Source organism: Gossypium raimondii, chromosome 4 (assembly GCF_025698545.1).
Source record: "Gossypium raimondii isolate GPD5lz chromosome 4, ASM2569854v1, whole genome shotgun sequence".
In the NCBI taxonomy this organism is placed as follows: Eukaryota; Viridiplantae; Streptophyta; class Magnoliopsida; order Malvales; family Malvaceae; genus Gossypium; species Gossypium raimondii.
In genome coordinates, this window is record NC_068568.1 from 22,541,536 (window position 1) to 22,613,624 (window position 72,089).

The following is a 72,089-nucleotide window of genomic DNA, read 5'->3' on the forward strand; positions in this document are numbered from 1 at the left end:
AACATGCTTCTATTTACAATTCCATGAATGACATAAAATTCCAAACATGTGTATACATCGATCTACACATTTATTTATTACATGACATAAAATCTAGTATTTCAACATATAATAACCACTTCTACTCTATCGCACAATGTAACTAAGTGAACTAACTAATCTAGACTAAAAAAGAATAGAATTCAACTATCTTTATGCAAAATTTATGAGTCAAAAAATTCAATTACAATATATCATATCAAATCAACTAATTATTCAGATCCACCATGCTTAAGCACCATTCACAAACAAAAATAAAACAAAGAATTTTTTTTGAAAATTTCCTAAAACTTAAAATTAACACGTATAAAACACAAAATAAAGTAAAGCAAATTCTATGTAGCCCCCCACTTAAATCACACATTGTCCTCAATGTGTTCCCAATAATAATTAAGAGGTATAAGGACTTCACTAGTTATCATTGGGCAATGTGAGGTAAAATCGAGGTTGCCCACCTCCTCCTTGAAGCTCAAAAATGTTGTGTTATCCTCAAGCAGGTAACCTACACAAAAAACAAACAAACAAATCAAAAGCAGAAGTATGCAAATAATAAAATAAAATAAAATAAAAAACCAAAAAATTCAAGTTCAAAGGATAGTGGTATCACCTACTTCAAACTTCAACCATATCCCAACATTAAACCTACTTCAAACTTCAACCATATCCCAACATTAACTCTTCAACATCATCATCCTCTTTAACAACATGATCCTAGTCTCAACTTTGTAAACAACACAATCCTAATATCAAATTTCTTGGAAACTATCAACAGTTCCCCCAAGATAAGGCTTTACTCTTTGCCTGTTTACTAAAAATAGTTGTCCATCTTTTGTTGCAAGCTCAATAGCCCTATTGGCTAGCACACAATTAATTGTGTATAGATTGGACCATCGCAATTGAAGTTTTCCTGGTAACAATTTTAGTCGAGAATTAAATAGTAACACTTGTCATCCCGGTACAAAGCTCTTCTTAATTATGGAATCATGGCACAATTTGCTTTTCTCTTTGTACAACTTGGCATTCTCATATGCCAAAAATCTAAACTACTCTAATTCATGTAGTTGAAACAACCTAGCGTTTTTAGCTAAATTAGGACCAAGATTCAATTTCTTAACAACCATGTATGCTCGCTTTTCTAACTCTATTGGCGAATGATAGTTTTTACTGTAAACAATATGATATGGAGACATCCCTAATGGAGTTTTATAAGTTGTCTTATAAGCTCACAAGGCATCATCTAATTGAACCAACCAATTTTTCTGAGATGAGTTCACTCTCTTCTCTAGGATTTGCTTAATCTCATGATTTGATACCTCTTCTTAACCATTGGCTTGCGGATGGTAAGCAGTTGCAATTCGGTGCTTTTCTCTTTGTACAACTTGACATTCTAATATACCAAAAATCTAAATTCTTCCAATTCATTTGGTTGAAACAACCTAGCATGTTTAGCTAACTTAGGATCAAGATTCAATTCTTTAACTGCCCAGTATGCTCGCTTTTCTAACTCTATTGGCAAATGATAGTTCTTTCTGTAAACACTATGAATGGAGACATCCCCAACTGAGTTTTATAAGTTGTCTTATAAGCTCACAAGGCATTATCTAATTGAACCAATCAATTTTTCCGAGATGAGTTCACTATATTCTCAATGATTTGTTTAATCTCATGGTTTGATACCTCTGCTTAACCATTGGCTTGCAGATGGTAAGCAATTGCAATTCGGTGCTTAACACTGTACTTTGATAAAATATTTTCTATTTACTTACTGCAAAAATGTGAACCTTCATCACTTATGAGTGCTTGAAGAGTCTCAGATCTCAAGAAACTATTCTTACGCAAAAATTTTACGACTGCATTAGTATCATTTGTCGACAAGGTCACTGCTTCTACCTACTTAGGAACATAATCCACTACCAATAAAATGTACTAATTTCTTAATGAATTCGAGAATGACCCCATGAAGTCGATCCCCATACATCAAAAACTTCAACTTCCAAAATCCCTTTTTGAGGCGCTTTATCATGCTTAGAAATATTTCCTGTTCGCTGACATTGGTCACATCATCTTACAAAATGATAAGTATCCCTAATCATAGTTGGCCAATAAAACTCTAATCCCAAAATCTTTTAAGTACTCATTTTTCCTCCAAAATGTCCCCTACAAAGTGAGGCATGACACCCGACCAAAATATCATCAATATATCACGTCCCATCTAAAGTGATTGACATTGTGCCCAATCACCACCCTAGTTGTATAGTCTAGGCCTACCATGGAAGAATAATCCATCAACTTACCCTGTGACAACCAATAGGATAGTGACACGTGGCACTTTGGGATCCCATATTAGAATAAATAAACCCTTAACTCCCATACATCGGGGGATCCTCTTTCTCTCTCTCTCTCTCTCTCCCTCTCTCTCTCTCTCCTCTTTCAATAGTCTTTCTCTCCCTCTCATCAGCCATATTCCAACCAAGCTCTGACCACCTTGCACAATAGCTCTCCACCTAACCTTAAGTCAGGTGAATTGCTATACACCATCATCATCTTTCATTATTTGATTCGTCATAAATATATATAATACCTAATAATGTGGCACAATTTATTTCTCACCACAACAACTAAAATTTCAATATTTATTAAGATTGAAATTTTTTTACTAAGCATTTCCTTTATATGCTCTCCTTATTCCCTTTTTGTATAAGAAGCAAAACTTTGTTTGAGTTTTTCTTGTTCATTTTTCTTCCTTTTCTTGATTTCTCTTAGTTCTTTTAATATCATATTAGGGGTTTGATTTTTCCTATGTTCCTTTTTCTTGATTTTTTCTCAAATAATTTTTAACGTTTAATTTTATAATGCATAAAGCAAATAGACAGTCCTTAAGATGATTGTAAGGCCAATGGGCATGTGTTCTAGACTGAGATCACTTTTGCCTCAAACTTAATTATTTTTTGTTTAAGATGATGGATGTTCCTTGGTTGTCTTTACAATTTTATTTTCTTATAAATGTTTTATCCCAGTTGCGACTTATCCTTCTAAAATATCATACCCAAACACTATGAATGCACTAAAAGGCTACTAGAGGCTGGGACCAAGTCAATACAAGACCTTAAGTTTAAATCCTTATGGTCCAGTCATAAATCTTCATTTTACATTGTTGTTGGTTGTGGTTCTCATATCGGTTTCGTACAGTTTCTTTGTTGTTTTTGTAAATGAAATTGTTGTGTACTATTGTTTTTTGCCATCGTATATGTCTCATTGCAAGAGAGAAGCTAGAATTTTTGTTAGTGGGGTGGAATTAAATTGTATTTTTTTTAAATAGTAAAAATGCAATTTCACTATTTTAATAACCTATAGCTTTATAATTTTAAATGACTAAATCATTTTTTATTATTTTGGGAGGGGGCAAAGTATAATTTTATTAGAAAGAGCTTAAATGAAAATTTTTCCATTTAAGAGGGGACAGGACCTGCCAATCCCTAACTTCCCCACTACCTCGTTGGCCTTGGGCTTTTGAATCAATCATGTTTTTACAGTTGTTATATATATATATATATATATATATATACTTATCATGCATATAAAATTTTAAATTGATCTAATATTTTTATGATATTAATTTAAAATACTGTCTACATTAATATATATTTAACGATCGAAATTTTTCTTTTACATAAAATAAATAATTATATAATTTTAATTTGTTCCATATTTAATAGGCACAATTTACATAAATAATATGAAATATAATGGCTAGATTTATAAAAATCAATCCATACTGGCCAAGTTTATTCTCTGTGCATGCGTGTAATATAGCTGAAAAGCCCAGTAAAAGAACAATAGAAAAAGAAAGCTAAAAAGATTATAAACCCAAATATAATGACCTTTATTGTTCAAAAAAGTCCACCAAGACTTTATTGTTCTATAGTGGCCTTTTCTTGGGCCCGTTTTAATATTCAAACAACAATACTAACAATTCGACTCGTTTCGCTGTTTCCTTAAAAGGACAATCGATCTTCATCAAGTAACAAGTGACTGCGTTATTCCAGAGGTGGCTCATGAGACCCATAAGGCTTCCTGAACCGCCCATAGGACGGAGGAGCGCGGCGGAGGTGTTCGAAGCCGGGATTTATGGGATAATCAAACGGGTTGTTGTGATAGGAAATGGCTTCTCGGGAGCTGAGAATCAATGCATCGGTTTGGTTCGGGCTTTAGGCCTCTCGGGTTGTCTTACTTTATATGTAAGCTTCTCTTTATATCTTCCTTTTTGACTGTTCATTTCAAAACTCAGTTCTTTTAATCTAATTATTGTGTGTCTTTTACATGTCCCAAGATTCAAATCGAAATACAGCTATTTGTAAGGAATGGGAAATTTTGATTTGTTATTATTTATATAGTATTTGTTTAATATATTATGCAGCGTGTTACAAGGCCAAGAGGAGGAATCAATAAGTGGCTACATTGGCTTCCGGTTTCTCTTCATAAAAAATTGGATTATGTTATAAGGCAAATTTGCATCTATTCAGGAGTTCAAGTGGAAGCTAGATGGGGTAAAGTGGTTCTTTTTGCAGTTGAAAAAACTGGTATCTGTTTTCAGCTCTCAAATTATATGGTTTCATATTGCAGTACCAAAGATGGCACCCTTTTATGTTGAAGAAGTCTTTGATTTGTCCTTTTTTGTACCCCCCCCCCCCAAAAAAAAAATCAAAATTCATATGAGAACTACAGGGCTGTCCAGTGTAATAGAAGCTGATGCAAAACAAATTGCAATGATGGCACGGGATACATTTGAGAAGTATATTCTTCCAACTTGAATTTCTTTGTTTGCTACTACTTTTTGTTGTACAATGTGACACTTGACGTTGAAGCTATGTGATTTAGCTTTCTAGTGGCAGTTCTTTCTCTTGTGATTATTTTCTTATTTTATTTTACTCTATTAGGGAGGGCCCTCTGTTGGTCATAGCGTCTGGTCGGGATACAATTTCTGTTGCGAGCTCCATTAAACGGTTAGCCACAGAAAATGTTTTTCTTGTTCAGGTTAAACCTTTTTTTTTTAATTCTCTTTTCCTTTTTGTTTATATTTGAATGAGATTTTGTATTAGAGTTCCCACTAGGTGCTTGATATACAAGGCAATTTGTATGTTTCCTTTGAAGTTATTCAACTGTTTCGACTTCGTAGACCTGGGTGATTTCACAGTAGGTTAAAAGTTTAAAAGGTGGTCAGAATGTTCAACCTTTTATATATTTCTTTTCAGATACATATTGGCTTTTATATTTCTCATAAGAAAAAAATCCAAGAAAATGGCCTGAAATTGTTTATTCATTATGCCGGTAATCATATGTTTTTTTTTTTTTTTTTTTTTTTTACATTTCTCTGTTTGTCTTACATTTATTACATTATTATCACTTATTTACATTTTGTGTCTTTTCTCCATTTGTCCACATTTAATATATACTGTTAAACTTTTTTCTTTTTAGATGCACATACTGCAATTTGTGGTTTTATATATATTTTTCTTTGATTCAATTTTCAGATACAACATCCACGGTCACGGCTGAATAGGTTTGATTTAGTGATTACTCCTCAGCATGATTATTATCCATTGACTCCTCATGGACAGAGACAAATTCCTTGGTTTCTCCGGAGGTGGATAACTCCTCGCAGACCTCCTGCTAGACATGTGGTATGTATTTCAGTTGTAAATACTGAGAATGCATCTTGACATAGGAGTATCTTTGATGGCTGTAAAGTTATAGTTTCTCTTGTCATTGGTTGGTTGGTATGTAGCTCATTGGTAGTTGTTTCTGAATTTCAGGTTCTCACTGTGGGAGCTCTTCATCCGGCTGATTCTGCTGCATTAAGAAGTGCTGCTTCAGTCTGGCATGATGAACTGGCCCCGCTTGCAAGGCCCTTGCTTGTTGTCAACATTGGAGGGCCAACAAGTAATATTTAGTGCATCATTGAGTTTGTTATCATTTTGATCAATCATCTTTTCAAGTCTCTAACTTCTTTTTGGATAATACAGTTGTTTTATGTTAACTGATACTTGCTAATTTGCATCCTTTATTGTAGTTAAACTTGTTGTTTGAAATGTATTAAAGTATCCTTTGTATATGTAGGAATGTTGTTAGTTTATAACATACTATTAAAGAATCCGATGGCAATTATAAAATAAAAAATGATTTAATCTCGTTCACAGATATCCACCAGCATCATGTTCCATTGTCATTGTTCAACTCATTTAAATGCTCTTTTTTTCAGTCATATTTTTCACTTTTCATAATGATATGGGCAAAAGAATCTGATCAATGAACTGGTCTAATATCCAGTCGTCAAACCCCAAATTTCTTGTAATAATTTGATTTTGTCATGAGGGCTTTTTCACTACATAAGAGCATTTTAATTGAATTATTGTTTAAAAGATTGAATGAATTATATCTTCTGCAGAATATCTACCAACCTTCCTTTTAGACTTTTATCTAGTAGTTTTTTATATGCTAAATCAAAAGATTTACGCAGGCAGCTGTCAATATGGTGCGGATCTTGCAAAGCAGTTAATAGCTATGCTGCAGAATGTTTTATGGAGTTGCGGCAGCATCAGGATATCTTTCTCGAGAAGGACTCCTGAGAAGGTAAAAACACTTTGAAAGTTTCTGTTTGTCAAATTTGTCAACGAGAACTGACATTATTGGTTTTCTAACGAATTCTTGGATTCTTCTTGGGAATTACACTGATAGGTATCAAAAATCTTATTGAAGGAGTTTAGTTCTAATCCAAAGGTTTACATTTGGGATGGTGAAGGTAAACTGTTTCTGGTCTTCTTAAGAGATTTCCCTCCCCTCCTTTTCATGGTAGCTAAGTTTATTCACCCCATCAATTGATGATATGTTGTTTAGGTCCTAATCCACACATGGGACATCTGGCTTGGGCTGATGCTTTTGTTATCACAGCAGACTCGGTAAGCATGTTGAGTGAGGCTTGCACTACAGGGTAGGTCTTGAAAACTGTAAGCCACATCCAATTATTTAACAGGTTATATTGGTTTTTTGAATTTGAACATCCTCGTTACAATCATTGTGCTTCAGAAAACCAGTCTATGTTATAGGAGCTGAGAGATGTACATGGAAACTTGCTGACTTCCAAAAGTCTCTGCGGGAACGAGGAGCAGTTCGTCCTTTCACTGGCAAAGAGGATGTAAGTTTTTCGATGCATGTAATATTTCAGTTTTCCTTCTGATTTATTAAAGAAAGCCACCACAACTTTTCTCTAGCAACTGGAACTGCCTGGCCTTATTTCTGGAATATCTCAAGCATGTAATTTTGCACGCCTGCTGAATGTGTTGGTTTTACAGATATCTGAGAGCTGGAGCTATACACCGTTAAATGACACAGCAGGGGCCGCTAGCCAGGTGATGAAGGCACTTGCTGCTCGAGGATGGCCAATAGACGCATAATCTGCTTGCAGTGCTCGATTTTTATCCAAGCTTTTGCAATTGCTTCCACCTTTGAACAGAGTTTAATCCAGTCTGTACCAACTGATTGATCTTCTTTTGCACACATGTCCAAGTGAGGACATATCAGAAAAGTTTTTTCTGTAGTTCTTTTTCTTTCACAATTAATTTTGTCACTCCTTGCTTCTTGTTCACACCACAAATTTTGAGTGTAAGGTAAAAGAGACATGAATTCTACTTTGTTCATCATATTTTGATCCAAAGGCAAATGGATAAAAGAATCACACTTCTGTTTCTCTCTATCTGGTTTGTAAAATCTAAAACCCCCACAGTTTCTACATCTTGCCTGAATCAACCTCATAGAAACATAACATAAATGGAAAACAAACTTACAGACAAGCTTGAAAAATTCAAGCTTAATCAGATCCGTGAATATCATTTATTAAGTGTGGTTATATGAATCAATTAAGTCCGGGTTCATTCCCTATATAAAAGTCCATTTTGATATGTTGTTGGTTTAGGCAATGACCAATTTTGGGAGTGTTGGATTAGGGAGGTCTGGTGGAGTTTAGTTGAGAGATTAAGAGTAAACTTTTATTTCGTGAGTCGGTAGTTTTGTCGTGGTTCTGTTTGCCTTTGATTACAAGCACCTACTCCATTTCTATTAAGTGAAAGCAACACTTGTAAATGACCAAAAACTTGGCTCTTGGAACCTCTCAGCTCATCTAAATTTATCATAATTTTATACCCATGTTTAAATACATAGAATATCAAAGAAAATGAAAAATTGGGTATCATAAATTCTGACAATAACTTACAAAATGCTGATTAAAATATACTAATTTAAGCCAATTACGTCTATATCCACTGAGATTACCTCTACCAGCTTCAATGCTATATGTGGAGAGAGCCCTACTCCATTATAATAAAAAAACATATATATTTAATTATGAATTTCATTCTTTATTTAACAAATTTAAAAATTTACTCCGCCAAAGTTTTGTAAGGTAAATTACACAATTGATCACCAAATTTCCACAAGTTTTCAATTTAAGCACCAAAAAATAAAAAATAAAAATTCATTTTAGGCATCGTGATCAAAAACTATTTTCATTTTAGGCACTACCATTAAAAACTATTCTCATTTTGGTCACCCGCTATTAATTCAATGTTGTACACTCATTTTAGTCACTCAACTTTAATAAATTTTCATTTTAGTCACTTATTTCTTTTTTAAATTATTTTTTTAAAACCGGGTTTTATAAGAAATTGAGTTATTCAACTACGGAGGTAAAACTTAAGTTTTCCTTGTAACTCAATTCCTTGTAAAATTCAAGTTTTCCTGTAAAAAATAATTCACTAGAAAAATTTAGGTTTTCCTTGTTACTAAGAAAAACTAAAATTAATTTTAAAAGGGGAAAAAGGAAATGAAAAGGATAAAATGTTTTTTCAGTAAAACCCATGTTTCCTTTAAAGACCTTGGTAATTCTCTGTAAAACCCCATGTTTTTTCTTTTTACGGAAAATGAAAAGTTTAAAATTAATTTTAGAAAATGAAAATTAAATGAAATTAAAAAATAAAATAAGCGACCAAAACGAGAATTTACTAAAGTTGGGTAACTAAAATGAACTTATGATAACATTGAATTAATGATAAATGACCAAAATAAAAATATTTTCTAACGGCAGAGTGTAAAATATAAATAGTTTTAATAATAATGCCTAAAATGAAAAATATTATTTTTTAATGCTCAAAGTGAAAATTTTAAAAATTGAATGATCACTTGTGTAATTTACATACTTTAGTACTTATACTTGACATGAAAATCAACAATATAGTAGTTTACATGTAATGAATTAGGAAAATAAGTATTTTAATAAGATGTACATAACATATTAGCAAAAATCAATAGTTTAAGTCTATATGCTTATCAATAATTGGATTAATTTCATTTTACAAAATATAAGTATTAATTTTTGTCAATTAAAATAAATAGATTGTCTTTCAATTTTTAAAAAGTAAATATATCAAATTCGACCAATAGAATTATAAGCTAATCATCTATAAGAACTTCATCCATTCAACCAATTTCCATCACAAAAACAAAGCTTCAACTTCTCTTTTCTTGTATAGTTCTCAGATTTCCTCTATTTTCCCTCCCAAAACAAAAGAAAACAAAACAAAATGATGAAGAGCAGTGATCACTCAAGCATTAATGTAGCAGAGTCGAGCGGCGTTGAAAAAGGCAAAGGATCACTCATTGCTACATCCAGGGAGCAAAAGAAGGGATTCAAGAAAGGGTTGGGTATTTTGGACTTCCTTCTGAGACTAGGAGCCATTATTTCAACTATAGCCGCCGCTGCCACCATGGGAACCAGTGATGAAACTCTTCCTTTCTTCAGTCAATTCTTCCAGTTCGAAGCCAGTTATGATGATCTTCCCACACTTATGTACGTTGCTTAGTCATAACATATGTATAATGACAGCTAGATATTGTTGAAGAAAGATTGGAATATAATGAGATATATATACATATATATTCAATTTATTTTCAGGTTTTTTGTGATCGCAATGGCACTAGTTGGCGCATATCTCGTCCTTTCCCTTCCTTTCTCCTTAGTTACCATCGTCCGCCCTCACGCAGTTGCGCCGAGACGCCTCCTTTTCATTTTGGACACTGTAAGCATTCGCATGCATGTTCGCAAAATTCCCTTATGAACCTACCAAAATCAATATATTAACGTTTCGGTTGATGTGTATATATATGGATGTATATGCACATGGCATGCAGGTGGTATTGACTTTAGCAACGGCTGCCGGCGCAGCGGCAGCAGCCATAGTCTACTTGGCTCAGAATGGGAACCCGAACACAAACTGGCTAAGCATCTGCGACCAATTCGGTGATTTTTGCCAGGGTGTGAGCGGCGCTGTGGTGGCATCGTTCTTTACTGTTCTGGTTCTCATGTCGTTGATTCTTCTGTCTGCTTTTGCCCTTAAAAAGCACTGAAACTATAAAAGAGATTGCTGAAGAGAACAAGCATGAGCGATCGATATACATTTATCACAACTTGATATAAAGCTATATATTTCATTTGGCATCAATCTACCGTCATGTAAAGCTATATGTTAAAAAATTTTAGTTTATAAGATTAAAGAATTAATGAATTTGTCTTGATTCTTATTTAGAAGAATGAAATTCTACTAAGGTTTGAACATATTTCATAACCAATTATTTACCTCTTTGAATATTTGGGATAACACACGAGGTGTAAATACCTTGATATCGGCAAAAATAGAATTTATTTATCGGTTTTTCGAAAGGTTTGTAATGTAATCAAATAAGTGATTTACTCTTTAGGCCATTTGATTCACAAAACGTGTGTAATTTACTTTTTAACACATTTGGTTTACGAAATGTAATATTATTTCTGTTAATAAAATTATCAAATGATAAAAAGAAGAAGGTAAAATTGATATAAAAGTAATATTTCGAGCAATTATAATAGTGAAAATGTAATAATAAACAAATATTAGTCTATAAAATAACTAGACATTTTGATTTATTAATTATTATACTATTATTTTGTTTTTATTTAAGTAAAATGAATCCATAGTAATTTTTTTATATAAGGGACAAAACTAAATTACTACCAAACTTCCTTTCAACAATTTAAATAGTAAACAATGTAGGCAGCATCCTTTGCATCTCCTTATCCTGCAGTCCTTGCAATATAGTCTCCGGCAGATCGGGAAAGGCATAAAGGCCAATCGGTTTGTTGAGCATTGTGGCTGCCATGGCGTCAGCAAGACAATTTCCCTCTCTATATGTATGGAGTTGTTGCAATTCCCAACATCTTCTCAACAATTCCATAATGGCTCGGATAACCCCGCTCAACACCAAACTATCACATTCAGTCTTAAGTAGCTTTAACAATTCAAGATTACCCATTTCCAACATTATCCGGCGAAGACCAACGTTCCACGCTTGAGTTAGACTGTCAAAGACACCCCAACGCTTCCGCTTCTAGCACTGTGCATCTGCCAACCGCTCGAGCAAAACCCAACACCTAAACTCCTGCATGATCACGAAAGATTTAACACCTTCTCTAAGCACATGGCTTCGAGACAAGCGAAGTCAGGGGGACTGGCGAGGGTCTCAGCCCCTAAAATAATTTTTTTTCATTTAAGTCCTTTATAATTTATAAAATTTTAAATTAATAATGGTAAAATTATACTTTGACCCCCCAAAATGATAAAATTTTGATTTAATCCTTTAAAAATTATAAAGATATAGACTATTAAAATGGTGAAATTGTAATTTTTTTATCATAAAAATATACAGTTTAATTCTAACCCCAAAAAAATTTTTTGACTGTCATTGGAGACAAGAACCCCTTGTATCGAGACATTTCAAAATCGAAGTAAAAATAGAAAAACAGGAGAGGTCTGTCTGGAGACATGCTATCATCAAAAATAAATTATTAAAAATAAAATTGTGGCTTGTCTCGAGACATTGAGGTCTCTATCTCGAGACATAATGTTAAAACTTACTATGACCAAATAACTCAATGAATTGGATTATTACACCATATGAATGTAAGATTGTGATTGAAATGGATGATCATTTTGATACGAATGGTAATTGAATTCTAAATGATATGATAAAAGAAATAAGTTAATTTGAATTGCTTCGGCAACGTAATGTGATATCTCACATTCGAATTTGGTGACCGAATCAAATGTGAGGTGTTACATTAACAACTCAATATCCCAATTTATTATTAGGAAAAATAAGAGAAGAACAAAAATATTGAAAAAAAATTTAATTGACAATAGTATATTTGGCCATTTCTAGGACCTCCATAATACATAATATTAAAAAATTATTTTTATTGAATATTTCATTTTCCATATCAAAATAAAAGTATAAAACATAAAACGTTTTCTCACTTAATATTTCACTTCCAAAGCAAAAGAAATAAATAAATAAATAAACCAATGTGAAATGAAAATAGACTTCACAATTTTAACTAATGAGTAAAATTTGATTCGATTTGAAAAATTAAAAGAATTTAAATTTTAAGTTAATTGAATCGAGTTATTTCATTTTCTCGAGTTAACTCAAATTCAAGTTTCGAGTTCGAGTTGAGTTGAATTTTACAATTTGAATAATATATTGGTACAAATATCTCTTTAGTCCCAATCAATTTTAAAATAAACAAATTGGCCTCACTCTCAAGAAAAATTACAAAAAAATTCAAAATAATTTTAAAAATAAAAATATATAAAATATTTTAAAAAATTCTAAAGAATATATAAAGAAAGTTAAAGTTTTAAAATTTTCTAAAATAATAATTTTGGAGACCTCAATAAGTTAATTAATGATTCAAGTTATCCTGCTAAAGTATTTTTCTTATTTTGCTTTGAAATTTTTTCATATTTTGCTTTGAAATTTTTTCAAATACATATAGTTCCAAATGTCTATTGTAACAATATTTTAATTTCACATATTTAATTTTTCATTTAATTTGAAAAATTTCACTCGATTTGACTCGAATTGAATTTTATTTCAATTGAGTTGATTCGAAAAATTTCTAATTGAGTTAGGGTGATAAATTAGGACTTATCAACTCAATTGACTCAAATTTTCACTAGAATGCCCACCCTACTGAATATTGTAAGAAGTTAATAAATTTATTTTAGAAAATATATAAAGAAAAAATTGATTGTAATTTTGAAGAAGACAAACGAAATTAAAGGAGGTTTATATAAATGATAGTAATGGTGACACCAGTAATGATAAGAAAATAGCAATTAGTATAAAGTAAATAATCCCTTTAAATTTTTTAATTACTTCTAAAATCAATAATATGATTTTTAAATTTAAATTTTAAAATTGCTAACGTATTAAATAATTTAATTTCCTAAAGCATGAATTAAGTAAAGTATATTTAATATTAATTTCTTTTACAAAAATCATATTATATTATGATTTTAAATTAATTTCCTAAATTAGCATGTATCAATTTAGAAAAATTAGAGTGAGCACTTGATTTTAAAATGTTTTTATTAATTTCATTTTGTCAAAAATCATATTTTATTAAAAAATTTAAAAATAAATCATAATATGAAATTAACTTTCTTAAATTAATTACGTGAATTAAGTAAAATCCAAGGTTGACTTTTTTTAAAAATTTAATTCTTTAAATTTTCGTGAATTAAGTAATTTCAAAATGATTTTTTTAAAAGTTCAAAATGAAATCTTTATATGTTAACTTGTATTGTTTATGATATTTAAAATGAAATTTTAATTATATTATTAATAAATTTATTTTTAAACAAAATTTAAATACAATAAATGAGACTCACATCACTCCTAAAGTCAATTTAATATCAACGAATTAGAGGAAGATTCATCTACAACTAAAATTACCTTAATTGTTTCAATATGTTACTTTTATATATATATAGATATCATTAAAATATATATTCCAGTGAGTCACTATTCCAATAATGATTAAGTCGTAATGATTAAGGGTATTCATTAAAATATATCCTTTTATATGAAAAGAAGAACATCTATTTTGAATTGTCTGGAATTGTCATTTAGAAGATAAAGTAAAAATAATAATTATTTAGAGACTTTGAGGAATCATTTGACCAACCAAACTAATGGAGTACTATAACACTCAAAATAGACTTGGAACTGAGTGGTTATTACAACCAACCAAACATATTGTTAATGTACTAACACCATTAAGGTAACCTCATCCGGAGGCTTTGAAAACATGTAAACACCTACACCACATTTGGTTTAGTATAATAGGATAGAGCTGCATTAGAAAAGAATTGTAATGGAATAGAGTTATAATTGAATAGAACTGTAATAGCAATTCAACTGTTTGGTTGAATGGAATGGCATAGAACTGTAATAGTATTCTTGTGTTTGGTTGAATGGAATAGAGTTGTAATAGCATAAGAAAAGAAGTTGAAATGACCAGAGTGCCCTTAGCAGAAATTTTGTTAGAAGAATGATTATTGTTATTAAATTTTAATAGGATTGTTATTAAATATAATTTAATAAAAACAATAATAAATAATTTAATCATATTTTAATAAATTTATTATTAAATATAATTTAACAATAATAATACATAACTTAATAATATTCTTAATATAACAATTATTTAATATGAATTAATAAAAAGAATATATAATATTACAAAAATAATATATAACCTACTTTATTATTTTTAAAATATGATGCATATTTAATGTGTTAGAATATTATTAGTAAAACAAATAATTTAGCATATATATCATAAACTATAGGTTACTTAAAGAATAATTTAAAAGAGTAATTTAAAGAATATATTGTCTCAAATATTTTTACTCATAGACAGATGTTGAAATACAGCAAAAGAACTAATGAAATTGTTATGTTGTATATATATATATATATATATATATATATATATATATATAAACATATTTTCATTAATTTATTTATGCTGCTAGACGTGTATAATATAAGAACCTCATATAAAAGTAAAATGAATAATATAGATTTAATGTATGTAATCACAAACTCTCATGCAACTTTATTTTTACATGTGCCAAACTTCACAAAGAATACTGATTGAAAGTATCTATTCACAAATAATAGCATTAAGGTTCCTTTAAAATACTGACGGAGAGTATTCTATAGAATCAAATATGATAATACAGGGCTATTTTAATATAATATATATTAATGAAAAATTATTGAACATATAAAGCTTCCTTGCATCAATGAATGTGTTTTAGAAGCTGGAAAATACAAAGCAAGAATACCAATAGACTGAATATACTTGAATAACACGCAACCATTGGCTCTCTTCTTGAAAATTTGTAAAGCTTTTGAAGCTGCAATCAATGGAAACTCAATCTCCCAAGCTACCCATTTGTCCAATGCTCCATAAACTGTCTCTTTTTCATTGGGAAGTTGAGAAACCTACTTTTACATATATAATCAGTGTATATCTTTATCTTTAAATACTAAATACATACTATAACTAAAAACTATACCCAAAATAGAGAATGCTCTATAAAGCTTCCTGTAATCTGAAATTTTGCATATTAGAGAATACTCTATGGTGAAGACTTGGAAAAAGAACAAAAGATAAAGATATTAACTTCAAATGGCATGGAAATATGCAACATGCAAAGTTAATTTCATCTGATAACCAATAGAGGCAAAATTATTAATACATTAAGTTGTATTATATGTGCAGTCAAAGATTTCCTTCCCATCTCTCTGAAAAAAAGGGGTTTCACATTACATACAACTATTTGATCCCAACCATCTTGAATGTTTGTGTCACAGAGGACATCATAATTGCATACAATTAGTACTAGGAGAAAAAAAATAGAAAACGGGTGAGGATTTCAAGCTAAGAAGCATACAAGTAAAATCAGACTCATTTCTTTTTTCCAAAAAAAATAGAAGGATAGTTCTTTATTGTCACTGATAAGAGCAATCATAAAGATTTTTGGAAGGTTAATTGTATCATAATCACAGCAAGAGTTTATTCCAAGGTTGGACGAACATAATAGACGTCTTATGTGATGGCTTGATTTTAGCAAATTGCAAACGTTTGTGATTAAGATGGTAAAAAATTCAGCCTGAATCATATTTGAGAGTGCATGTATTTTTGTTTGTAATCACACCCTCTAAGCCAGGATCTAAGTTATCAATGAGAGAAGCATTGAATGTTTTAATTTAAGTAAAGAATACAACATTGAACCAAAAATAAAAATAAACAAAGAAAAAACAACAGCACAACAAGTTTGCAGGTTAAATAGTATGCATTTACAGACGGAAGGGAAAAAGAAAAACCTTTGGCACAAGAGGAGTGTTTCTGTCCTTCTGGATTTCAGCAACACCACCTTTAATCTCCCTTCCCGTGATACCCGTGAATGGTTAGCCCTAAAAACTCCCTTAACACTAGCAAAAACGAAACATAGCCTACAATGATATCTATACATATTTTTCATTACAAACACGAAATACTGTTGAACTTCAAACCCAAAACAAACAAACAAAAACCAAAATAAAAAATTAAACTTACCAAAAAAAACCCAAATCAATAGAAGAATACAAAGGGTATTCAACAGATTTATGTAAACAAAGCATACCCAGACAGGCAATTCAACAGATTATCGATTAAAGATCATGACTTTGGATATTCAATTCAACAAAGCCAAAACATAGACTACTGGAAAAAGAAAGATCTTGATCATCAAAGTTCAACTTCTTGTTTGTAGCTTAGGAAAGTATAAATGAATTTTAAGGCAGAGGTAGAAAAGGTAAACTCACTGAAAGCCTGGCAGGATAGAAATTCAGATCCAATATTTCAGAGATTTTGTTTATTAAAAAAAAAAACCAGAGATGATGGCGAAGGGAAGAAGACTAACAACAATCACTGATAATTGATCGGAGCCTCGCCGTTCCCACAATCGTTGGGCTGCACGGTGGGAGACGTGCGCATTTCTTTGGAAAGCTCCGCCTTTGACATCGATTTCTCCATATTTTCCACCACACACAAATCCGCCACACCCAAAATCCAAAAATAGATAGTCTTCTATGCATTTTACGGAAAACCCAAGAAGATTTTCGTCTGAATGATGAGTGGAAGTGGGAGGAGATTTTCGTCTGAAAAAAAAAACTATTACGAGAGGCATTGAATAGGCATTCAGAGTCCGACCCTCTGAATGGATATCGGTGTTTACGTGTAATAGATCCCCCACGAAATAGTGATTCGGCAGTCAAATTTCAACCAAACAAACGTGTCACTGTAGCGTGTGGAATAGGACGGAATGGAATGGCCATTCCGTCGAACCAAACATCCCCCTAGTGTCATGAAAAAGTAAGAGTCGCTAGTGTGTCTACTACCTTATTACCCTTTTTGTAAACATGACGAATTTTGACTATCCAATCCAGTTGCAACAACCTCTTGGTGACCTTTGCTATTGCATTGAAAGTATGATCCAACTCCTGTCCGGTCACTAGTGTTGTTGCAACAATAATATCCATTTTTAGCACAATTTGATTAGCTCCCAATAATGTGCTAGCTTGAGCGCCTCAAATTAAAGAAATATTTTGAAACTCTAAAAATTAATTTAAAATTTAAAGTTTTTTAGAATATGAAATAAAAAAAAAACAAGCGGATATTACGAGGAAATAAAAAAAAAGTGCATAATGCATTAACAACCATGTCATCTTTTATCCTTAATCATTTAATAAAAACGAATTAAAAAAAAGACAAAATTAATAAATTCAACTATCATTTTATAATTAAAAAAATAAAGTTAGTAATAGGTAGCTACGGACGCAATTTACCATTTTACTTTTTCTTTTTGCATGTGTAACATTTTAGAGGGAAAAAGGTTATTTTAGTCTTTTAGAATCTAAAAAAGGAAGGAAACTGCTAACTGCAGAATATCTAGGGAATTGATTGACGAGCGTTCAACTCCAATTATCATTTAACGTTAAGCTATCAAAAAGGAAAATTAAAATTCCCGGGATATCATCAAAACAATTGAACTTGGAGTTTAGGGTTTCAAATTAATCCAATCGGAAAATGTCTCAGACTAGAAAATTGATGCCTAACATCGATCAACAAAGCACGAACATACTCTCCAACGAATCCATCCTTTCATTGAACAGACTTTGATCACTGCCGCTCACGTTACCTTCTACGAATTCAACATCGATAGTAATCAATGGGTTCGCTTTGTCACAAATCTCCTTTTCAATCTTTGGAATCTTAATTTTTTGTTTCTAGTTTAGTTTAGAATTTTCAAGTTTTTTCAGTTTTCAATTTTAGATTCTCTCTCTTTTTGTAGACACTCATTTTTGTCCGAGTCCAGGTTTTTGTTTTTCCTTTTTTTTTTTTTTTGGGTCTATCAAGAGCCCAAAATATTATTATACTATTATTATTAAATGTTATTATTATCTTTTTTTTATAAATAAATAAAATTGAAAAGTAGTATATATACATAAAATGAAATGAAAGAAAAAAAAGAAAGAGGATGTTTTTCATATTTTGTTCTTAAAAAAAAGTAAAAAAAAAAAACCAACAATAAACATTCTATTTCTTTTTTTTCCATATACATACCATGAAGGATCAAGTTTTGGGCTCCGATGAAGGAGACGTCACCGGACAGTCGGTCCTCCGCCCCTAGGAGCCCAAAAATCTCCTTTTTTTCCCTTTTCCTTTTTAAAATAAAGGTTTTTTTAAAAAAAACTTGATTTTGAAAAAAAATTTAAAAAAAGAGAGTTTAGATTTTTAAAAGAAAAATATATTTTTTAGTCATACTAAAGGAAAAGTTTAAATTTAAAAAAAAAAGTTTCGATCTTTTTCAACTATTTCGAAATAAAGCTTTGATTTTTAAGAAAAATAGTAATTTTTTTAAAAAAAATAGAAACTTTAGATTTTTAAAATAAAATTCTATTTTTTAGAAAATTTTAAAAATTTTAAAATAAAGTTTTAATTTTTTTTCAACTATTTCGAAATAAAGCTTGGACTTTTAAGAAAAGTAGTGATTTTTTAAAAAAAATTTTTGATTTTGCAAAAAAAAAAATTAGTAGCTCCACTACCGGAGGCCGAAGAGTCGTTGGGCTCTCCAATAGTGGAGCCATGGCCAACATAGGAGGAAGAGGTTTTTTTTTTTTTAAATGAGGCTAAAAATGATAAAATGAATATTTTTTTTCTCATTTATAGGTGCCAAAAATGAGTAATTTATTCTCACCCCTTTACTTATTAAATTTACAAAAATACCCCTTTTTTGCAGCACCACCCTCACTCTCTGGCCTATTTACACCCGTAACCCTTTTGTTTATTCAAACCTTCGATTTAGTCCAAAATTTAAAAATTAAAAGCAAATTAATTGCTACATCAGTCCTCTTCCTTCCACATTTTTTTATCTTTTAGTTCAAAAATCAAGTTATGTCATTTTTTTCAATCTTTAATAAATTATTTGCACTTATATCTTCCCTTTCATTTGCATTTATACCTTATATATTTAATGTCAATTATACATTTTATTTTAATGTTTTACATTTATTCACACTTGTATAGTTTTTATTTATATTTATTTCATCTTTATTTATTTTCATGTCTATTTATATTTTTTTTTACACGTTCCTCTTAACATACATTTTAATATTATTTGGTTATGTTACTTTGATTCTTTTATTTTATTATGAATAAGGTGTATTATTGTTATTATTATCATTGTAATACCCTATTTTGGCCCGGGTCTAAAAGGCCCAAACTACAACGGGCCTATAGGTCCCAAACCCAATTACAACGAAATAGGCCCAAATACAATGGCCCGAAAAAAAATATATCAGAAACCCTAGGGTTTCTAAATCATCTGCGCCGCAACCACCTAGCCCGTTTGCGCCGCAGCTGAATCTTCACCTGCAAGGAATGAACACAGAGAAGGAAACAAAATCAAAAGATTTGCAGATCAAGAGATATCAAGCATGATTTGTTTCTTTATTTTATTATTATTACTATGGCTATAAGAAAGCCATTAATGTACTGTAAAGGGGGATTGGAAATCAATAAAAAAAAAACTATTTCCACAACCGAAAATAGAAAACTCAATACTAAGAGCAATACAATCGATCCAAAGGTTAACATCTACAATTTTTTTATATATTTTTTATTTACTTTTATTTTTCTTTTACATACGAATAAAACAAATAAAAAGGAAAGAAGTAACCTTTAGAGGTGCCCAGATCGCCGTGGATGGCCTAGGGTGTCGTCTCCGATGACAGACGATCGGAAGCTGAAGGGTTTCTCAGGCTTTTGGGGCATTTTTGTTGATATTTTGAGGGATTTGAACCCAGATTTGGGCTTAGGGGAGTCTAAAAGGCCAAATAGGGGATTTTCCCCTTTTCCGGCCAGCGCAGACGGCGGTGCTGGCGCTAGAGATAGGCGGCCGGCGCGGTGGCCGATGACTGGCCGATGCCCGGACGGTGCCTGAACGATGGGCGAAAGGGGAGAGCTTTTTTGAGGGAATTTGGTTTTTTTTTAAAAGAGAATGAAAAATGAATTTTTTTGAAAGGTTTTTGGCTTAAATAGCCAAATAAAACGACGTCGTTTTAGGCATGGGTCGACCCAACTCCGACCCGACCCGACCTAGGATCCACGCGTTTTTGAGCGGAGGGGTAAATTGCGCTTTTAGCCCCTCCGCCTTTTGAAGTTTTGCAATTAAGTTTTTTTAATTTTTTTTAAATTTACCCTCTAATTTTTCTTCAATTTCAATTTATTCCTACTTGAACGACGCCGTTTTGAGGAAAAGGAGAAATTGCCCTTCCAGCCCCTCTGAATTATTAGCGGGTTCAATAAGGTCCTCCGATCTTCAATTATTTGCGACTTTGCCCCAGTTTTTTATTTTACAATTCAATTTAGTCCTTTTTTATTTTTATTTGTTTTTTTCTCCTTAATTAATAATGTAATTATTATTTTCATATGTAATTATTTTTTTCTTTTCTTTCTATATATATATGAATATTTATTTTTATGTATATATTTATTTCCATATATATATACACACATATTTTTTAATATAATGTAATTATTATTTAATTTATTTTTCTATTTATTTATATACGTAGATGTATGTATATTTATTTTTCTTCTAACGAATATTTTTCTATATTATATATGTATATATATATATATATATGTTTTCTTTAAAAATTATATGTACATGTATGTATATTTATTTTTTCTAACGAATATTTTTCTATATTTATATATGTATGTATATATATCTGTTTTTTTATTGATTAAATACTTACTTATTTTTTAAACACATATTTTTTTTAATTTGTATATATATAATTATATATCTTTCTTTATTTTCATAAGTGCACTATATATTTTGTTATATAAATTTTATAATCCAAGATTTTATATGTAAATCTATGTATATGTCTTTCATTCTTCATACTTTTAATATATATGTTATGTATCTCCTATTCTTTATATTTTTGCTTATTTCCTTCATTTATTTATTAATTTATGTTTTCATTTATATTTTAAAAGAGTTTTTTATTTTTATTTTGCTCATTTATTTGGTATTCTTGCATTGTCATTGTTTCTTTTTATTTTATTAATTTCGTTTATTTACTATTTATATTATGTCGTGCAATTGTTATATTTGTTATGGCGACTTTTACACATACATTTAATATAACATTACATCATCTTTTTAATCGAATTTAAAAATAGAAATTTTCAAAATAGAGATAATACTCGTATTTAGGATTTTCAAGAGAATTGAGCCCTAACGTATTGGGTTCCAATTTTCTTCGTTAAATCTAATAATCGAGAATTGCTCTTTAATTAAAAATAAAATGAAAAAGCTTGTTGTTGGGAATTTAATATGTTGTGTCCTAATGCATTGGATGTGACGTATTGATTTCTCGAGACAAAGATTCTTTCTTACAAATATATATATATATTAATAAAGGAAATATTCAATGTTTGGGATGTTGAGAAATTGTGCCCTAACGTATTGGGTTGTGATTTCGTCAAAAATCTTAAACAATGAAATATTCTTTTAAATTTTATCACACAAACCTTTTGGACAAACTCATCTTGAAGAAATAAATATCATGCCCTAACACATTGGGTGTGATGTTTTCTGTTTCGAAATGAAGGAGTCTTAATAACTTAACGGATAATTTAATTAGGGATCATATTTTTCAACTCTCGACATTAAGACATTAATTAATCAACTTGGTACCAATTTTTGGGCGTTATGAGGGTGCTAATCCTTCCTCATACGCAACCGACTCCCGAACCCGTTTTTCTAAAACTCGTAGACCAAAGTCGTTTTTAGGTGATCCAATCACACCTAAATAAAAGATTGGTGGTGACTCCAAATTTTCATCGACAACTAATTTTTGTTTTTTTTCCAAAATAAAAATGGTTTCGATAGCTTGATGACTCCGGTGGGGACTTTTTTTTAAAAAAATAAGAGAGTTGAGCCACAAAGTTGATAAATTCTAGTCTTATGGTCGAGAAGATTTTGTTTTTTTTTTTTAAATTCATGGTATCCTGTTGCATTCATGGATTTAAGTATTGTTTGCATTACACATTACATGAGTTGAATAATTTTACCCTTTTAAGTGGGAGCGAGAAATTAGTCATTCGTGAGGTTTTCACCTCCGTGCAGGGTAGTGGACCGCTTCCGAGATACATCCGTACCTATGTCTTCGTGAGATTTTCATCTCCGTGCAGCCATAGGGAAATGTATTCCCCTAAACTGAACTCGGTCCATATGAGCCTATAATGGGTGAGGATTGAGGAATCTGCTAGTTCGGGTACCCTTGCTCTAGAAGCCAAACCTCATATAATGAACCTTAGGAATCCACCCTAGGTAGAACTATACTAAACCCTAGTAGATATCTGAGTAGGTATTTTACTATTATATTCCATGTTTATATGATACTGACTTTTCGTGTTTTATTTACATGTCATGGCATTTCATTTCATTATAAAAGGCGTCAGTTCATATTCAGTTGCTAGATAGAAAGGTTATCATGGAAAAGGGTTTATTGATAAAGTGGAGGATAAGGCGGCTGCCCGAACTTGGTCCGAAACAACAGAGCAAGAAAAGGGTGATAGTTTGGCTGACGGGCATGTATCGAAATTATGGGACTTTACGCGCATCAATGTAGCTCAAAACAATTTGCAAGAATTGAAGGAAATCTGGGGTCAGTGGAGTGATGAGGTTAGACAACTATTTTATAATAATTATGAGGATCTGCCTTATTTGCTTGATGTAAAGGTAGACAAGCATTTGTTTCAAGCCCGCGCCCAATTCTGGAATCCTGCTTACAGCTGCTTTACATTTGGGAAGGTCGATTTGGTGCCTACGATAGAAGAATATGTGGCTTTTCTCCGATGTTCAAAGTTTCAAGTGGACAGGGTGTACTTGAGAGCGGTAAATGTGCCAACCTTTTCAAAGAAGCTGATGAGTATAACAGGAATGAGTGAGCAGTGGGTTGCTACACGGATTAAACAAAAGGGGGATAGTAAATGCGTTCCTTGGAGAAGTTTGAAAGATGCAATTCTAGCATACCCAAACGTGAGAAAGAGGTTAGATGTCTTTGCTTTAAGTATATACGGTTTGGTTGTCTTCCCCAAAGCCTTGGGGTATGTGGATGAAGCAGTCCTCGATTTATTCGATCGGCTTGATAAGAAGGTTATACCGATTTTGGTAATTTTGGCAGAAACCTTTAGGTCATTGAGTGAATGCCGAAAAACGGGTGAAGGTAGAGTTATTGAATGTGCACAACTTTTACTCGCATGGTTTCACAGTCACTTTTAGAAGGTGGATAAGGTTTCGTGTCGGGTTTTCTCTGAAAATTATGCACCACTAAAGAAGATAGTAGCTACACCCAAGAGAGATGACATTTCGGAGGAGAAATGTATGGTAATTCTTCAGAATCTTCAGGAGGAGGACGTTGAGTGGAGAGCTCCTTGGTTGTTACCAGATGAGATCTTGTATAGATGCGGTAATTTCAATTGGGTTCCACTGCTTGGAGTTTGGGGAGCTATTGGATATACCACATTATTGGTGCTAAGGCAATATAGGTCAAGACAATTTATACCTACGACCTAAGGAATAGCTGATTGTGATTTTTCGTACAAAGATGATGGTTATAGAAAGAATATTCAAGAGATGTCTAGCGCATGGAGACAGACTCGCCGAATGAAGAGGTTAGCGGTGGGTCCGATGACAACTCCTGAGTATAATGAATGGTGGGTTAGGAGAATCAACAACAATATACCCAAGATAAGTCAGGAAAGCCGCCAGTCAATAGAGGAGCATTTGCGAGTCATCCCTTCTGAGTTGGAAATCATAAGACAAGATTTTGAGAGAAGAAATGCAGATTTAAAAAAGAAGATTGAGCAAATGGAGGAGGAAAATATGAACTTGAGATTAGACATAGACGTTCAGAAGCTCGAAACTGAGAAATCAAGGAAAGAGAAAAACAAGGCTGAGGAGGAGCTGGGTAGTCTGAAGATGGATTATAAAAAGTTGCGTCTGTCAATGAGAACTGTCGGGTTAGGAAAAAATTCAGAATAGTGGCGAGCAGAAATTCGAGAAAAAAAGGACAAAGCCGATGGATGGGAACAGAAATTCCAAGAGATGCAGAGGCGAAATGAGGCTTTAGAAAAGAGTTTGTCAGAAAGCCAAAAGGAAAAGGGCGAGTTAAAGGATAGGGTGATCGTGATGGAAGGATCTCTTTGTCAGTATCGAAATCAAAATCTTGCGATAGAGTTGAAAGCGAGCTTGAGCAAGATTGAAGAAATGAAGAGAAGAATCGAAGAGCTAGAAATGGTGCTGCAAAATTTTAAGATCCAGATCAAGTACTTGAAAGCAAATAAAAGTCGTAATAATGAACAGCTCCGCTACTTTCAGAGTCAAGTTAGGAGTAGAGATCATCTTATGGAATAAGTTATGGTCCAGATTCGAGAAGTAGCCGATTACATACAGACTTTAGCAGTACAGGCTGACATGCTGAGTGTAAAGTATGAATTAGAATCGGATCGGGAGCAAGAATTAGCTTTGTTACTTAAAAAGATTAGAGTTCTAGGTACTAGGGCAAAGTTTTATTTGTAATTCACTTTGTGTAAAGAAATTTAATTTCTAGTAAAGTTTTCTTAAATGGAATTGAATCAAAATTGATGCCTTTTTTGCATTCATTTCATGCATTGCATTACTTCATATGCATTTAAAAAAATATTAAAAGATTCTAATTAGTTTAAATCACTCCTCAGTTAATCTGGAAACCAACCAACCTACCAAACACCGCTACGGTACTCGATCAAAAACTAAGGACATGGATCAAAGGATGGAAAGGCTAGAACAGTTCCAAAAGGAAATGCAGGATCAGCTTCAACAGCAAATGAATAAGTAGCTTGAGAAAATTCAGAAAAAAATGATAGAGAAAATGATGAAATCTGAAGGGAGTTGACTCAATGGTTGACCAAGAGAATTGATCAAGGAAAAGCTCTGTGCTCAATGTTGAAAAAGGAGACAGCGAGGAACCTGTTTATCCCCCAGGCTTTACCCCACAACATGTTGAGGTATATCCACACAAATCTTCTGTCACCATTAGGCCTCAACAGTTTCAGGCCAGTGCTTCAATGCTAATGAATTTTCAAGTTGGGTCAGGCTCTAACCCCGGAGACAACCTTGTCAATACGGCTATTCCTGACTTCGATGAAACAACGAGAAAATAAAAAATGAAGGATGAGTTGCCAAAACAGCTAGAGGAAAAGTACAAATGGCTGGAAGAGAAATTTAAAGCGATGGAATGTGTTGAGAACTACTATGGGATTGATGCTAAAGAATTAAGCTTGGTTCCGGATTTAGTACTCCCTTATAAGTTCAAAGTTCCAGAGTTTGGGAAGTACAACAAAACTAGTGGCCCCGAAGCTCATATTGCCATGTTTTGTGGGCGGATGACTGGGTATGTTAATAACGACCAACTGCTGATACATTGTTTCCAGGATAGCCTCACAAGGGCAGCATCCAGGTGGTACAATTGATTGAGTCGTACCAAGATTAATTCATGGAGAGATTCAGCACAGGTATTCATAAAGCAGTACAGTCATGTAACCGACATAATCACTCTACAAAACATGGAAAAGAAGCTCCAGTTCTCGCCAATTCTAATGTCATATAAGGAGCTGTATCAAAGCTTATTCAAGGCGCATGTTGTTCCCCTTTTCATGTGAAGCCTCCGCAGCCTCCGTACCCCAAATGGTATGACGCAAGTGCACAATGCGATTATCATGCGGGAATTATAGGGCACTCAATAGAGAATTGCACTACATTTAAAAAGCTAGTTGAAAGATTAAGCAACATGGGTATTGTCAGGTTTGATGACTCATCTAGTGCAAAAAATCCACTGCCCAATCATGATTGATAATAGGGTGAATGCAATATATGAAGAGTTGTTGGGAAGGGTTCATATCAATGTCATATATGAAGACACAATTGAAAAGGGACCTTGTTAGATGTCTACCCTTATAAATTTGGGAGTGTTCTAAGTAATTGGATTGCGGAAGAAATCTCTGTAGTCTTTAGAACTTATTTAGAGTAATGTTCAGAACATTCTTTTTATTTTTAGCCTAAAAATGATAGGGATTTCTTTGTGAAGTAGGCTCATGTCTGAACATCATTATTCTAATAAAATACATCTTTGCATTTATTTTTGAGCCAATGTTCTTTCATTCTTTGTAAATAATTATTCTTTCATTCTTTCATTCATAATTATATTGTACAAATAATTATTCGTAAATTCACATATTCTTTTGTATATTCTTTTGCACTTACTATGGGTCCCCAAATATCAATGACATGAGTGACGCTGCTACAGACTTAGAATCTCCTTTTGAGCGAGATATGTGTTTAGAAGGATCTCATAACTTTGAAAATGACATAGATTGAAGCTTATCTCCTGACTTGTCGAGGATGGTAGAGCAGGAGGAGAAATAACTTTTACCTCAGGAATAGACAATGGAGATTGTAACCTTTGAGAAGGGAAAAGTAGTAAAGATGCATAAGTGGAGAAACAAAGCAAGACCTTGTTAAGTTACTTCAAGAGTTCAAAGATGTCTTCACATGGTCATGCCCGGGTTAAGCACTGACATTGTAATTTGAACAATGGCACAACGTCAAAAATTTATAGCATGTTTAAGATTAACATCATAAACGCTGCATTTAGAATTCTTTGCCAGGGAAATGCCTTCTTCTTTGGCTCATCATAGTTTTTCTCGTCGAAGTCAAGTTGCCATTTTTCCGTTGTTGGATTTCGTCCTAATTGAAGAGAAAGATCCAAAGTTTTTTTCGTTATAGTTAAAATTCACCCCAAAAGGCTCTATGAAAGAAATTTGATCACAAATAAGATCTTACGCATACAAGATGAAGGTGGAAGATTTTATGAAGAGGACTTTACCTAGAAAAGCATTGATTCTGATCAAAAGAGATAACAAGGACTTGCCTAATCCTGTGAGTTTAGATTCAAAAAAAATGATAAAAAAATGAAAAAATGAAAAATAAAAAGGAGAGGCCAAGGTGAAAACCCGTAAAGGGCGCCCTGAGTCCAAAGGGGATTTGAGTTGAAAACCCAAAAAAGGGCGGCTTAAATATTGATCAGAATGGGGCATGAGGTGATCAGAGCAGTTCAAATTTTGATCAGATTGGGGCATATGATGATCTTGCTGTACTTGAATCAACAGGAAAGGGTAGGCGACATCTTGGGGCATCGACAAAGCATTGTAGATCTCCTAAACACATGTCAAACTTAGAATAGTCTTCAGAAAGTTTGTACAGAGAAGTTCAAGCTACGATATCTGGGGCATCTAGTCTTCATACTATTTATATTAAATTTTTAATTCTTGGAATACTTCATTCTTTTCCAAGATACACATTCCCGATCAATTTTTTTGTTATCATTCTTTACTATTTTTGATAATTTATTCCTTTCGAGCTATGCTCAGAATCAGTTTCTTATTATTTATTGTTATTACCTCTTTTTTTTTGCAAGCATATTGCATTATAATAATGATTAATGGACTAATAAAACTTTCACAAGGAAAGTTTTGCATATTACTTTAAAAGTTTCTAAATAATACAGGAACCTGAAACAGGACTATTGTTTAGAATGCACTAAGTTTAAAGCTTAGAAATTTAAGAAGGAAAAGTCTAAATTAGGACTTTCTCTTTGGATTCTGTTATCAAAAACATTGATTGAGCAAAGTGACAAGATATCAGGTTGGTGGCAAAGCTAAAATAAACAAGCGAGCAATGATCACCAGGTAATAGGAAGAGGTTTCCTTAGAGAAGAAAGCCTTCATTTGCACATGAGCCTTTCGTGCGACACCTTAGGCATGGTGTAAAGGACCAAAGAATTTCACATTCTGTATCCTTGAATTGTGATAGGAGTGGATCGAGAAAAAGTCATATATTTCTATCCTCGGGTTGCAGTGGGAGAATGATGGTACAAATTTTACGTCCTAGTGGATTGAACTTTAAGGTTTACAGTGGGGGAAATCTGACTAAGTGGAGAGGCCAGCTGAGCAAGAAGGCGTTGTAGTACGTCAGTGATAAAGCCTTAATAAACTTCGAGCAATGATAACTTCAGCGAAAAAGGGATCATTCTCAAAAATAGCATTCTACATTCATACAAACACCATTCACACATGTTTAGTTAGGAGCATTAGATGTATTTCGATCATGCCATCCTAATCTTAGGCATATTTAGGTTCATTATACAGGTCATATTCCTCAGAAAACAGATCGGTGAAATTCCCAGTCTTGCCTCCCTGAGTTGTAGTAGAGTAGGTTGAAGATAACAGATCTTACCTTCCTGCATCGACAGCGAAGCAGATCCAAGATACCAGCCTTGCCTCCCTGGGTTGTAGTGGAGCAGGTTGAAGATAGCAGATCTTGCCTTCCTACATCGACAGCGAAGCAGATCGAAGATACCAGCCTTGCCTCCCTGGGTTATAGTGGAGCAGGTTGAAGATAGCAGATCTTGCCTTCCTCAATCGACAGCGAAGCAGATCGAAGATATAATTCTATCTCCTTGGTCAGCAGTGGAATAGGTTGAAGATTGTGAGTCCTATCTCCTTGGTCGGCAGTGGAATAGGTTGAAGATTGTGAATCCTACTTTCCTGACGTTATAGCGGAGTAGATTAAAGCTGAGGGCGGCGAATCTTATCTCCCTAACGTCAAGACTTGAAATAGCTAAAGTGGAGCGGATTAAAGCTGTGGGCAGCAAATCCTATCTCTTTGGCATTACAGTGGAGTAGATTGAAACCACAACGGTGAATCTTACTCCCCTGGCGGTGTAGTGGAACAGATAGAAGCTACGACGACGAATCTTGTTTCCCCAACATTGCAAAGACTGAAGATGGCAAATCTAATCTCCCTGAAGTTGTAGTGGAGCAGACTAAAGCCAATAATTTTATCTCCCTGAAGTTGCAGTGGAGCGAATTAAAATCACAGATCTTATCTCTCAGAAGTTGCAGAGAGCAGATCGCATATAGTCTTATCTTCCTGAAGTTGCAGTGGAGCAGACTAAGTAAGCAAGTCTTATCCTCCTGAAGTTGCAGTGGGACAGACCCAAAATGGTGAATCTTATCTCCCTGAAGTTGCAGTGGAGCAGATTTAAGCCTATAATCCTATCTCCTTGAAGTTTTAGTGGAGCGGATTAAAATCACAGATCTTATCTCTCTGAAGTTACAGAGAGCATATCTCATCTAGTCTTATCTCCCTGAAGTTGCAGTGGAGCAGACTGAATAAGCAGGTCTTATCCCCCTGAAGTTGCAGTGGGGCAGACCCAAAATGGTGAATCTTATCTCTCTGAAGTTGCAGTGGAGCAGATTTAAGCCTATAATCCTATCTCACTGAAGTTGCAGTGGAGCGGATTAAAATCACAAATCTTATCTCTCTGAAGTTACAGAGAGCAGATCTCATCTAGTCTTATCTCCCTGAAGTTGCAGTGGAGCAGATTGAATAAGCAGGTCTTATCCCCCTAAAGTTGCAGTGGGGCAGACTCAAAATGGCGAATCTTATTTCCAGTGGAGCAGACCCAAGAAATAGAGTAGATCGCATCAAATTAATCTTTAAGTTGCAGCAGATCAAGTTGAAGCTATCAGTCTTATCTCCCTGAAGTTGCAGTGGAGTAGATTAAAGATAACAAATTTTTTTCTCTTGAGAAACTACAGCATACACATCCTATCTCCCTGGCATTGCAGTAGAGTAGATTGAAGCATTAGTTCCTATACCTCTGAAGATGCAGTAGGAAAGGAATGAGGCTACTTGAAGAAGAAGAATACCAAGGTCCAGCACGACCGGGCAAAATTGGGAATTTTTAAAGTCTTTGCTCCGTTCTCATTACACGAGAACAAGCAAAGAGGGGCAGCTATAATATCCTATTTTGGCCCGGGTCTATAGAGCCCAAACTACAACGGGCCTATAGGGCCCAAACCCAATTACAACGAAATAGGCCCAAATCAATGCCCGAAAAAAAATATCATAAACCCTAGGTTTTCTAAATCATCTGTGCCGCAACCACCTAGCCCGTTTGCGCCGCAGCCGAATCTTCACCTGCAAGGAATGAACACAGAAAAGGAAAAAAAATCAAAAGATTTGCAGATCAAGAGATATCAAGCATGATTTGTTTCTTTATTTTTTTATTATTACTATGGCTATAAGAAGGCCACTAATGTACTGTAAAGGGGGATTGGAAATCAATAAAAAAACAACTATTTCCACAACCGAAAACAGAAAACTCAATACTAAGAGCAATACAATCGATCCAAAGTTTAACATCTACAGTTTTTTTATATATATTTTTATTTACTTTTATTTTTCTTTTACATACAAATAAAATAAATAAAAAGGAAAGAAGTAACCTTTAGAGGTGCCCAGATCGCCATGGATGGCCGAGGGTGTCGTCTCCGATGACAGACGACCGGAAGCCGAAGGGTTTCTCGGGCTTTTGGGGCATTTTTGTTGATATTTTGAGGGATTTGAACCCAGATTTGGGCTTAGGGGAGTCTAAAAGGCCAAATAGGAGATTTTCCTTTTTTCGCCACCGAGCATCGCGATCTTTGGGTAGGAGATTAGCGGCCGTGTGATGGCCGATGATCGGCAGATGCCCGGACGGTGCCTGAACGATGGGTGAAAGGTGAGAGCTTTTTTTAGGGAATTTGGTTTTTTTTTAAAAGAGAATGAAAAATGAATTTTTTTGAAAGGTTTTTGGCTTAAATAGCCAAATAAAGCGACGTCGTTTTGGGCATGGGTCGACCCGACTCCGACCCGGCCCGGCTTAAGATCCGCGCTTTTTTGAGCAGAGGGGTAAATTGCGCTTTTAGCCCCTCCGCCTTTTGAAGTTTTGCAATTAAGTTTTTTTAATTTTTTTTAAATTTACCCTCTAATTTTTCTTCGATTTGAATTTATTCCTACTTGAACGACGCCGTTTTGAAGAAAAGGGAAAATTGCCCTTCCAGCCCCTCTGAATTATTAGCGGGTTCAATAAGGTCCTCCAATCTTCAATTATTTGCAACTTTTCCCTAGTTTTTTATTTTACAATTCAATTTAGTCCTTTTTATTTTTATTTGTTTTTTTCTCCTTAATTAATAATGTAATTATTATTTTCATATGTAATTATTTTTTCTTTCTATATATATGTATATTTATTTTTATGTATATATTTATTTCCATATATATATACACATATTTTTAATATAATGTAATTATTATTTAATTTATTTTTCTATTTATTTATATACGTAGATGTATGTATATTTATTTTTCTTCTAACGAATATTTTCTATATTATATATGTTTATATATATATGTTTTCTTTAAAATTATATGTACATGTATGTATATTTATTTTTTTCTAACGAATATTTTTCTATATTTATATATGTATGTATATATATCTGTTTTTTATTGATTAAATAATTACTTATTTTTTAAACACATATTTTTTTAATTTGTATATATATAATTATATATCTTTCTTTATTTTCATAAGTGCACTATATATTTTGTTATATAAATTTTATAATCCAAGATTTTATATGTAAATCTATGTATATGTCTTTTATTCTTCATAATTTTAATGTATATGTTATGTATCTCCTATTCTTTATATTTTTTGCTTATTTCCTTCATTTGTTTATTAATTTATGTTTTCATTTATATTTTAAAAGAGTTTTTTTATTTTTATTTGCTCATTTATTTGGTATTCTTGCATTGTCATTGTTTATTTTTATTTTATTAATTTCGTTTATTTACTATTTATATTATGTCATGCAATTGTTATATTTGTTATGGCGACATTTACACATACATTTAATATAACATTACATCATCTTTTAATCGAATTTAAAAATAGAAATTTTCAAAATAGAGATAATACTCGTATTTAGGATTTTCAAGAGAATTAAGCCCTCACGTATTGGGTTCCAATTTTCTTCGTTAAATCTAATAATCGAGAATTGCTCTTTAATCAAAAATAAAATGAAAAAGATTGTTGTTGGGAATTTAATATGTTGTGTCATAATGCATTGGATGTGACGTTTTGATTTCTCGAGACAAAGATTCTTTTTTACAAATATATATATATATATATATATATATTAATAAATGAAATATTCAATGTTTGGGATGTTGAGAAATTGTGCCCTAATGTATTGGGTTCGTCAAAAATCTTAAACAATGGAATATTATTTTAAATTTTACCACACAAACCTTTTGGACAAACTCATCTTGAAGAAATAAAATCTCATGCCCTAACACATTGGGTGTGATGTTTTCTGTTTCGAAATGAAGGAGTCTTAATAACTTAACAGATAATTTAATTAGGGATCATATTTTTCAACTCTCGACATTAAGACATTAATTAATCAACTTGGTACCAATTTTTGGGCGTTATGAGGGTGCTAATCCTTCCTCATACGTAACCGACTCCCGAACCCGTTTTTCTAAAATTCGTAGACCAAAGTCATTTTTAGGTGACCCAATCACACCTTAATAAAAGATTGGTGGCGACTCCAAATTTTCATCGACAACTAATTTTTGTTTTTTTCCAAAATAAAAATGGTTTCGACAATCATCATCATGTCAAGGTCTTATTTATTTCATTTATTTAAATTTTCTTTTAATTATTTTCATTTTTGAAAGAGTTGTAATTTTTCATTAACTCTAGCCAATTTAATTAATTTTCATATTTTATTACTATTCATTTTAAAAGAGGGAACTTTAGGTCATTTTTCCATCCTATAATTGTTGACATGAAGTTAGTTAAGTAGGTGATACATTTTAATGAAACCATAAGGTTTTTACATTTTAATGAAGCCATAAGGTTTTTACATTTGGATTTAGCTTAGTCTTTAACATCTTATTTACCATTTACACTAGAAAAATTATAAATAATATGTAATATATTTTTTAGGGTTTTAAACTAAATTTAAATATCGTATAGGATTCCTCTTTAGAATCTTAAATTAATATGTAAATATTCTTTAAGACTTTATTCAAGATTAAAACTAAAGATTTTTGTAGGTAAATTGTATTTCATGAGTAGGTCTTTCTAAGTATTTTATTTTAGAAACTTTTTAAGAAAGCTAATAAATATTATTTAAGATATATTATTTTAGGATTTTAACGAATTTAAACCTTAGATCAAGAATTTTAAAGTAAGATAAATCATAAACCCGACATAGGATACTTTCAGTAAGATCTTGATAGGTTCAACCTTATTAATTAAATCTTTTAAAAATAAAAATAATAAAAGATCGAATAAGTTGTAGATGTATTTTAATATTTCTCTTAATTCATTGGTAATTTCTAGTTTTTATTTTTAGAATTCTAAAATTGAATTAATTTTAAAAATTGAAGGTATTTTACTAGAATTATTTAAGAATCCTTTAGGTTCCTTTAAAAGTAAAAATCTCTAATTTAAGTTTCTAATTAGATAAGTTTGGTGAACACATCTTAATCGAGTTACAAGTAAATCGGAGGCATTTTCTTTAGAGTTTTTATTTAAGTTTTCAATAAGATTTTAGCCTAAATTAAGATATTAATATGCGTTAATGGAAAAAACCTAGCTCCTAAGACCCCGTAGGACTATCCCCGGATAGGCATTGTGGGGATGCTATAACCTTCCCTACACGTAACCATACTCCTGAACCCAAAATTTGGTGATGAGATCAAGTCTAGACTTTTTGGATTTTTCAGTAGTATTAATTCTAGACTTTTAGATGATAGGTGGCTAACCAACCTAGCCCTAATTGGTTAGTGACGATAGGTGGCTTACTAGGCCCTTGTACTCTTATGTAGGCAACGTTATGACATATGTGTTTTAAATAATTCTCGTTTTTTATTTTATTTTTTAGAGTCGAAAAAATGTTGAAGGATCTCTCTTTGTTGTTAAAAGGTAAAACCAGTTAATGTGCTTGAGCTTTTTCTTTTAAGCATTAGCTTGTTTGAAGCAAGTAATTAACCTAGGAAATTGGTTAAATTGTAGTAATGATTTCTAACTGTTTCCTTAATTTTTTAGGAATACGAAACCGCAGTTCCAGTTCATTGTAATGAATCGGCATAATACAGGTCAAAGTTCTTAATCTTAATGAAAGATCATGGACATTTTTCTTTTCCCTTATTTAATACTAGATCTGTTTTTAACAAACAGATAATTTAGTGGAGAATTTACTAGGAGATTTTGAGTATGAGGTTCAAGTTCCATACTTGTTGTAACGAAATGCAACACAGGAAGTTAATGGCATTTGATTCTATAATTCGCGTGAATGTGAGGATGTTGCAAACCTCTTTAGTAGGTATAGCATGTTTCTTTCTATTCTAGTTCTTTTCTTTTTCTTTTTCTTTTTAAATTTTGCATACTTTTAATAATTGACTTTAAGAATAGTTACTTGAAGTGAATTCAAATACCGAGGTTAGATTTTTTCTATATTGTATATGCTATGCTTTATTCATTATGATTATTCTCCTCCAAAAGGAAAGGTTTAGTTGTTGAAGGCATTCATTTGATGGGTTTTGATTTGACAATACTCTTCTGATTGATTGGTTTTTTTTTAGTTTCATAAATTTGGTGACAAGATTCTAGATAAGTGAGGTCAATGAACTCTAATATCTTAAATAGATAATAGCTCCACAAACTATCAAGTTGAGAGTTGTGACTTGATGATATGCATAATGGTATGTTGTATGTAATTTGACAAACATTGGCAATATCTAAAACAGAAATTCCTCTTCATTAGAGCGGTCTTAAAACTTTTTTAATTTATGAAATGCCATGAAAGTAATCTGTTAAAACTTATGTAAGTAAGCTTTTGTTAGAGATGATTTCACTAATAGAACTTCTATGTTTGTTCCTTTTGGAGGTTTGCACTCTGACATTGTATTTGTTATATTCACAGAATACTTCATGCATATTCAAAATTCCTTGCAAAGCCAAAAGTATTTTCAAGCAAAGGGTAATGACTTTTATGAATCAACTATACGTTATTGTTTTTCTAAAGCCTTGGAACATAGTTAACTGTTAAATTTTCCATACAGCTTGTAAGATATCTATTTTTGTTTTACCTTTCATACCTGGTGCTTTTAGCACTATATGTCATATTAAACAAAATAATGTCTTGCCAATTGTCCATACTGCACGTGTAGAACTTCGGGCATGACGTGAGGTAGCATTGCAACCATGGATTGAGGTGATAAAGAGTTGGAGTGTGGGATTATAGAGTGGACTTTGAGGTACCAAATGTTGTAGCAGGTTAAGAAAATAGTAAGTAGAGAGTTAGGAGAATATGAAGCAAGAATTGGAGAGTAGAGAACAGGAGTGACATGGAGTTAAGAATTGGAAGTATATTGTCACATCCCACTTTTCAATTAATTATGCAATAGTGATATTATAATCTCCTATGTTTTTAACTAATTACGCAATTGTGAAAACAATAAAGTGTTGTGGTTGAGTGGTAGGAAGCTCCTTAACTATCCTAGAGGTCTCTAGTTCAAATCCATTTGCTTCCTTGTTTTATTTTTCTATTTTTGGCACAATTCCCATGTGCACAATAGATGTCAATTGTCCACCCCCTTGTTCCCTTATGTGGAGGATTGCTTTCCTCCTTTAACAAGTCAAACTTGCCATAAGTTGTGAGACACATCCCTCTTTTTGCTCATTTGTTCCCTCTCCTTCCTTACATTATTTTCTTGCCAAAAAAAAGGTCTTGACCACCCCAAAAGCGTCCCAAACCGTCCACCACCCTCATTTCCTCCCATTTTCTCTTTTCTTCTCTTTTCCTCCACTATTTTCTCTCTTTTTGGCAACCACTGCCATTTCTCTTCATCTTTGCTTCCATTCTTCCATCGTGAGCCTTAGTTGCACCACCACCTCACTACCGTCCACACCCATCTTTTTTCCTTCTTCTCCTCTGATCACCACCCTTCGTCACCACCGTGAACCGCCACCAGACCACTACCATTGCCATTGTTACCATCGCCGACGTCGATTGTCATCGGGATTTGGGGTTTTCTCCTATTTTCCTCTCCTTTCCAATTTATTTCACCTTTTTCTTCCATTTAACTTATTCTTTAATTTTTTTCACTCCACTTGTGTATGTATCTCACCGATCACATGATCCCTTATAGATTGTTAAACCTCTAAACTTTTCTTTGAGATTTATCTCCGACTTTGTTGTGCTATTTAGTACTGTAAGTTATGCAAAGTGATGGAATCATCATCTTTCTTTGTTTTTTCCTCTTTCTCTAATAATGACTCAACTATAATTGTTTTCTTGAGATTAACTTTCAATCTCCATGTGTTATGAAGGACCAAATAACATCCCTTCGAGAAACTAATTGTGTGGCATCGTGAGAGTAACGGTCCGAGCGCTCAAATTAAGGGAAAGTATTGGTGAGATTTCCTGCATTAGATCTTATATTAAAGGACTTGTTTTTCATTAGATCGTGACTAAAAAAATATTCGTGTGATTAGATTTGTGATTGGGACTAGATCCGAGCGAGACCTTTACAAAGGGAGCGTACGATTTAAATCTGCAATAAGGTGTGGGATCTTTAACTTATGTTGTGTAATGAGTGTTTATTTTTATTATATTAGTATGTTAATAATTTTTTATACCTGGGTACGCTAAGTACTTATAAAGAGGGTTGAAAACTCCATCGATGAGAAACCTAAGTGACCCTATCCGTTGTTCTTGAAAAGTATACTGTGTGATGTGATGATATTATGTGATTGTGATGTTTGTGAAAATTGTATCTATGTGATATTGATATATGTGTAGATCTCATTCTGATGACATAGGATGTATGGCTTTTGTGTTATCGTTATGATTTTGTTATGTGAATATGACAATATGAATATGACCATGTGATATTTGATCCTATGTGTAAAAATGTTTACAACATGTTAACGTGAATTGATTAAAATGAGAAAATGACCATATCATATGCATGGGGTAGGATTTTTGAAAGGAGGAACATTTGTAGCAGCTTATCTGCAATTATGTGGTCGTTTATAGATAATTATGTGGTGGCTTGTCAACATTGTGCTATGTGGTTGTTTTCGGAATTTATGTGATGGCTTGTTCACAATGTGCTATGTGACTGTTTTCAACATTTATGTGGTAGCTTGTCCACAAATTGTGTGTTATTGGATGGACGAGTTCTGGGGAACTCGATATTGGTGTGTAGCGGAGATGGGTAGGAAATTCATCAAAATGTGCATTTTACAAAAGCATGTCTTGATATGTTTTTTTATATGTAATATTGATTTCTATGTAAATTGTATCTACATTATTTTGGATGTGTTATTCGATGTGTTGAAATGTATGTCATATTGTTTGTGTATATATTTTGTATCGATCTCACACTGAGCCTTTTATAGCTCACCCATATTACTCGTATGTCTCAGGTAATCCTCGTAACTAGGACTCAGAATCGATCATCGGAGAAGCTCTTGGTATAATGGTTTCTTGGTTATGGATTTTTAAGACGATTTGGGACTTTTATGGACTTTTTTATTATATTTTAGATTTTATTTTTTGGAAAATTATTAAACTATGGCATGAGATATTTTGTTTTTAAAACTATGAACATTGAATGTTTTTACATGGAATTTTTTATATGGATTAAACATTTTAATGGTTTTCTTAATAAAATTCGCTTTCTGCAAACTCAATTATCAAATAATTTTTTATGATCAAAATAACTTTTACAATAATAATTAAGGCTTCCTTCGAAGTAATGTTTTTACTACAACGTATAAAAAGGGAATATTAAAGTAGGTTTTTAAAGATTAGATCCATTTTTTCCATTTCTATGGCCCATGTAATCGTTTGGATTGGGTCGTAACATCTAGGCTCGGTTTAAGGGGTTACATATATTCTTAAAGTAGGTGACTATAAGAAGAACTTTGTCTGAAAAAATTATTGTTATGACAACTAGTCTAAACTGCCCTCATCTGTAGGGTTAAAGGTTCTTCCAAAATCTAATTCAATAGATAAAACTTGTATGACATGCTAAGTCACATGGATAAATTTGTAATGTCATGATTAGCCAATATTAATTTCTTTGTTTTCTTATGATTTTATGTTCACTAAGCTTGTATTATACTATAATGTAGTGAATTTGAGGAACTAGAAGTAGTTCCTGGCATATCAGTAATTGAAGGACCTTTAGAACCACCTCAAACTGCCTCTCCTGCTACTGATGCTCCTGAAGATTCATCATTTGTTAACTTCTTTAGTGTAAGTCTACTGCTAACATTCACCTTTTGGCTAATGAATGATTTCAAACTTATTTGGTTCACTAATTTCAGGTTGTTATGAATATTATAACTAATGCTACAAATGGTACAAAACCATTACAACCTTGCCATTCTATTTTATCCACCCCTTTACACTCACACACACCATCTGTCACCTCCACTACCGCCCCCACTCCATCAGTGTCATCCCTTCCTCTTTCTGCTCTACCTTTGCTTAATTTAGTAAGTAGCAACAACCGACTAGCCAATCTTGTTAAGCCTTCTTCATTTTTTGTGCCCTATTCCTTATTATCATCCTCTTTGATGATTCCGCCTATTTTTACATCTACTCCAACTTCTTCTGTTCTTCATCCACCCCTTAATCTGCAACGTCCTTATGGCACTCCAAGGCTTCAAACCTTTCCATCACCTACTCCCCCTACATCTCTCACTCATGTTGGACCGCCTACTTTGCACTACAGACTTTTTATTAGCAGAGATAAAGTTCGTGATGCACTACTAATTCTTGCTCAGGTTTTTTTCAATTTCTGTGTCTTGTTTCTTGTTTTAACTTGTAATGTTAACTAATAGCAGTTATGGCTTATGTGTGATGATTAATTAGGACATTTAGCCAAAGACATATATATGTATATATATGCACATACACATACATATCAAAAATAGATATAAAGAAAAAAATTGTTATTCTTGATACTATGAGAAGAAAATGCAAATGACCTTGAAATATAATAGGTGCAATATGTGAATATCTTTGCACCTATTGGTTAGTACTGATGAGAATTTTTCCTTAGATTTTGAAGACTATAACTACGTGGTATGCTTGGAAGGCCAATAGTAAACTATGCGTTGCACATGTGTGTATACAATAATTTGAAGCTTCCTTTCTAGTTATTGACAGCCTTTTGTTTTTGTTGCTGTTCTTATCCCAAGATGATCAATTCATTGACATGTTCTACCATGTATTACTAAAGGTGCATCATGCCTGAGCACCATAAAGGTTGAGCCTCAAAAGGTCATTTTTGATGTTTCATGTGCACTGTTTACTTTTACTTTCTTCAATCAGGTACCTCAATTTTGAAACTTTCTTTGATCCTTAATAATCATTAATGGTGGACAAGGTGTGGGTATATTTTTTTGACCTAATGCCTAATTCAACAAAGTAAAAGTCTAAAGTGTGCAAGGGAAATTAAAAACCAAGTTTGAGGGTTGGTTAATTTGTGTTTAGTTTTACTTTTCCCCTTGCCGAAATTCATTCTTTGCTTTAAATGATTGTAAGATTGATTGTGTTTATAGAGTGACCTCTGTTCCGTCAACTTATGAGATAAGTTGTTGTTTTCAGCTTTTTCAAACTGTTGGAACTTGGAAGCATTAGATTTGGAAGTTTGGATTTAAGTTTTAACATTTGTGTATTTTTAAAAAAAAGATATTTGGTGCACTATAATTGTAACAATATGAACCTTTTATTTTATTTTCTTTCCCTTTCCTTTCCTTTCAACGCTTAATATGTACGATGTAATCTCTTCAGATGTTTAGGATGGGATTATGCTTGGATTTTCCGTAGACAGTGAATGCTAAAAAGGCCATTGCATTAGTTCAAAGGAAAAAAGTGACCAAGCTAGATTGAGGTGCAAATGAGACATTTGAGTTCAAATTTAATCAGGTTTCAAGTTTAGTTCAAAAGAAAATTGAATTTGATAAGAGCCGATAGCCCCTCCTCAACTCATAAATAAGAGTATAATGCACTTCAGTGCATTTTAACTCACATAATTCTGTATTGATAACAATGCCCATGCCAATTGAGAGAAGGACGTGAGTTTAATGCGTTGAAGGACATGATTAATTATCAATGTGTCATATATTTTAACATTCGACAAGAATGTATTATAGTCATATTAACATTATTTTAATATTTACATTAGAGTAGTATTATATATTTAGTATAAGTTTATTTTTAATGTGTTATAAATTACATAATATATAAAAATAACATAATATAAAGTATTATAAACTTTAAAATGGGTCAGGTCGAGCTCAAACCTTAAATGTTTAAGCTTAAGCTTGGCCCATATTTTAAACAAGCCTAATTATTTTGCCCAAACCCATTTTCCAAGCCTAATATTTTTATCCAAATCCTCTCAAATTTTGGGCAGGCCTTGAGCCGGGACGGGTACCCAGCCTATGTACAAGTCTAGATATGTGCTATTTATAGATTTAAATAGTTTAAATAACAAGAAAAGTCAAATTTAAAATAAATATAAAGTGTAATTCAATATTATGTTTTAATATATTAAAAATGGGTGAGTATTTGGTGTACTTTTTTTATTCCACAAGCAGCATTAAAAAAATTAACATGTGTCCTTTTATTAAAAACTTCTACTATCAAAATTTACATATGTGAATTTTCGGTATGAAGGGCTTATTATATTCTATTTCTTATGTGGTTGCTTGGGTCATAATGACAAGATTTGTATGGTTAGATTGGATCAAAGAGAAGATGCTTTGGAGTTTGGGTGGAGTATTTTTTTTGAAAGCGCAAACGAGGAGGGCAAACACAGAAACTAGTGTTTGGCTGCGGAAGGAAGGAGATGATGTGTTTAAGGAAACAAATCTGAGCATGCCTAAATCAAGGAGTAATTAAAGGAATGATTGGGGGAATGATCTGAGGAATCATATTAACCCAATTTTTGGGTTTAATTTTGAGGAATCTCAAATTAGTCCTGATTTAAATCCAATTGGATCCTCTATTGGAATGGGTAGAATTAATATGAAGCATGATCTTGAAATGAATTCAATAGTGAATGTCGAAAGGAAGAAAAGGCCCAAAATAAATGTATTGGTTCCTAATGTTTCTGAGTTATCTGATTCATCAGGAATTATTGTTGAGCAAAATAATGTTCACAGTCAACAAGGATCGGCGGCTGCAAATGGGCAAGTTGATCGAGTGCAATGAAAATTCTATATTGAAATGTTTGCAGATTGAGGAGTACGTAGACAATTCAAAGGTTTCGATTCATGTTGAAGTCTATTAATCCTTAAAAATTGTTCTATTTATGGAGACAAAATTAGATGGTGGGCATATGGAAAAGGTGCGTAGAAAATATGGCTTTATAAATGGAATTGATGTTTAGGCGGAAGGTTCTTGAGGGGGGTTTAGTTTCGCATGGAATGGTAATGATATGGTTAGCATTTAGAGTTTTTCTAAAAATCATATTGATGCCATTATCAAGGAAGGTGATGATAGTTCGATATGAAGATTTATTGGTTTCTATGGAGCCTCGGATGAAAGACATAGAGAAAGGGAAGTTGGGATTTGATTCGACGCCTAAAAAGAAATTGTGATATGCCCTGGATTATTTGTGATGATTTTAATGAGATCTTATATTCATATGAAAAAAAGAGGTATCCCAAGGAATGAAAGGCTAATGGAGAACTTTAAACGAGTACTAGAGGAATGTAATTTGGTGGATTGAGATTTTTTGGGACCTTAGTTCACTTAGGAAAGGGGAACTTACCGGAGACTAATATTAGAGAACGGTTGGATAGAGGGGTGGTTAATCCGGGATGGTTGAATCTTTTTTCTAATTTTTAAATTAAACACCTTCCTCATTCCTTTTCGAATCATTGTCCAATGTTAGTTCATACGAGTAAGGATGCGAATTAGGGAAGACAAAGAAAATTCAAATTTGAAGTTTGGTGGGTATTAGAAGAATCCAGTGGAGAAGTAATTCACTAAGTTTGGGAGGCCACATCGGGTGATGTCTTTCTAAAGTTGGAGGTCTTAAGAAATTCCCTTATAGAGTGGGAAAAAATTGAAAAAAAGTTGAGGTGATGTATCGAAAAAGCTTAATAATAGATTGGAGATTCTTATAAAAGAAGAAAGGGACGACACAACAATGGTAGAAATTATGAATGTGAAATTGCAATTAAATTGAGAGATGGAGAAATATGAAGCTTATTGGGAATAGATGGCCCAAGAAAATTGGCTAAAATTAAGGGATAATAATATTGTGTTCTTTCACAAACTTGTTTTCTAAAATGAAGACATATGAATTGAATAAGAGGATTGGAGAATGCATCGGAAGTGATAACGAATGAAGAGGACGAAATGGAGGAAACTGCTTATAAATAATTTTCTGACCTATTTACCACAAAAGGTGTAGGTAATATGGGTCATATTTTGTTGAGGGTGGAGCGATGCATAATAGAAGACATGAATCAAAGGCTTATGGCAAAATATTCGACTGAGGAGGTACTTGATGCCTTGAAAGTAATGGGTCTGACCAAAGTAGTTGGAAGTGATAGTTTTCTGACTATTTTTTCCAGCAATTTTGGCATATTACTCTTATACCAAAAAATGTTTAGAATGTTTAGCAATTTCCAGCAATTTTTTCCAGCAATTTTGGCATATTTCCATGCAATGTTACAAATATTGTTCTTATGCCAAAAAATGTTTAGCTTATAAATTTGTCCAATTTTAGACCTATAAGCTTTTGTACGATTCTTTATAAAGTCATTTCTAAAACTATGGCGAATTACTTCTAAAAAGTTTTAGAACGTTGTATTGATGAGGCTCAAAGTGCCTTTTTTCCTGGTAGATTAATATCTGATAATGTCCTCATTGCATATGAAATTTTACATGCATTTAAGGGAAAAACAAAAGGCAGGAAAGAGAGATTAGCATTAAAATTGGATATGAGCAAGACCTATGATCGTGTTGAATGGCCTTTTTTGAAGGAAATGCTATTAAAAATGGGCTTCACTAGCTCATGGGTGGAATCCATTATGCATTGTTTAAAGTCAATTACATATTTTGTGGTTAATGGGAAAAAATGACAAAAAATCCATGCTGCTTGAGGATTAAGGCAAAGGGATCCATTAAGCCCTTACATTTTTCTAATATATAGTGAAGGGCTCTCAACGTTAATGCGATTAGCTGAAAGGGAAAGATTGATAGAAGGGGCTAAAGTTAGTAAGAGTGGGTCGAAAATTTCCCACCTACTATTTGCTGATGATAGTATACTTTTTGGAAAGGCCTCAAGAAGGGGGGCACAAGTGCTAACGGGGATTTTGAAGGAGTACAAAGATGTGTCAGGTCTGTGTGTAAATTATGAAAAGTCTACGGCTTTTTATAATACAAATACATCTGATCAGGTGAGAAATTCAGTTATGCAAGTTCTGAATGTCAGGAACTCTATAAATCTTGAAAAATATCTTAGGTTGCCTAATATGGTTGGTCAAGGGGAAAAGTTGGCATTCCAGGTTTTAAAAGATCGCATTAGACAAAAAAAATTAATAGTTGAAGCTCTTGATATTTATCACAAGAGGGATAGAGGTTTTCATAAAATCTGTTCTCCAGGCAATACCAACTTATTCGATGGCATGTTTTCTGTCGCCAAAATCGTTGTGTTATGAGATGAAAAGTATTTGTGTGAATTTTTAGTGGTTGAAAAGACTGAGGAAAAAAGAAATCCACTGGTGTGAATGGAAACAATTGTGTGTCTCAAAAGAGAACAGGGGTTTGGGCTTTCGTAGTTTTGCTCAATTCAATTTATCTTTACTTACTAAACAGGGTTGGAGATTATTTAATTATCCAAATTCGTTACTTGTGTGTACTTTGAAAGTAAAATATTATCTGGAGACCGATTTCTTGAGTGCAAGGTTAGGAAATATACCTTCTGTTACCTAGAAGAGTATTTGGGCAGCAAAAGGAGTTCTCCAAAAGGGCTTATGTTGGCGAGTAGGAACTGGAACCAATATTTCTACCCGTGATTCTATGTGGGTACTAGCAGTTGTAAATTGCAGAATACGAAATGCTGAGAGATGCCATGAATCTTTGAAAGTAGGTGATCTAATTGATAATACAAATAGAGTTTGAAAAGTGGATAGCATAAGGGATACCTTTAGTGATATAAATACTAGAAGGATCCTAAACATTCCATTATCTAAATTTCTACATAATGATTATCAGGTGTGATTTGAGGAGGCTTCTGGAAAGTTTATAGTGCGTAGTGCCTGTAGATTCCTTTTACAACAATTTATTACAACTATTCAGTTACAAAACCAAACAGAATACACAAAATTTTGCAAGAAATTATGGGGTTTGGATTTACCATCCAAACTAAGAATTACATTTTGGCGTATTACAAAAAAAAAATTCCTACTCTATGTAATTTATAGTTTAAAAGGGTCAGTAATTCAAGCCTTTGTTTGAGATGTGCAGGTGAGGCTGAGACTAGTGTACATGCTTTGATAGATTGTCCTATGACAAAGAAAATATGGTATCATTTGAACTAGGTTTATGATAACTCTTGAAAAGAATTATATTTAATGCCCTTAAACTTAGTTAATTACTTGTACATAAGTATTTTTAATTGCATTTTAGGATATTGCATTGGCACTTTTAAAGCATTGCATTGAAGGGCTTGGATTACGCTTGATTGCTATTACATGTTGCTTTTAACTGCTCGTGGAAGGGATTTGTTTGATAATTGTTTGGCAGGTGTAGAGTGTAGGAAAAAAAGAGCAAAGGTTGAAGTTTTATTGTGGCAAAGTATGGATAGTTTTCCAACAAAAATGCCCCTGACAATGCCAAGAAAATGCCTAGTCAGCACTTAACGCATACCGCTCTTAGCCCCATATGTACGTGTACCAGATATATCTACTTGGCAAATAGAGGAAGGATCGTGGGCTGATGGACCTACCCTAAAAGGTGAAACTTATAAAATCCAAACAGGGAACTCTAATGAAGAGGGCAGCCTAAAACAGACTGAGACAGAAGCCTTGGATGAAACAAAAAGTATCAGGTAGGGGCCAATAACAAGGGCATCAGAAGAAAAAGCAAGCGACTACAATCATCTTTGGCAGCCGCAAGACATTGCGCTTCCTGTGTTGAGAGCTGGATAGACGAAAACTATCATTTAGATTTCCTCCTTTGTTTTTTATCATGCTTCTTTTAAAACTTATTTGTTATTGATGATGTTGGTTATCGTATTAAACTCAAACTTGATTTACCTAACCATGAGCTAAATCTCTTAAGTTCGGGATTACTTTAACGAAACCTTTATTTTTATTAATGTTTAAAGTTAAAATTTGGTTTGTTCTACTATTTTATTCAATGTTATGTCATGTTATATGCAGGTTGTACATTGACGAATGTGTGACAGATTTATAAAGATAACTTAATTCCAATAAGGTTAGGTTAATTGGGTAGGAGTTAGATAATATGAGTGAATGATTAATCACTTATTTGTAACAACCTCTAAAGATGGAGTCTTGCCTCATATGAAAGAAGGTAAGAAACATTAGTGGTAGTCAAACTCAAAGCCTATAGACATATAGTGCCCTGAGGGAGGTAACCCAAGGTCTTATTCTCGAGAGAAGCAGTCTACTTTAGAAATCTATCGAGTAGTAGAATATTCATGACTTTGTTGTGGCATTAATAGTTAGTGAAGGTAGATTCATTAGTAATCCCAGCCGTCCTAATCAACATTGTAATTCTTCAACCCTTTTTTCGTAGTGATTTTGCCAAGGCATTTTTGTTTCATTTACTTGTTTTGTTTTGTATATTTTATACATCATCATTTTCTCATTTTGCCACTACATTCTTCTTATTATTTTCCTTTTTCATTAATCAAACTTAACTATAGTAACTTGACCAAATTATACCTATCTAATCCTTATAGAGACGATCTCGCTCATCATTTTATTACTTATTCGATGTGTATACTTGCAGGACTTGCATCTGCTGTGCAACCAATAGTTTGGCCAGATATGATGTTTCATATAGAGTTATTAGAGTAGGTTACTTGGTTCTTTATCATAAATCTATTCCCTTTTATAAACTGTTTATTTGTGCGCTATGGATTATCTAGTCAGAATGCAATAAATGGGTGCATGAAGGACAAAAATCTCCTGGCGATGTACCTAGGATGGTATGTTTTACTAAGCGTCAATGAGAATGGGTAATAATGTACAACTACAAGAATAAGTTGGGACACCAAAAAAAGAAGTATATTTTCATATGCCATAAGTTTTTCAATGAGTTCCCTTTTCTCAAAAGGTGGTCCTTATCGAATGATGTAACCTATAGGCACAAGCTAAGTCTGGATTACCCACTTGTGTGAGGGCAATATGAGATGTTATGCTTGAGTTGTCCATCGAGGTGGATAGGGTAATCATCCTTCATAACGTGTGGATTTATGTAAATGACTTGAGGGGTTTGTAAATAATAAGCTATCAATGCTTAACTTACTATGAAGCCTAGCCCTACCAAGGTACAAACAAGATTGCTTGGATTTTGCTTAGGGAGTTGGGTGAGCTTGCAAAAATTTTGGTTAAATTCAAAATATCTTCTAACTAAAAATGGCATAAATGGAATGATGGAGAATCATCCATTTCTACTGAAGGTGAAAAAGTTGAAGATGATGAGGTACCTTAAGCTAGAGAGGAGGCTGAGACCAATGAAAAGTTAGGGAGTAGAAAAGAGTTGTTAGTAAGCTTTTTAGAAACAAACTAAGACTTGTGTGTTGATGTAGCTATTGGTGACCATATAAGCTCTATTGTTGTTACCTTAAAAGACTTTGATACCACGAAAGGTGAGGCCTCATGAACAACAGCTCTTCTTATATTATTAAGTTAAATTCAAACAACAAGGGTCACTTGGATGTACCTCCTTTGAATTGTGGGCTTGGAAGCTATCTGAAGGTATTTTTATTGAATGGTAAAGCTTCTTGACTCTTTGAGTTCTACTTCTAGTTCTAATGTGTATGGGAACTTTGTTTTTTTTCTATATTTTCATGTGGGAGAAGTGATAATAATGTGTTGTTTTGCAGATAGCTCAGACGCACTTACTTAGACTACTACCAAAATAAATTTATATGATGCCTTTTGAGTAACTTAGGTGGAACAACATGCAAAAGAAGATGTACCAGAACTAGTGAGGGGTCAATAAAGAAGCCAAAGCAAATGTCCACTTCTAGTCATAGACCAATTAAAAGTGGTTAGTTTGAGCTCTCACCTTGCATTCCTCTTACTACCACCATTTCTTCTCCTTCTAGTCAAGACAATAGCTAATTTTCTATAGTTTCCTTTCCATGTCTCAAAGCATAGGGTGTATGTCTCAAGACATGCTACCCTACACCATAAAATATGTGTTTTAAGCTCTAAAATGACTTCGAATGATGCTTAAACATTTTCATTTCATAATGAGGACTCAGGAAGGGTCTAAATTAACTTTTAAGGCCTCAAAAATGATAGAAATGATGTGAAAAATGAAGGTTGATTTTGAATTTGGAATTAACATTTTCTATAACATCCAATTTTGGCGAGTTCTGAATTTGGTGGGTTTAACCGAATAGTATTCTGAATGACATAGTGCTATCTGCCCAACTGATGCTCTTGGTGTGTAAAGTGGGGGCATGGTAGGCATTGGAATATTAAGAGGTATTGTCTTACAAAAGAATGAATTGTCAAGAAAAGGAGCTTGGTAATGAATTAAAGAATTTCGGGTAATTTGGTTATCACCGTAAAATATTGTACGCCAAGTTTGGTTAGTCACGGTACTGGTTACGTTCTAACAGGGTGGTTAGAAACGAGCGATGAAATTGTTATGTATATGTATATATATCTGTGTTGGGTTTTTGGACACGTTTCTTTACAATTGTAAACCACCTATACGACAAATTGATTAGGATTATGACGCGTGACAAGTTTCTATAGGGATAAAGGTTGTATATCTAGATAATCAGGATTAGAAAAGGGGATTATTTTTTCTTCTTCTTCTTTCTTCAAGAAGTATTTTTGTCTAGATCTAAAGGAACTTAGAGTATTTCTTCTTTCACTTAAGCTAAGTTGTAAATCTGGATCTTCACTTGTGAATGTTTCATGACAAGGTAAAATTTTTTACCCTCCGTATTATGTTGTGAAAGACTAAATCTGTAAACTTTGTAGATCCATAAGATGGATTATATAAGGCATTTTTTGGGGATTTCTAGTGTTAGAAATGATGGTAAGAAGGGGTGGGGGTATTTGAATAGATCCTAATGAGTTTCCATTATCTGTAGTAGAAGTTGTTGTTGATATTACAAGGGAAGTTTGGATCTAGAGTTTGGAACTATTATAGTTGAGAATCAGGTGAGTCCCAAAGCTGACTCTAGTGTGTGTATACTCGTTTAATCTAGATACTCCAATAGCGAATTGTGTGAACCATAAATTGAGATTAGAAAAGAATGGTATGATGAATATGCTAATATATGAATGTTGGATAAGATTTGCATGTATAGTTTGTAAGAATCTGATAAGTGTAGAGTATGTGATAAGAAATTTGGAGTCGAAAATATGACTGTGAGAACATGTCCGGAACGTGTAAGATGAGATGTATGTTAAGTCTGGTGATAATGCATGAAAGGTCTGATAAGTGTCTATGTTTGTTCACCGCGATGTAGTTAAAAAGGGGTCCGTCGGGACTTTAAATACGATCTCTAAGAAGAAGAGTCAATGGCCATGGCACCATATCGTGTAAGACCATATCTTAGGTTATGACATCATATGGAAAGAACTAAAGAAAGGTTATTACCTAATGGGGTTTTTTGGTGACCCAGGACGATGAGGGGGAAACCCCACGAAATGTGAATCTAGGCGAATCCCTATCATGAACACATCAAAAAATGGAAGCCTTTGTGTCGTATCTGAAATGGGAGATTTCATGGCATTCTCTGAAAGAATGACCCTTGTGGCAACCATCTAAAGGAACTCCCTTATGGCGGACCCTGAATAAAATAAATGGAATAAATGACGAACTCTAAAAGAAAGGAAATTTTTGAAAACTCTGAAAAAATAGTATGAAAGGTAATCTCTGAAATTTAAAGTCTTAGTAGCAATATATGAAGGAAACTCCATTGCGGTGGATTGTGAAGAAACAGCCTTTATGGCGACTCCTATAATGAAGGTTTATATGGTGCACACCAGATGGGCTACCCCGACGGCGTAGTCTGGAAAGGCTTCGAATGATGCACCATGAAGGACACTTTTACGACAAACCTTGTACTACGAAATTAGAATATCCTACATTGTCCCTAAATGCAAATAGTAAAACCAGTAGGTACGAGATGTATCCATGGGCATAATAGTAAGGTATTTTGTAACAGCCTGAAATTGGGCCTAGTCGGAACAGTGGTTTTGGGACCACAAATGTAATATTTTTAAAATTTCTACAGTAAGATATTATCCTTGGTATAGTAAAATAAGGAAATAAAGTGATAAAAAGGGTAATATTGAGTTACGTCAACATTGGGAAGTATATTATGACATATTAATTCAAGAAAGGATTAAATCGCAAAAGTGAGAAAAATTTTGTGGGTCAAGAGTAAATATTTAAAAATTGAGGGGTTAAAGTGTAAATACAAAAAAGTTGAAGGACCAAAGGTGTAAATATTTTAAGGGTGGAATGATCTAGAAACTAAGAAAAATGGATGGATTAGGACCAAATTGAAAAAGGTGAAGAATTTTGAGGGACTAAATCGTAATTTTACCAAATTAAGTGATGACTCAAGGATGGAATTTTAAAAGATCATAAAGGGCAAAATGGTCATTTAGAAGAGAGATAAATCTAGAAGATAATGATGATGTTGGAGATATTTTAGATTAAATAAATAAATAAATATTAGTTTATTAATATTTTAATTTGATTTTTAAATAATATTTTATTATTTTATTGTTTAGTATATATATGTGGAAAGAAAGATGAAAAAAAAAAAACCAACCAACCCATCATCTTCCATGCATCTAACGTGAGGAGAAGAGAGAAAGAAAGAAAGTTTTGCTTTCTTTACAATTTGGTCCCTCCTTCAAAAAAATTACCATTTTCACCTAAAAATCAAAAGAATTTCCATATCCATCAAGAGAGAAAGATAACAAGGAGACTATGGGGAGCTAGAATATCAAGTTAGATTCAAGAAATAGAGGCTGGAGGAGAGAGAAAATCAAGTTAAAGATTGAAATCAATTGAGCAAGGTAAGAGCATCAAGATTTCAATATATTTTTGAGTTTGATATTATTGAAAAAGCATGAAATTGATGTTAATGTAGGTCTTTATTATATAATTTTTATGTTCTTGATATGTTAGTGAAGAGAAAATAAGAGAAAGTGATGAGAAATAGTGTAGAGAAGGAAAATAAGAGTGTTATAAACTTAGTAATCAATATTTTGCACTAAAACAGTTTTGGACAGTAGCAGTAGGTTAACTTTGAAAAATCACCATAAATTGTGGAAATCTAATTATAGGACGAATAAAATATGAAATTAAATCTTATTGAGTCTAGTTTCTTATAGAAGAAACGGTGTAAGAAATAGAATTGTAAATCATGAGATATAAAAATTTTGTGAGACAAGGTCAGAATGATTTCGGGTTCCCCTGTACTGACTTTGGAAAATCATCAAAAATTGGAGAAAAATAATTAGAGGCTTAAATTTATATTTTTAAATCCTTAATGAGTCTATTTTCAATAGAAACAAACAGAAACATCATTAGAATTCTGTACGAGGAGATAATTAATTTTTAGTGAAGAAGGGTCGGAACTATTAGACAACAGAATAGGGATGACTTTAAAGAATAAACTGTACTTATTGGCTAAGCCAAAAAATTCTGAAAATTTTATGGTAATAACATGTGTGAGTATAGTTTCAGATACAATTTACGGATCTTAATTTGGAGTTCTGTATCTCAAGATATAAATAATTTAGTAACTACAACTCAAGTGGATAGCTTTGAATGAATTTATATAAGTAAATGGTAAAATTATAGATAATGTTACCTATAAGCATGTTATATACATTAAGGATGTGGAATGGAGAGGAGGAGGAGGAAAATATATGATTATTTAACTAGCATGAGTTTTCATTAAAAATGACCAATTTACATGTTTTAGGTCCAGGGACTAAATTGAACAAATGTGAAACTTTAAGGGTAAATTTGTAAAAATTTCAAAAAGTGACCAAATTGCATGAAATGGATTGGTTGTTTATCTAAATTACAAAATTTAATGAAATTTAGAACAATATTGGGTGGAAATATGAGAAAAATAGAAAAATTTCAAAATGTCCCTGAATTTTGGTATTTCTGCAATTTAGTCCGGTGAGCTCGTATGAGCTATATTCTATATAATTTTAATTGAAGTGAATGCTATTTGGTAATGAATATTATATATGTGTGTGTGTGTGTGTGTGTGTGTGTGTGTTTTATTATTGGAATCGAATTATTATTGGTAATATGTATATTTATTTGATACATTTAAATGATTATCGGAAGCTCGATTGGATTGGTAGCTTGTTGGAGATATATCACATTATCCATTGGTTCTATTGGTAATTTTGGATGATTTGATTCTGGTTATAATGACTTGTATAAGTTAAATTGGTTAATGTTAGCTCATAAATGTTTTGATTTTAATTAGTCATAAATATGAATGCTTGATGAAATGAAATGTCTGAAATTTAATTTGTAAACTCCGGTAATGCTCTATAACCCTATTCTGGAGAAGGATACGAGTTAGGGGTGTTACATATTTAGTATGATTAAAACTTTTATAGAGTTAGGTAATTAAAGAGAAATAGTGAAGTAATAAAAATATATTCTGGAAATAAATGTAAACATGGTACGGTCTAAGCGAAACATCGATCATCTGTGTATGGGTCTCTTTATGAAACTTGATGGAGTCGTGGCTTAGTGATTGAAGAATGCAGGTAAGGTCTCAAAGATACTAAAGAAAAAGGGCCTTAGAGTAAGGTATGATAACGAACGTGAATAAAGAAATGGAAATGGAGGCAGCTTTTGCTAGAGAATCGATAAAGAATAATAGCAACAAGATGGTTCTTGAAACATTAAATGCGGTGTGAAAGTATGATTTAGGTAAATAGTGTTTACCTCCCTAAGTTCCGTTGAACTTATCTTTGTGTGTTGTGTTTTAGGTAGGTTTTAAGGGTCTTCGCCTGGAAGGACGACGCCAGGGCTATGTTGAAAAAGTGGAGTCATGGGTCATTATGCATACAGAGCAAGCTTATTGGCGTGTTTGAGTATGAGTTGTTTTATAGAAGTCTTTTACACAGATTAATCATGATAGACAATGACATTAATTCAATCATAATTATGAATAAATTCTGTGTATACCAGTTGAATTCTTGTATCATTCACACTTATGTATTTCTTAAAGGAATTTATAATTAAACAATTGTAATCGGATGTAAATTTGTGTAAGTGAATGAGTTACATATGTACTTAGCAATAACACCCTAGATTCGAGTTCGGTTCATCAGATCGGGTTTAGGGTGTTACATTTTCTTACTTGAATTAATTTGAAAAGTTACATTTTGAGTCACAATAGTGCTTCGAAAGATTTGTTTTATGTTTACACTTATCTTAGCCCCAGAAAAATAATGTTAAGTGATTTTAAAATGTGTTCAAATCTTTGCAAGTTTTGAAATTCATTTTATTAAAATTTATTATATGGCCAAATATTGTTTTTGATGGAGTGAAATTTTCTTTTAAGTAATCATTTTATTAACATGACATCATCTATTTGTACCGATCATCAAGAGGGGTAAGGGGTGTTACACTCATGGCACTATTGCCTTCGACTCTTCAAGAACTTTTTTACTTGGCCTTGCTTCTATATTTGGTGGTCTTTTACACTTGAAGTGAGGGAGAAGGAACATTCTGCATAAAGGTGGCAAGTAAGCATTTGGCCAAGCTCAGATTAGGCTTTCTTCAAATTTGGATTATTTCAGCCTCATATTTTCTTGGACTTGAATCAACTTAGGCTCGTGCTCAAATTTTTTAGGGTTTTAGCCTTTACAGATTTAGGTTTTTTTGAGTTCGGATTATTTTAGATTAGCTCAAGCTGGACAAGCTATGACGGATTCAAATAATTTTGTACTTTCTAAGTTACAATTATTTTAATTTTGAATGTAATAACTCATTGTAGTTTTATATGATGATAATACAATTCAAATTTGTCTTATAAAAGCATAAATTATATATGTTTAATAAATATATTTTGTATAAAAAATTAAAGTGCTTATTGTATATAAAATTTATCATTATATGCTATGTATATGAATTTTATAAATATAATTAATATCATTATATGATATGCATAAATTTTATAATAATATATAGAAAAGTACAAGTTTGGAAAAAATGTTCTAAATTGACGAATATATCTTTTGTTGTTTATTATATTATTATACTAATAATTCAATAACTTTTAGCTTTCTTATTAAGTTTATAACTCTAATACTCATATTTTAAAATATTTATTTTAAAATTAAAATATATTATAAGCCGAACCCAAAATAAACTAATTATATCTCAAATCTAAAGTTCAAAATAAAAAGAAATTGAATCCTAAACTCAAATACGATTTGTAAAAGTTAAAACCCAGTCAAAATTTAATTTAATAAAAATATATTTTATTGAGATATTAAATTTTCAGTAATATTTATTTTATATACATGTAATATACTAAATTACATATAATTATTGATATTATAATGTATATTAAAAGAGTATGTAATACATTGTGCATACTCATATATGTATTATTTATAATTAATAAAATGTATATCATTATATAGACTTCATAAAATCTAATATATATTAACATTATAAGATTATTAACAATGTAACTGAATTTAGATAAAAAAATTTTAACACTATATAATGTATGTATTAAAAGTTACATTAATAGTTATAAAATATATTGCTATGTTATATCTATATTAATAGTTTAATATATATTAACAGTTATGCTAATAATTATATAAGTTTATTATATTATGTAAAGGGGATTCAATTATATTAGTATAAAACAAAATCAGTTTTACACACGTTTTGTAACACCCCAAACCTGGCCTAGACGTTATGACTGAATTTGGCGATATCACATTGAAGTGTTTTTCGAAAACATAGTTTCAATGGAAAAAACCCGTTCCATATTAATTCTCGTTTATTGAAAACTCAAGTTGTCTTTAGCAGTTTGTTGATCATATTAGTTTGTTACTATATTTAAAACATTGTTTGATGCAGAAGCTTTTACAGTATTTTATGAAAACGTGGTGTCTTGAAAAGCATACATCTTTCGAAAATTCGCGTCCTACTACTATCAGTAAGATTTTAAATAATTAAAATCCCAAATTAAAAATTAACAATTTAAAAAGGCCTTATTACAATCAAATACCCAAATTAAATTATTATCAGTAAAAATCCAGTATAGAAGTAGGTGCGGTTGTGTGGCCACCTCCGAGTCTCCCGCACCACCGGTCCCTAAGACTAGGGATTACCTATAAAATAAACAGAGGGTGAGTTTACGAAAACTCAGTGTGTAACCCCATATAAGCAAAATGGCCAAACAGGCCCTAAGCAAGTACAGCTTAGGCCTAAGCCCAATTCAATAACAGTTCAGTTCAGTTGGGCCTTAGCCCATTACAGTATCAGTGTCAATGTGGCCTTAGCCCATTACAGTGACAGTAACAGTTCAGACATGCAATCAGAAATCCTACCCAACCAGCCTCTACACTCCACTCTGTCCAGCCCAACACTCAATGTGGGGATAATATCACCCACCCATCCCTACACTCCAAAATTAGCATCAATTGCGGCACTAAACAGTATATGCAATAGAGCTTCCAGTACAGTACACTTCCTCCAATAATAATCCCATTCTCATGCAACATATCATACATGTATGCAACATATATATATCGTGGCATGTTTATATACAGTCATACATAACATAGAGCATGCAGTCATTTTATAACGTAGGGGCATAACAATCATTTTACCACGTGAGGGCATAACAGTCATTTTACATTAGTCTAGGGTCTAAGTATACTTATCGACCCATCAGTAGGTCCACAATCGTCTCGGACGACTGTGCAACCTTAATAGCCAAACAGTGAAAATGGGCCTAAGGCCCATATGCAAGCTCATGCGGGCCCACACGCTCGTGTGGCCCATAGCCCAAAATTGGTCTCGGTCATGAAAATCACATAGTTTTGCCCAATAATCTCCTCACGTTTGTGTGGTTTACCCATGTAAGGCCCACAAGCCCATTGGGCTTACACGGCTCATTTCGGCCCAACATGGCCAATAACGGCCAAAGACCATGATTTGCTCATGGTGGCCTCAACAGTCTAATTCCCACGTTTTATGTGTTCGGATTACCACACAAGCGAGCGCACAGTCGTGTAGCGTCAATTGTCATATTTTTTGGCTTTTGTCGGTTTACAATTTAGGTAGTGTTTACACACCTAGTACGGTTTTTGGTACACACACGCTTCTAAGACAAAAAAAATCTAAACAATGACAATTCCATATCTAAAATCAGCCGCACTTAAAACTAATACCATTAAAACATCAATAATCAAACTCCAATTATGTTGCTTACCCCTACCGCTCCAAAAGATGTAGACTACGATTCCGAAGGTAGACCAAGTTCGTTGTGATTTGATGCTGGCAAACATAATTCGACACCACAGAGTGTTAGGAACTTAACAAATTAGTAAATAAAACTTCTCCAAAACATTTGAGGCATAACTTTTCCCCCTTACCAAAAGACTTACCAACCGAATGCAGCCCACGTTGAACTGGAATATCAACTTAAAGGAGAAGTCGACAGAAAAGGGAGAAAGAGGGGGAGTCAAGTATTCGGCCAAGGGAAGCAGAGAAGAACCAACGTCAATTTTCCCTTCTCAGAGAGAAACCGCAAATTAAGAGTGAAGAAAGAACAAGAATTCGATAATGGTTTGGGGGAAAAGATAGAAACTGAAGGGAGTAAACCAACGAAAGAAAACGAATCAATAGGGACAGGAAATATAAAATTGGCAGCACAAGAGTGATGTTAGGGAAAGCAACAATGGCAATGGGAGGAGTTTGGGGAGCAAATAATTCGACAAAAAAAAAGACTAAGAAAAGTGGACAGAAAGCCCTTCCCAAGCCAAAATTTTGAGAGAAGAAAAGCAAAAATAAAATAAAATAAAATAAAATAAAATAAGTATTCAAATTCGGCACCAACTCTCATCATATCCCTAAAACTTTTCCTCAAAATCCTCACTACCAACCCACCATAATTCTCTCAACAATCGAAACCAACCTTCATTCAAACACTTCAGAATTTCGGCTGGACCAAAATACCTAACCCAACACAAGCAATAAAATAAAACACTCCCTCACACACACTAGGTCTCAAACTTAAGACCTCCAATACTTACTATTATACTTATCCACCAAACCAACAGGTCCATTCTAACATATTTCACTAACATTTATTTATAAGCCTACTGGCTAAAGATAAGAGTTTATTCAATTAAAAACAAAATTTTGCCTAAGCTAAGGCTAGAACATGGGACCTCTCAAACACTTCCTAAAATACTTAACCACTAAAGTAAACATATATTTATGTCATAAACATACGAAAATAGATATATCAAGTTATTTTTAGGGCGTTACACTTTTACAACTCATTATATGATTAATGTTTTATCAATTTGGCCATTAAATTTCATATTCTATTCATATAGATCATTCATGTCAAGTTTTGAATAAATTAAAATTTTCTAACAATTTTTTAATATAAAAAACTTTCAATCGTTGAGTATATATTAATAAAGGCGATATTCTCGATCAATATGATAAATATATTGAATTGATTTGAAATTTTAAGTGTTGTCAAGTAAAAATATATTGGTAAAATCAATAATCAAATTGTTAAAATATTAATAATATGAAGAATTATATATATGTATTAATAATTATAAAATATATTATCATATTATGTAATATTATATCTATACTATAATACTAATACATAACATATTGATTATTATATATGTATAGTTTATTATATTATGTAGTAGTATATAGTATATTACAATTAAATATTAAAATCGACTTAATTGACCAAATCAAGCCAATTTCATAATTTGATCAAATTGATTCAGTTAAGTCGACTTTGATTTTGGACTAATTAATATATGTATACCTAAATCCAAATTCAATTATATCATATCCACACTTGAATGTACTCTCTAAAACTCAAACCCAAATAAAAATAATACATTATCTAAAATCCAAACCCAAAATATAATTTCATTCAACTCAAATCCATAAATATTAAATAATTTAATTTATAAAATTAACATAAATTCAATGGAATAAAGGAGGACTACTACTTTCTAAAAGTTATTGATATTCTAATTTTAAATATTTATTTTAATTTTGATACATATTTTTTAAAATTATTACAAAGATTATAATTTTTAATTGTAATTTATAAGTTGAAATTTTGGATGTTCTTCTTATTTGAAAATTTAGGAGTTAGACTTAAAATGACTTGGTTTTTTAATGTTGTTGGAAATGATTTAGATTGACCAATTGAGCTGATTAGATCAGAAACCAACAAGAGTATCAGTTCAAATATTAACAATAAATTTTGGAGGGGTTAAAGTGTAAATTTATTATTTCTAATTTAAAATTTTATAAATTTTAAAGGGTCTAAATAGAAAACTTTTCATTTTCCAGCCCCAAACTTCATCACTATTGTGCTTAGGACGAATTCTAAACCAAACTCGCTTTGTTCAAGGGCAAGTGGTAGCATATGTGCCCTTAGATGCCATATAGTGGGCAAGAGTTCAAACCCTTTCAATCATGCAAATCACATATCCCTTTAATAGGTGATTATGTACCATACACGATTCCATTGGATAAAGTCCTCTCTTACTCTGGGAATCTCAAGTAGTTCTCGATGGAATTGAGAGATAATACAAGATCTCAACTTAAGATAATGCCAAATATGTTGAAATTGTCAACACCAAGCAAACAATGCTTCAAAAATTTATGTCGAAAAAATTAAAATTTCCTCATTAAAAAACAACTTTTCATTTGAAGCGAGAATATTATATCTTTTATGTTTGTTTTTTTTATTTTTTGGTCTAAAACTCTTTATGAATTTTTTTTGTCCTTAGTTTCTAAATATTATATATATATATATATTAAAAAGAAGTAGGTCATATTCAATGCTTATTAATATCATACTATAATAATGAAGGCAGTAATCAATCTCCCGAATGGACACGACTCTTCCCTCACTAATGCCCCATATCACCGAATGGACATTGGAAGTTGAATGCAGTACTAATTCGCCTAAATTTAATATTAAATTTTAGATTCAAAATTTTCACAGCTACAAGAACGCATATATGTGTGAGTCGCTGTGTAAATCAATAATAAATATATAAAAAACTTAAATTAAGCTTTTTTTTCCTTAAATGGCACGTTAATAAGTGTAAGTAATATTGATTTTAAAATTTGAAATACAAGGTAACTACATTGTTAATATTTAATGGAGGTAAACTTCTTGATAATATACACATTTTCTGTTTTTATCTGAACAAAAGAAATAATAGGGAGGACGCAAACGCGGAAACTCCAAACGCAACGCAAAGCGTATCTAAAGTCCCTTCCCTTCTCATTTTCCTTTCTTTCCTTTCTCTTTTCCTTTCCAAAAACTCCTCCACTTCCTTCTTCCTTTCCGATTCCCTCTTCTTCCCTCTCCCCCTTTTACCCGCCATTCCTCTCGTCAACATTACCAAACTCTCCTTCCCATTCAGATACATTCCATCCATGTCCTCCAACTGCAAACTCACCTCTCTCACGTGCATCTCCCCCTTCGCCGAACCCCCGCACGTGACCACCACCCCGCACTGCACCAATTCTGTCGCTGCCCCAATTCCTCCTCCGCCCACTACCGATGCGAACTTCACCTGCACCTCCCCGCTCAGCCAGTGCCGGTGTACGTTCACCGGCCTTTGACTCGAGAGATTCATCGCTCGTTTCCCTATGGGGTCGATTATGATCCAACTCAACTCCATGTCTTCCTCCAGATACCTGCATGTGTCGTCCTTGTCCGGGTTTGGTATCCGGGTCGAAACAGCTTCTTTGGGATCTAATAAATCTACCCGAAACGGTGAGCATTTGAACCAAGCGCTTACAGTTTCCGTTTCGACGACTTTGCTGAAAATGAGCTCCTTCTTGTAATAGATATCGACGGCCGAGATTATTTCCGATGGAAGATCAGGAGGATTCTCCGACGAGTTTCCGAAGCTCACGGGTTCGATAGCTAATGGGAAGGCGTCGGAGAAGAAGGAGCGGGGACCGTTGTGGAAGTTAGAGATGACGTGGCGAACACGTGAAGAGGTGGTGGAAGGCCACGTGGAGTGACAAATATTGGTCCAGAGGTTTTCCTGCGACGCAAGTGCATGGAGGTGAGTGGAGGCGCAGGAGGCGGATGCGAGAGTTGGGCCATCGAGTCGTGTGAATATGTGAGTCTCTATGATGTCTTGATGGACAGTAGAGATGGTCGATGCGTTGTTCTGATCCACGATGGTGATTGCTGGGGAGCAGAGTGCAGATAATGGTGGCGATGCGGAGGAAGTAGTGGCCATGGTTTTTGAGTCTTTCCGTGTTTGCAGCAGAGCATTTTGCATCTTGAAGTTTATATAGGAATGATTTCTGCAAAAATTATAAAATGCCCTCTATTTTGCAATAAATAACAAACGTGCCATTTGAAATTTAAAAATGATTATATATTAGCAGGTAGTTTGACTAGTACCTGCTCTTTTATCGGTTGTTATTGATGCATGCAACTTGCAAAAAGGTCTGTTTTGTGGGTTTTTTTTTTTTAAATAAAACTTAAATTTAGCCATCTTATAATTTCTGCCTTTCTGAGATTTCCAATTTTAACTAATATCATTCATTTTAAAGATATTTGTATAATTTAGTGAAAGTTACCAACACCTAAAATATATTTATATTAAAATTAAGATCAATTTCTCAGGCGGAATCAAGTATATGGATTAATTGCTTAATTCCACCTTTTAAATATTACAAAAATTAATCTTTAATAATAAACTTTCAGCTAATTGAGGGATTTTTACTAAAATATTACAAAAAAATTAAAATAATATTAAAATAATATAAAATTTTTTTATTTACCAAAATAATACAAAAAAAAAGTTAAAAAAAAACATGTCTGAAGGAGGGCCTGCCACAGGCGGCACCTTTGGTGCCTGTGGCAGAGGCGGCACCCGCCTGTGGCAGAGGCGGCACCCGCCTGTGGTAGAGGCGGCACTAATTGTTCGTATTTTGGCCCTCTGTTCGTATTTTTTTCCGGATTTTATTACTTTTAAAAAATATAATATTTTCTAATTTTTTATTTTATATTATTTTAATACATTATCTTTTAAATGTATTAATTTAGTATGTTGTTAAATAAATTAAAAAAATCTTTATTTCGCCCTTTGTTCATATTTTTTCCGGATTTTATTACTTTCAATAAAATATATTATTTTCTAATTTTATTATTTTACATTATTTTAGTACATCAAGTTTGAAATGTATTAATTTAGTGTTTTTAAATAAATTTAAAAAACCCTTATTTTGGCCCTTTGTTCGTATTTTTTCCCGAGTTTAATACTTTAAAAAATATACTATTTTCTAATTTTCTAATTTTACATTATTTTAGTATGTTATGTTTTAAATGTATTAATTTACTGTGTTTTTAAATAAATTTTAAAAAACTATTATTTCGCCATTTGTTCGTATTTTTTCCGAATTTTATTACTTTTAAAAATATAATATTTTATAATTTTATTATTTTACATTATTTTAGTATGTTATGTTTGAAATGTATTAATTTACTGTGTTTTTAAAATAAATTTTAAAAAACCCTCATTTCGCCCTTTGTTCGTATTTTTCCATGGATTTTATTACTTTAAAAATATTATTTTCTAATTTTCTAATTTTACATTATTTTAGTACATTATGTTTGAAATGTATTCATTTAGTGTATTTTTAAATAAATTAAAAAATCTTTATTTCACCCTTTATTCATATTTTTTCTGGATTTTATTACTTTCAATAAAAATATATTATTTTTGTATTTTATTATTTTATATTATTTTAGTACATTATGTTTGAAATGTATTAATTTACTGTGTTTTTAAATAAATTTAAAAATAACTCTTATTTCGCCCTTTATTCGTATTTTTCCCGGATTTTATTACTTTTAAAAATATAATATTTTCTAATTTTATTATTTTACATTATTTTAGTACATTATTTTTGAAATGTATTAATTTACTGTGTTTTTAAAATAAATTTAAAAAATCCTTATTTCGCCATTTGTTCGTATTTTTTCCCTGAATTTTATTACTTTAAAAAATACTATTTTCTAATTTTATTATTTTACATTATTTTAGTACATTATGTTTGAAATGTATTCATTTAGTTTGTTTTAAATAAATTTTAAAAATAATCCTTATTTCGCCCTTTATTCGTATTTTTTCCGGATTTTATTACTTTCAATAAAAATATATTATTTTGTATTTTATTATTTTATATTATTTTAGTACATTATGTTTGAAATGTATTAATTTACTGTGTTTTTAAATAAATTTTAAAAACTATTATTTGATCATTTGTTAGTATTTTTTCTCCGGATTTTATTACTTTTAAAAATATAATATTTTCGAATTTTATTATTTTACATTAGTTTAGTACATTATGTTTGAAATGTATTCATTTAGTGTTTTTAAATAAATTTAAAAAACCTTATTTTGGCCCTTTGTTCGTATTTTTTACCGGATTTTATTACTTTCAATAAAAACACACTAAATGAATACATTTCAAACATAATGTACTAAAATAATGTAAAATAATAAAACTAGAAAATAGCATTTTTTTTAAGTAATAAAATCCGAAAAAAAATACGAACAAAGGGTTGAAATACCAACATGTTGGTGCCGACTCTGCCACAGGCACCATTAGTGCAGCCTGTGGCAGCCCCTCCATTGAGCCCTTTTTTTGTATTATTTTGGTAAATAAAAAAAGTTTATATTATTTTGATATTATTTTATTTTTTTGTAATATTTTGGTAAAAAAAACCCTAATATTTCACTGTGTAGGCTTTTATTAAATGAAAATTAATATTATTAATTCATTTATATTTTGTGGTGCAAATTAATTGGTTTATAAAATTGAAGATTAAAAAGAAGTGTAATTAAATATGCATTTTCCTTTAGTTTGTCAATAACTGCTCTGGCAAAGCTCTAGAAGGGCATCACAAAAGCACCAGAGCCAATTTAAATATTTCATTTTTCTATAAAATCTACTTTGCTCCTCCTACGTTTTACAAATTATGTTTCTTACCATTATTTTTCTAAAAGTTATGACACATCAAAGTCATAAAATTAAATTTCAATAAAAATACTAAAATGAAAAAAAAATTAGTCCATTATTAGTGGAGTTAAAAAAAAACTTCGGGTAAAATATTGTCATGTGTCTTAAGAGAATATTAATAAAGTTAAGGTTTAAAAGTGTAAAAAACCTTCAAGCTTTTTCAAAAAAAGCAATTAATCCCCTATTTTTTTGCACTCAATCGAGCATTTGAATTGCCAAAATACATAATAATAAAAAGCTATGGGCAAATCTAGGAGACTCACAGGGGTCCAATCTCCCCTAAAATAGAAAATTTTCTATTTAGCCCATTTATAATTTATAAAATTTTAATTTAATCCTCTAAATGTTATAACGATATAGGCTATTAAGATAATGTATTATATTTTTACATAAAAATATTAATACAAGTGGACCGATTGAACTCGAGTTTAATATTTTTATCTGGATTAAACTTAAACAAAAATTTAAACCCAAATTTAAAAACAATTATTTTGTACAAATCAAATAAAAAGAATTGGCATTCATGATATAATGTTAGAAGTAATGTCACATCATTTCAGGTATATCTTTTACAGTTATATTCTCAGCACCACAAGTAATAAAACTAATTATTTTCATTTTGTATATAATAAAGTAAAAAGAGGAGGATAATTTAACAAAACATCATTTTCATTTGTCTTCTATTTTGTATCTTTGTGTTTGACATTTTCCTAACCATTCCATTATCAAATAATTAATTATCTATCGTACAACATGACGTATTGGGAGGATCTTTATCCTGATTTTCCTTTTTCTTTTTTTAAAAAAGTAATTAATTAGGAGTCAAATAAATATTATAAATTACAAGCCAACTTCACCACATTGGGGAAATTATTTGTTTAGTAATTAATTACGTTATTAAGTTTGAATTCACAAAATCACACCCAGATATTAAATTGAACCTTAAATTTCAGATATAATGAGTGGGATATACTGACTAAAGCCACTGATTTTTGAAACCACTGTTTTAATAAATTGTGTAAACTTAATGGTTTAATGAGGTTAAATTAGGCAATGGAGATACATATAGTGAACTAAATCAGTTCAAATTCTACTAAATTATGGATTTAATTTTTTACTTAAATTCATCAATTTTAATCCATGTGTTTTTAAATTTTGAAATTTTAACTGCTTTGGTTAAATTATGTTATTAGTCCTATATTATGCCTAAATTTATAGATTTAGTCCAGTTCACCAATTGGATTATTCTTAGTGGCTATCTTTTTGAATTTCAAAATTTTAGTAATATGTAAAAATAACAAACAAGCATAGCATTACACATGTGATAATATGTTTGACACATTAAATTCTAAAAATAATAAAACTTAACTTAATGAATTTAACAATTATCATTTGGCTGACACTAAAATTTTAAATTTCAAAAGTACAAGAACTAAAATTATCAAATTAAAACATAGATACTAATTTCACAACTTACGCAAAGTATAAGGTGTAATAGTAGAATTTGACCATTAAATCAAGTGGCTTTAGATTAGGTGTTTTGAATGGGATTCCAATTTGCCTGCTTTTGTGACGTCAAACAATTAGCCTTTCATATAAAAAATTTTCAGATTGATGTTGACATTCCCTTTTATTTATTTTATTACTTAATGGAATTCAGATTTTGTTTTGGGTTAGTAGGAGTGAGTTTTTTGTAAGATAATTTTTTATTTTGTGGATTTACATATTAATATAATGGGTAAATTGTAAAAAGTAGTTAACCGATTATATCTTTCATTTTATTTTCATCGTCTAACTATTAATTTTTTAAATTAAATATTCTAATCATTTTATGTTAGTTGCTATTAGATGAGTGATGGAAGCCGACGTAGTTTTTTTATTAGTTTAATAATAAAGTCAATCTTTCAATGTTTACACATCCTACCAATTTAATCTTAAATATAAAATATTAACCAAATTAGCCATCAATATTTACGAAATTACCATTTTAGTTCAAATTATAAAAATATCAATAAATTTAGCTACAAACATTTACAAAATTTATCAATTTATTTCTAATTCTAAAAATTTAAAAAAAAAATCTTTTTTTAACCTTTCAACTCAGCCTTATTTTTTAGCATCACTTAAAACCTTTGAAGTTAACCAATAGAAACTTAATGAAGCATTTTTCTAAATCCATTTTTTTCCCTAATTCGAACATAGACAAGCCCCAGCTAGCCGGTGAATGAATCTAGGCTAGTACAACACCATCGATGGCAAATCTACTGCAATAACACCACCTTGACCTCAAAGATGTCAATTAGCAGAAAATGCTTCAAAATTATAAAAGAGAGAAAGAGAGTTTCAAAAAAATAATCACAAAATCAATTAAATCGTAAATGAAATTTCGCTACATAAGAGAAATTAGCATAAATGCTTCAATTTGAGGGGAATTTTAAGGGGAAAAACAAATCAAGAGTGAGATAATAAAAAAAAGAATTAAATGCATACAAAACTTGAAGTAAAAAAATAAACTAAAAATGGTGAAATTACCTTAACACAGAGAAGAAAATATATGAATGAATCTGTTCCTCGGTGACACACTTCCTGTTATGATTTTGATTTTAGCTCCCCTAAAAAATCAAAGGGTGAGCTAAAGGGCTCAATATGGAATTTTCTTTTAAATTCTTTTTTTTTTGAAATTTTTAGAGTTAGAACTAAATTGATAAATCTTATAAATGTTGAAGGCTAAGTTTATTGATTCTTTTTTTAGAATTTGAACTAAAATGACAAGTTTTGTAAACATTGGAGGGCTAAATTTGTTACTAGACCAAAAAAAAAACTCACATCTGTTTCCGTCACTCATCTAACAACAACTAACGAGGGGTGACTAAGATATTTAGTTTCGAAAAGGTTAGTGACTAAATTGTAAAAATTAATAGTTGAGTGACTAAAATAAAACCAAAGTCATAGTTTAGTTTAGGTTAATTGTGAGTCATTTGATTTTGGTACGAGTTTATACGTGTAGAAGGCTAGTAATATAACTTTAATAATGATGGTCTTTTACACAAAAATTAACAACGATTTGAAGGTGTAAAGATCAGAGAACAAAAGAGAATCACGTTATAATTATTCGTGGGAAACTTACATTCTTAGGAAAGTAAATTTCTTGATAAAATGAAATTACAAAATTGAAATAACATCTCAATTAATTAAATCCCTTGGAAAGTGAAAATATAAAGTGATTCCCATGAGAAAATTACTTTCATTTGTAAATTAATTTTCTTTTATTTAACTTATTTATCTAATAAAAACATAGCTTTGTTCTTCATCTTTACAACTTCAATTCTTTGTTTCTTGATAATATATTTGTAAAAGAAAACTTTGGACGGTCACTGTTGATAACCTTGACAATTTTTCTTTTAAAAAATATTTATTTCTAACTTCAACACGTTTTTCTAATTTCAGCATTTTTAAAAGTTTAAGTATGTGGTTTACTATATTAAGAAGTTGAAGTTATTTTTTGATAACTTATATACAATTGAATATGCGACTTATTATATCAAAGTTTTTATATAACATAATTAGAAAAATCATTTTTAACTTTAGAAATGGCTTAAGTGGTTTTATATTTCAAGCTATATTAACAATATGCAAGTTATCTTTTGAATATATTCATGTATTACATTCAATCTTCATACCTTTTGAAATAATTCAAATATTTGTTAACTGTAAACATCATTTAAAAATATTATTAATATTATCTAGGGTAATTTTGTAGCATAATATTACATTATTAGAAATGTGTCAAGTGAAGTAAATAAATTAATACAAGTTTCTCAACATTTTAATAAAAACTTTCTAATAAAATAATTTTCCTAATAATAATATGTTACATCATATTTGTTAGTGTCACGCGTGATGAGTAGTCAGTAGTCAGATCGAAGCAGTGGTTGGCGTAATCAGCGAGATTATCGCGGCTGGTAAAATAGCAAAGCTGGAAATCTTAACCTCATCGACCACTGGATAATATATATTGAGCTATATATGTGTTGCAGTCCAACTTGTGAGTATAAATGGCGTCACAACAATTAAAAAAGAAAATCGATTTATGTATTGCTAGGATAAGCTTTGGTTTCTTTAAATTAATTTTAAACTTCTTTACCTTTTTTATTCTTTTGTGATTTTTTTTTATCACATCATTTAGTTTTGTCTTTGTGACCTAAGTCAAATTTCCTACTCTAGATGGTCTTACATAAACCTTTTTTTTTTTTTATGTGAAGCCACAGTTTTCTAGGTAGTGGGCGGTTTTAAAATAGTTAATTGATATTGTTTAATGAAATTTAAAGTTGATATCATTCTTATACCAACAATTTTGACCTTTAGATTATCCATGATGTAGGATTAAAAAAAAAATATGTGTAGTTAAAACCCTAAAAAGAATGCATGATGTAATAAGAAACGAAAAGGCGGTGATATATAGGTCAAAATGATGCAAGTATCCATGCCAAACCAAATTGACAAACTTTTCTCTTATTTTCATTAGTTAACGTTACTGATTACACTAACTTCCTCCTCACATTCCGTATTAGTAGTTTTATCATATTTTAAAACTTATGTTATACCAAAATAATAAATTTTAATGTGGGCTTATAATTTTTCTTTTGAAGTATAATGCATAATGATTTATTTGGGTCCTCCAAGTTTATTAAAAAGTCTTTTTAATCATTTATTTTGGAGTGATTTGACAAATAATGTAAGTTTAAAGACTAAAAGAAACTAAAAATTAAATGGAGGGCTAAAAAGATTTTTTTTTTAATTTAGAGGGCCAAATAAATTATTATGCCTAAGTTAAAAAAGAACAAACACGAAGAAAAAAAATTCCATGAGTGAGAGTGAGAAACAAACAGATTCTTTGATTCTTATGAGGGTGGGTAGGTCACAAAAAAATTGAGATTACAAGAGGAGGACCCTCGTGATAATGAAGATATGACCCTTGACAATGAGGTTATATGGGTACATCTTTTAAGGATAAGTTGCTTAACATGCTAGCCAAAGCCAAGGGGAAGAATGTTTTAATGGAGGATGATGCTCTTAGCAACTTTGAGGAGGCAATCCTTTCGATTAAGTTATCAAAAAGAGCGCATATTTTGATGGAATGGAGTATGGCTAAGACTATGATTGTTATCCTTATTGGCAGGAATATTAGTTTCAATGCCCTCTTATTCGAAACTTATGGCATCTAGAATTCGGAGTAGATGTTTCAATTAATTGATTAAAAAACTATTACTACGTGGCCAAATTCCAATCCCAAGATGATTACATGAAGATTTTGGTGAGGAATCCTTAGGTTGTCCCCTTTTGATAATTTTTGAACAAAACTAATAATAACCATCAGTATCTAAAAACAACCATAACTCTCCCTTAGTCCAATAAAACTTAACTAAGAATATTGTAACACCTCTAACTCGGTTCGATCACCGGACCCAAGCTACAAGATGTTACGACAGATAACAGAACATATAACATTCGTATATACGTTTAAACTTACAAGATTTCGTATAAACACTTCACTCAATCATGTTTTATAGCATTCATAGTCAAATAAAGTCTCAAATGGACTTACAAAAGCCTTAAAACCAACCCGAAAACATGCAAGGACTTAATTGTAAACTTTACTAAAAATATGAAAATTTCAGTAAATAACGGTCACATGGCCATGTGGTCAGACTGTTGCAAGCTCTAATTTATGTAGGTTTTTTCTAGTAGTGTTTACCTCCTTTTTACTTAAAAATAATACTAATCCCGAGTATTTGTTAATTAATTTAGTGAATTTTGCTTAAACCTCGATAATGGGAATGAATTTATAAAATATGCAAATTTGTGCTTTATTACATGAATTTTGTGCATAAAATAAATTATTTCATGTTATTTATTAATGTGTTATATTTAATTGTGCAATGGAACCATGAAGTTGATTTAATAAAGAGCTTATTATAAAGTTGCATGAACATGAGCTATTTATTTCCTATGTTGGATAGCAAAACCATGATAAATGGGTCAACAAGGTGTTATTTTGACCCAGTTAAAATGATGCTACATGGTGGACAAATCTGATTATTTAATGGCTCACAGAACCGTCCAACAAGGGGGGAGTCAAGCCCAAATTCGGCACAAGCATGTTCGCTACCCAAAAATCTATTTTGGGATCTTTACTGAAGGTCCTTACATTTGGAGAATCAGTGGTAATCAGCACACAAAGATTGCCCTTGAAACTGTAACACCCCCTAACCCCGAACTGTTGCTGGAATAGGGTTACGAGGCATTACCGAACATATCAGACAACTTACGAATAATTCATAAATAAAATAACATTCGTAATATAATTGAAAAAAACCAAGTCCCTGTAATGAACTTTCGAAGTCTAAAACATGTATTAAAAGTGAAATGGGACTCGTTCAAATACTCCGAATTTTTTTTATAAATTTCGACAGCATTTCTACTTATTTTTACATAAAACCCCCTGCAATTAAAACCATATCATTTCCAAACATAACCAATTCAACCAATTCATTTCACATTCTCATTTTCTATTCTAAATACCTTCTAATCAAACTCAATCAACTTAATATCAATTTAAATTTATCAATGTACTAATTAAATTGAAATGGATGAACTTCTTTCATTAAAATTCTTAGACTTATAATACTAACATTTTTAACTATTTATATTCAAAACATAATAACATTTATACACATCCTATGTACATGCCACATTACCAAAAGAAAATATACATCACCAAAATTTGTTGAAGTCGGGTCTGGTTTTGGATGTTGGTTCAGTACTTAACTTCTACAACCTGCACACGGAAACAACCGTACGCTGAGTATTTCATACTCAGTGGTATTACTATAAATTAAACTATTTAATAATAATAAATTTTCAAACATCGACCATAATCTTTATAAATCACTTAAACTAAATATACATATTTATATATCACTTCATAAATCTTAAATTCATAAATATATATATATATTACATACTAATTCAATTCATAATTTAACTCATACATTCTTTCTCGTACTTTTCAATAGTGCCAAATCAATCAATTTCATTTTCAAATTTTTATTTCAATTATTTACCCTATTAACAAGGCTCGGACTCTGACAGATACGCGGATTCCACCCAAACACACCAGAATATCCAACCTAATCACACCTGGAATAATATAAATCCTCCATAACACACCAGTATATCATATCCTCCCAAATACACCATTAAGGCATTAGATGCCTCTTCAGATAAACCAAAGCATATAATAACAGAATCATCTTCTCGGCCAAACTACAAATCTCCTTGTCCATCACAAATCCTATAGCATGCCATTTGTATCCAATCTAGTCCGATAACTTAATAGGGTATTATTTTACTTTTCAAACTTCGAATTCATTTCCATAACAAATTTCAAATATTCAATCAATTCAAAACATCAATTATTTCAATTCACATATAATTCAATATTCACGCATATTCTTACTTAATTTCAAATGTTATTACTTACCTTACTTTAAATGTCCCATGAATACAATTTCAATATAGCATCTATTAAATAGATTAAGTTATAGAAATACAAACACGGAATACGCGTTTACTCCTCAACGATCTTTTCTTTTCCTTTGGATGCCGTTGCCTCGTTTTCATTGTTAGCTACGAAAATAATAATTATTCTCACTATTAATTACAACATTAAAAAAATAATAATTAAATTTTATTCAATTCCTACTTATTCCCAATTTAATTCTAACTAAGCTTACTTACTTTTCTAACTTAATTCATACTTCTTTTCTAATTAATTTCTTGCCATATTTAACTCAACTATTCAATATTCATAATTAAACCCTAATTTAAGGCTTTTTGTAACTTAATCTCAACTATGTAAAACTTATAACTTAGTCTACAATTCAATCTTTTTCTCTATTCTAACTAGAAATTCTATCAACTAAACCCCTAATTTAACAACTTGTTCAAAATGAATCATGTCCAAAAACCTATGAACTTCCATAACCTCCACACTTAGTTTTAAAGCTTCTAAAACATCAAAATTAAGAGAAAAGGGCTAAATTTAGCTTACCAATTAAACTTGAAGCTTTAAAATCTCAACTTTCCCCTTTTCTTTTCTTTCCCTTTTTCTTCCCCTGTTTTCGTCTCTTTCTCTGTTTCTTTTCTATTATTCCTTTGTTCCTTTTTCTTTTGTTTTACTTACTTTACTTTATTTCGTTTATTTTAACTAATAATATTAATAATATATTATTATAAAAAAATCTTTTACTTATTATTTAAGCATATATTTATTTTTATTACAAGTGTACCTATATAATTATTACTATTACACTTGTCTTTAATCTTTACCATGCATTTGACATCTATTTAGTTTATTTAATATATAATAATATAATATAATATAATATAATTAATATAATATAATATATTATATTATATAATAAAATAATATATATAAACATAAAAATCTAAGATTTTAATCACTTATCTTTGCCTCATTTCTTGTTAATGGCTTAATTGCCATTTTAATTCTTTTTATTTTCTATTAATCTATAATTCAACTTTTACACCTAATTCAATTTAATCCTTTTCCTAATTTCTCTTAATTAAACTAAATTCATCCAATTAATACCTGATTAAGCACTCAACTAAACTCATAATTACTTCAAATAAATTTTTTTATGACTCAGTTTACTAAGACGAAGGCTCGATAATGTACTTTTCCGATACTTGTGAATTTTGGGTCATTACATTTCTCCCCCTTAATAAATTTCGTCCTCAAAATTTACCTGAGAAAAGATGTGGATATTGTGTTCTCATCGTCTCTTCTGGTTCCCAAGTCGCTTCTTCTACACTATGACTTCTC

At 31.7% G+C, this 72,089-nt stretch overlaps 3 protein-coding genes, 1 long non-coding RNA gene and 1 pseudogene across 6 annotated transcripts; 3 read left to right on the plus strand and 2 right to left on the minus strand.

The window, feature by feature from the left end:
- The first annotated feature begins 4,036 nt into the window (after positions 1-4,036).
- LOC105766632 (mitochondrial fission protein ELM1) lies at positions 4,037-7,789 on the plus strand. Of its 3 annotated transcripts, none has more exons than XM_052629464.1 (11): positions 4,037-4,277; positions 4,457-4,586; positions 4,663-4,831; positions 4,977-5,073; positions 5,571-5,720; positions 5,853-5,979; positions 6,557-6,669; positions 6,775-6,838; positions 6,934-7,027; positions 7,123-7,231; positions 7,389-7,789. In XM_052629464.1, the coding sequence occupies exons 1-11, from the start codon at positions 4,095-4,097 to the stop codon at positions 7,488-7,490; spliced, it is 1,338 nt and encodes a 445-aa protein (XP_052485424.1). In that variant the 5' UTR covers positions 4,037-4,094; the 3' UTR covers positions 7,491-7,789. The 3 variants fall into 3 exon arrangements, with proteins under 3 accessions (XP_052485424.1, XP_012441615.1, XP_052485425.1); XM_012586161.2 differs by having other exon boundaries at positions 4,038-4,277; positions 4,457-4,619; positions 4,765-4,831; XM_052629465.1 differs by having other exon boundaries at positions 4,039-4,277; positions 4,765-4,831.
- A 1,812-nt stretch (positions 7,790-9,601) lies between these two features.
- LOC105767763 (casparian strip membrane protein 1) lies at positions 9,602-10,702 on the plus strand. Its single transcript, XM_012587329.2, has 3 exons — positions 9,602-9,937; positions 10,043-10,166; positions 10,279-10,702. Exons 1-3 carry the CDS (start codon positions 9,672-9,674, stop codon positions 10,492-10,494), a joined length of 606 nt encoding a protein of 201 aa, XP_012442783.1. The 5' UTR covers positions 9,602-9,671; the 3' UTR covers positions 10,495-10,702.
- Positions 10,703-15,139: 4,437 nt separating this feature from the next.
- Positions 15,140-17,503, minus strand: LOC128040545 (uncharacterized). Its single transcript, XR_008195178.1, has 2 exons — positions 16,366-17,503; positions 15,140-15,480 (listed from the first exon to the last, which is right to left on the minus strand). It is a non-coding gene; the product is annotated as an uncharacterized LOC128040545 (long non-coding RNA).
- Positions 17,504-18,109: 606 nt separating this feature from the next.
- On the plus strand, positions 18,110-39,881 carry LOC105767761 (mRNA-decapping enzyme-like protein; annotated as a pseudogene).
- A 19,331-nt stretch (positions 39,882-59,212) lies between these two features.
- Positions 59,213-60,440, minus strand: LOC105766631 (probable F-box protein At2g36090). Its single transcript, XM_012586159.2, has one exon. It carries the CDS (start codon positions 60,427-60,429, stop codon positions 59,326-59,328), a length of 1,104 nt encoding a protein of 367 aa, XP_012441613.1. The 5' UTR covers positions 60,430-60,440; the 3' UTR covers positions 59,213-59,325.
- Between the last annotated feature and the right edge of the window lie 11,649 nt (positions 60,441-72,089).

Excerpts from the sequence above, each read along its gene's own strand:
- LOC105766632 (XM_052629464.1), top strand. The coding sequence starts at position 4,095 with ATGAGACCCATAAGGCTTCCTGAACCGCCCATAGGACGGAGGAGCGCG. Across the intron at positions 5,721-5,852 it reads GACCTCCTGCTAGACATGTG|GTTCTCACTGTGGGAGCTCT; the intron begins GTATGTATTTCA and ends TCTGAATTTCAG. Across the intron at positions 7,232-7,388 it reads CTTTCACTGGCAAAGAGGAT|ATATCTGAGAGCTGGAGCTA; the intron begins GTAAGTTTTTCG and ends TTGGTTTTACAG.
- LOC105767763 (XM_012587329.2), top strand. The coding sequence starts at position 9,672 with ATGATGAAGAGCAGTGATCACTCAAGCATTAATGTAGCAGAGTCGAGC. Across the intron at positions 9,938-10,042 it reads GATGATCTTCCCACACTTAT|GTTTTTTGTGATCGCAATGG; the intron begins GTACGTTGCTTA and ends ATTTATTTTCAG. Across the intron at positions 10,167-10,278 it reads TCCTTTTCATTTTGGACACT|GTGGTATTGACTTTAGCAAC; the intron begins GTAAGCATTCGC and ends CATGGCATGCAG.
- LOC105766631 (XM_012586159.2), bottom strand. The coding sequence starts at position 60,429 with ATGCAAAATGCTCTGCTGCAAACACGGAAAGACTCAAAAACCATGGCC.